The following is a 51,900-nucleotide window of genomic DNA, read 5'->3' as shown; positions in this document are numbered from 1 at the left end:
ATGTTCCTTGAATGTTTCTTATGTATTGTGTTGCCCCCCCCTCCCCTTGTAAATCCACTCTAACTTGTCTTTTCTTCCCGGTTGAGATCTTCTCGACTGCTTGATAATGAAAGGCACGCTGTGCTATTCGTAAAAAAAAAGTTACGCAAATTTGAGTCACTTAATATGGGATGGAGGTATTAGTAAACATGGCAAAGTGCTTGGTGCTCAATAGATATGATCGATTGATTTGGCGCCAAAGTTAATCACTGGGCGTTCTTCCCCCCAAAATCACCTGCGTAGACGGCCTTGCATACGAAGGGTCGAAGGTAAAATACACACGGAGTCTGTGAGGAGAGGAGTGACGTTGGATGCTTTTGGACGGCGGATGGGCAGGTAGGTTACAAGCTGACTTCGCTTCTACAAGTCAGGGGAGCCGGGTCCCGAGAATTCGTTGGAGTAGCAATTTGCTGCAAGAATAGTGACATATCTGAAGAAACCAACGATGGTACGTCGATAAGGATGATGTCTTGTGGGAGAGCGTGTGAGTTTACTCCGCCGCAGTTCTATATTTTCTCTCTGATGTAGGCTGTGGTGATGGATTGCTTATGAATTCCTTGGACCCGAGAGCAATCCCTGTTTGAATGTGTCTTCCATCCTGCTCCGTTATTGTTAGAGTAAATTTCAGTAGTATCGCCGAACCATACTCATCGCAAAAATGCTCGCAAAAACACACATTTTCAAGTAGTTTGTCTCATGTAGTCCAAAACCGCCAAAACCGAGCGGTTTTGACGGTTTCACGTGTTTCCTTACATGTGGGGCCCACATGTCAGATGCCACGTTGCATCGACCCGACTAGTTAACCGCGGTTAAACCCCCTGTCCCCCTTCTCCTACCTGCGATACAATTCTCCACTTCGGTATGGACCCTAAACTTTTTGGCGTAGCGATTTGAGTTTGATTTCGGCACAGCCCCATCAATTCTACGGCTAGGTAGGTCAAAGCAGTCATCTGTATAGCTGCCGAGCTCGATTTGGTACTTGATTCGGCCGAGATTTGCTCCCCTTCACAGTCGATTCGGAAATGAGCCGGAGCGGATACACGGACGAAGGTGGTGCAACCATTATGTCCTGGCTTCGGGATTCGGTGTCATGCAGCTCTCCATCGACGGAGAAGGTGACCTAACCGTGTCTCAGTTCTTCGCCTGAACATGTAAGGAAACACGTGGCATCCGACATGTGAGCCCCACCTATAAGGAAACACGTGAAACCGTCAGACAAAACAGTGGTTTTCTAAAATTTACTATATGTTATTACCATGTCAAAAGCTCAGCTAATTTTTTTAAATAATACGATTTTTTTAATCATTTTCGAAAATAATATGCGTTTTTCAAAAATTTCAGGAATAATACGGTCTCGGCCTGGTCCAGGCAGATTAGGCCCAGTCAGCCTGGCCGAAGCTGATTAGGCCCAGTCGGCCTGGCCTAGGCCGAATGGAGGCGGGCACTTTCGCTACCGACCGACTGGCGCCTCAGTTGGCCCAGCCCAGGCCGACTGCCCTTTCGGCTTAGCCAGGGCCGACTGGAGCCGACCGGGGGCGGGCCCTCTTCTTTCCCTTTTTCTTTATTCCTTCTCTCCTCCTTCCCTTCTTCCTCCCCAGCCCGATCAGCCCAGTGCCCAGCTCCCTTCGCCTGTTCTCTTCTTTTCTTCTTCTCCTCTTCTTCTTCCTCAAAAATGCCCCCATTTTCTATCCAAAATTGGTGAGTTTTGTTCCCTTTTAACCCATAAAACTGCACCCCCTTGCTATTTAGCACCGAATGACACCTTGATCTACTGTTTTTGTAGAATATGTAGAGCTAATTTTGTGTTGCTAAGTTGGAGCAATGGTGGTGGTTTGGAGGAGTTTGGAGGTGGTGGTGGTGCTCATCCGGTGACTATGAGGCTGCTCGAGGTTGGCGTTCACACGCTTCAAGGGTAAATCCCAATCTCTCACATATTTATCCTAGCTTTATCCTATAATGTATATATTTATGAGGGTATGTGTTTATGTATATATAGAAGTATGTTTTTGCGTTTGGTAGTGCTCATTATTTTGGACAACGTTTAATGTTGTACTGCTTAGTATTTGATGCGTCTAAATATTATGGCCGGTAGTAATATGTTTTGATAGACTAGATTTTTTTTGATCCCGTACTGTTTAGTATTTGACGCGCATTAATTTTTTTAATCTGCCGTACTGCTTAGTATTTGACACGTCTAAATAGTATGGCCGGTAGTAATATGTTTTGATAGGCTAGATTTTATTTATGCCGTACTGTTTAGTATTTGACGCTAATTTGCCGTACTGTTTAATATTTGACGCGTATTAATATTTTTAATATGCCGTACTGCTTAGTATTTGACACGTCTAAACATTCTTTTAGGCATCAGAGATGTCCGGTGTAGTGAAGTTTGTTTTTTACTACGGTTCCGGTACTGTCCTAACAACTGAGCACGGAGCTGATCTGAGTCAGTTTAAGTATGTGGAGTTGGATCTAACGGCCCCTCAAACATGGACCTTTAGTCAGTTGCAAGAATGGTTGGTAGGATGTTTAGCACTCAGTCCTGAAACATACACCGTCCGTGTGCAAGTATTGTGGACCAAGTCAAGTTCAAATATTTTCTGGGTTTTGAGGCCGATAGACCTGACAAGAAACATCTGCAGGATGCAATAATTGCTTGGGCAATGTCCACGCAAAGGGTTTTCAAAACAACAGTCTCTTCACAAAAATATCTGACAATGGAGTGCGAACAAATAGATTGTCCCGGGAGGGTGCATGGCTATGTTCCTAAGTATGACACAGATTGGATTGTGAGTGACTTGGTGTTGCACACATGTGTCATTCCCAGTATCCATCAAGACCATCGTAACCTCTCGTCGACGCTTCTTGCTCGGTTGTTTTACACGGAGATAGTGGAGAGCAAGGTAATGGAAGTGAAGGCCATCATGCATAAGGTCAGGGTAAGGTTTAAGTACAACATTTCGTATGGCAAGGCTTCGAGGGCTAAGCAGAGGGCTCTTGAGGAAAGAATTGGTTCATTTCGACTCGTACGACTCTGTTGTCCGCCTCCTCCATACACTGCAAGCCCGTAATCCAGGCACCTATGTCGACATCCAACACTTCCTGCACCCAAAGTATCCAACTGTGAGGGTGCTGCATCGACTGTTCTTCACTTTCGTTGTATGCGTCCAAGCTTTCAGTCATTGTCAACCAGTGATATGCGTACATGGCACTTTCCGCACTGGCAAATACAGGTGGCAGATCTTGACCGCCATTAGTCAAGACGGCAACAATCAAATCGTTCCGCTCGCATTTGCTTTCGTGGAGGGTGAGAACACTGAAAGTCGGTTATGGTTTTTCAGGCAGCTCAAGAGAGCAGTTGTGCATGATAAGCCGAATGTGTGCATCCTTCATGAAAGACATGCAGGCATACTCAGTGCGATAAGGACACTGACAAACCCTGGGTCTGATGAACAAACTCCATGGCAGGACATGCAGAGTTGTTGGTGCATGTGGCATTTGGGGGCCAACTTCTTCTCGCAGTTCAGGAACAAGTCACTAGCTTATGAATCTATTCAAGAAACTCTGCAAACAGAACCAACAATGGAAGTACACTAAGATACGTGGTTATCTTGATGAGTTCACGAAGAAACATGTTAGGGAGAGGAGATCGGCACGAAACGCAGCAATAGCAACACATGTAACGGCAGTGGCTGCACAGACAACAGTTGGAACAGGACCAGCTGAGGAAGAACCTGTCGGGCTTTGGGACTTGCTAGGATTTGACCCACCCGGCACTAGGAGAAGGGTTGGGAGGCAGCAGTGGATAGAGCACGAGCCTCTGGAGCGGTGGTCTTTGCTGCACGACACACCTGGCGCTAGGTACGGCGTCATGACTACTAAGCTAGCAGAAACATACAACTTTGTCCTAAGGAAAATAGAACTTTACCAGTTACAGCCATCGTCGAGGGTATTTTCCGTGGCACGGTGAAGTATTTCAGAGATAAACGCCAGAGAGCTGAAACGCATATCATGAACAACCCAAATACACGGTACTGTGAAAAGATTATGAAGTACATGGATGAGAAGATGGAAAAAGCTAGGTCTCATACTGTCGTCGCCATCGGTAATCAAGAAAACAGGTTTGAGGTGCGCTTGCCAACTGACAAGTTCGGTTGTGGAAATGAATTGAGAACACAGGAGGCGAAGATTGGAAATGAAGCGTGGCCAACATGTGAGTGCACCTGCAACAAACCAAAGTTGCTTCAGTCGGCTTGGGCTAGGCCGACTGCCTCTTGTGGACCCAGGCTCTGAGCAGCCGGCCAGTCGGCCTGGCCCAGGCCGAATGCTCCTAATCAGCTTCGGCCAGGCCGACTGGGCCTAATCGGCCTGGGCGAGGCGGAGACCGTATTATTTTTGAAATTTTTTGAAAAACACGTATTATTTTCAAAAATCATAGTATTTAAAAAAAAATTAGCAAAAGCTCACCAGTATTCATATAATCCATTCATCATGAACGACAATTACATGATCCGTTCTCTTCTGAAAATATAGTACTCCAACATGTGTGTAGTAATAAATCTGGTCGATCGATCCCTACTTGCCGACGACGAGGGCTCCAAGGTCAGACGCGAGCCTGGTCTTGTCCCGATCCCCGGCGTTCATGGCGAACACCCGCGACGACGACCGGAACGCCGACAGCCCGTCCCCGCAGGCCGCGACGGCCGCCGTGGCGTCCACGTACTTCTGCCTGACGCAGGCGAGGTCGCAAACGGCCAGCCCGTTGATGACTCCGGACATGTGGCTGCGCGCCTCGTAGTACCTGTCCCTGCACCGGCCGTGCGCCGCCCTTGCGTCTCCGGCCGGGAGCGAGGGGAGCAGCCGGTCGATGGCGTCCATGGTTGCCTCGTACGAGAGCTTGGCGTACTTGCCGGCCACGATGGCGAAGACCGTGGCCTCGGCGGTGGGCGCGGCGTGGCTCAGCGTGGCCCGGCAGAGCTGGTACAGCGTGGGGCACGCCTTGTGGCAGGCCTCGTCCGTGCCCATGACCGGGACGCTGTTGCAGGCCTCGCCGCCGCTGGGGAAGAGCAGGGTGGCCATGGCCAAGGCGAGGACTACGGTGGCGGCTCTCGTTGTCTTCATGTTGATGGATAGATAGCTTGGACTTGGAGTCTTGGAGATGATGATATGGATGTTTTCCTCTTTGTTTTTCCTTTTTTTTAAAGTATATACGGAGTATTTTGCAACGGCCGTTGCTAGCAATTGCCAAACAATGCGTTTGTTAAGCCAATTAATGAGATGGTACTAAATTCTTTCCTAACAGCATAACTCTAGCCTCCATATGAGTTATCCGAATTAATGTGAATTTTATTGCAATCTGTAACTCCATTAACGGCCATGCTAAACAAACAAACAAAATCTTGTTATTAATGTAGTAATAGGATAAATCCATCCTGCAAAGATATATCGATGCATTCCCTATATTCTTCCGTAGTCTGTACTCTGTACCCAATCCACGCCATCTTCCTCCTCTCGACATAGCTAGCCTCTGTCCTGAGTGTCCGACAATACCAAGTACATGATGGGCATGAAGAGAGCAGCGGCGGCGGCGGCGGCCATGATCCTCCTGGCCATGGCCCCCATCCCCATGGCGCTCGCCTGCAACAACGTCCCATCCATGGACATCGACGCGGCATGCCTGAAGGCGACCACCAGCCAGCAGCTTTACCAGCTCTGCCGCTACACGCTGCGGCACGCCGACGTTGCCACCGGCGACGTGACCGGCTACGCGGCCGCCGCCGCCCAGCTCGCCAAGCTGTCCTACGACTCGGCGCTGGGCACCATCGACGGGCTGCTGGCTGGCAAGCCATTGCCCGGCGGCGAGAAGGCGGCGTACCAGCGGTGCCGGGCCAGGTACGCGGACGCCCGGAAGATCTTGTCCGGAGTGGTGAACCGGCTGCTGACGTGTCAGTTTGGGGCCGGCCTGAGGCGGGAGTACGTGGACGCCACGGCGGAAGTGGCGGCGTGCGCGGCCGCGCTGGCCGCGTTCCGGTCGTCGCCGCTGTACTCGGTCAACGCTGCTGATCGGGACCGGGCCTTGCTCGCGTCTCAGCTTGGAGCCCTTGTCGTCGGCAGGTAGTTTATAGTCGCTCGTTGGGTGCTCGTGCTCGATCGATCTTCGTGTTCTTGATGCAGTAATAATTCCAGAATAAACGGAACCTTTCGAGGATGCAGCGACAGCAGCGTGCACACCAACTGGTTACCAGCATCGTGCCGGAAAGTGTCTTTAAGTTAAGAAATAAAATGTTGAAAAAATTGAAAAAGGAATTGACCAGAGTGGGATTTGAACCCACGCCCTTTCGGACCAGAGCCTTAATCTGGCGCCTTAGACCAACTCGGCCATCTGATCTTGCTGACATAAGAGCCAATGTAATTTAATTATCCTATAGTACCTCAACGGAACAATTTTCGAAGTAACGGACCGACGGGAAATAACGGGACGCAAATAAAAATGTTACCGTTCTTTTGAAACAACATACTAGTGGGCAGCAGATTGGTAGACATGGCTGGAGGAGGCCGCCTGAAATTTTTGTGAAATTAAACGTTGATGCTTCTTTTTGTGAAGAGACTGGAGTAGGAGCTACCGGGGCGATCCTTAGGGATGATCGAGGTATTTTTATTGCAGCTTCAAATTGTAAGCTAACAACCGTTGAAGATGCAGTGTCAGCTGAAGCTGATGGTCTTAATCTTGCTGAATTCATGAGGTGCAATCGAATTGTGGTGAATTCGGACTGCATGGAGGTTGTCGAGACGATGAAACATGGTGGTTTTGATTTAAGTCCTGCAGCTGCTATTTATGCGGATAGTTTTTTCATTACTCGTAGTTTTGTTAAGATTGTGTTTGAACATTGTCCCGGAGAAGCTAATATGGCTGCTCATGTTTTAGCTAGCCGTGCGGAGGGGATCTTGGCTAGTGTGTGGCATAATGATCCCCGATTTTATTTTGGATGTAATCGTATCCTTGTTTCCTGATTAATAAAGCGTGTCATGATGGTTTTTCCTAAAAAAAAGTCTCGCAAAATCCATGCTTTTTATATGGGTGCCACGTCCCTCGCACACCGCCTCCTACTATCGCCGCCGGCCACCTTCCTCCATGCCCCTGACCTCCCTGCTCCCATGACAAGGAGCTCTGATCGGCGGTGGCGGCCTGCAGTCCTTGAATTTGACGTCGGTGTTGTCAGACTACAGAGGAGGGAGCGCCGCTGCCGGCCTGCAGTTCGTCAGAATCTACTCCACAGAAAAAGGAACATTTTGTTTAGTTTTGCTCTGATCTGAGTGTTTTTCTCATCAACTGTGAGTCAGAGCGAGAGAGTAACACTGAGAGTTCGACCCGAACAAACTGGGACCACAATCTATCTCGTGTACAACATCTGTACATAGGTTACAAGATCTAATACAGTTAGTTGCAAATTCCAAGTGAAATATACATGAGATACCACTTATAACACATTGATTAAGTTGGCTTCGGTTGATGTGAGAAAGCTTGATTTTTGTCCTGTCATCATACTAGGGGTGGTGCTGCCAATGGCCGGCCGCGTCGAGGGGTTCAGGGCTGAGTTGTAATCTTGTAGATAGTACATTTGATTTGTTGGAACTCCCGAATGACAATGTATACGCTTGCTTATACCATTGATGCATTGTATGGTTGCAGTGACACCGGCATGGTAGTATCGACTGATGGCTGCATTGGAGCATTTAGGATTGGGTTGTGATGTGATTGATATGCAGGCATTTGATTTGTCAAAACCTCCAAAAGCCTCTGTAAAAATGACAAAAAATTCAGTAAACTTAACGTTTTTTAAGAAAAAAAGGGAGAAAGTCATATTACCGTTGTGGTGCCTTGAGGTTGTAGTTGTACCGAATCTTGTGTGCTCTTTTTCTTCTTTGGCATTGCTTCCTCAAAGCCACTTATGGGTCTTCTTGATCCTCGGACAGTCTTCTCCTTGACCTTGATACCTCTTGGTTTGGGAAGCCCCTCGTTGTGTTTCAAAATTCTATTAGAGCTGATGTTCGTACCTGCAACTGTAAGGCTAGTTATAAGTCTTAGTTTCACAATATTCTACACAACTTGCAGAGCATAGTACAGACCTTCTGAGGTAGAGGAGTTGCCCAAATCTGGATATGTTCTAATTTTCAAGCATTTCTCTACATCTTGTGCTAACTGCTCTGCGGAATTAGCAACCTTATTGTATGATTCATCAGACTCTGCGGCACGAGCAGCTATTTTGATAAACATTCTGCACAAGTCTCTGTAGCGATTCGCCATTCTTTCTTTTGCGTCCATATGAGGTTGCAATTGCTTGTTATCTCCAGAACTTTTGCATCAATGGTCCATCTTTTCAAAATATATTGTTGAGGGATATGCTTGATATTATTAATATCAAGCAAATTCAAACTTCTTGCAACTGCAATCAACTCTTTCTTCTTTCAGAACAAATCTAACAACATGCTCACGATTTGTGCCATGAAATTTTACTTTGTAAACATCTTGAATATTGCTGGAGTATATGTAGTTCCAGCTTGCCGTAACATATTGCTAGCTTCTGCCTTCAGCTTGGGAGTTGTTTGTGTTGCTTTGAAGTCACACTTCACCTCTTCTACTCTTTTATCTGCAACTAGCCGTTCAAAATGCTCGAAAAAAGTAAGCATGTCATATTTAATACTAATGTAACTCTTTAGTTCGTTGCTCATGCTTTCACTCCTTTGCGTACTACTCATGTGGGCAGAAAACGTATTTCTGCCATACACTAGTGCCCACTGTTCCCTTTTCCCAAAAAGCCTTTGGAGCCATGTATTGTCATGCAGTCCGTACCTATCAAGCATTCCATTCCATGCACTTATAAATTCGTCTTCCTCCTCAACATCATAGATACAATGCTGAAAATCAGCATTGAACTTCTTGTAGTCTTGAACAACTCCGGCAAGATGCTTGCAAGCATTTTTATTCATATGCCACACACAGAGTCTATGGTGAGATTGAGGCAGGACTAAACTGATTGCCTTGGCTATTGCTGCATCTTCGTCAGTCAAAATAGTCTCTGGATGTTTTCCCGACATAACTGTTAGAAAAGTTCTAAAAAGCCAACCAAAACTTTCAGCTGTTTCATCATAGAGAAGTGTAGCACCAAAGACAATAGTTTTCTTGTGGTTATTCACCCCAACAATCAAACCAAATGGACGCCCGTCATCTAGTTTCCTATATGTGGTGTCAAAGCATATAACATCACCAAATATTGCATAGTCTGAGACCATTTTGGAGTCAGCCCAAAAGATTTAGTTATCAAATCATCCTCATCAACTTGAATGGAATAGAAAAACTTGACATCTTCCGATACCTTCTTCTCCATGTATTCTAACACTCCCCCTATGTCATCTTCCTTTGCTTTGAGTGTTCGCTTTGAGTACAAACAATTTTTCATATCTTCGCGTTTAAAGGCAAGGTTTTCAAGTCCACATGCTTCTTCAGCCATGAGATCAATAGTTGCTTTGTTTGAAATGCCTAGAGACTTTGCAAGCTCGGCATTTACTATTTGTGCTTTTGATAATTTCCTTTGGGATCTTAAATATTAGACCATGGTTTCAGTAGCGAGAATGTGATTATGTGTTGCTTCAAATTCATACACATAATAATATCCGTTTCGAAAACTTATCTTCATATGTGCTTCACAGCCACATCGTGTTTCTGGCCTACTATAAGTGAATGTATCCTCTCTTTTATCTTCACCACGGGATCCTATTAGTTGAAGTAATTGTCTTAGTGCATCTAAAGATGATTATTCACACAACAAATTAGAGGTTGTACATACCTTGACGAGAACATAAAAATGTGCGTTGTTGAATTGCAGAGCTGTTCTTTACTTTGTGATGGCTCCCTCTTCGGATACTAAAACCGATAGTTGAAGCATACTTATTATAAAAGGAATAAGCTTCATCTTCAGATAAAAATGTCATGCCATTCTTGTTAGAATTTGTCTTGTGGGCCTGATCAGCCAAAGCCCAATTTTAATAAATTCTGAAAAATCTCAAAGGCCCATTCATGAAGTGGGATGAGAAGAATGGGAATGGCAATAGTCCCACCTTGCTAGTTTAGAGTGAGTAAGACCAACATATAAGAGATGTTGCTTCTCACCTATTGAGCAAGTGAGGAAGGGAAATCCCCACGTGCTCTCCTCCTCCTCTGCTCGCCTTGCCTCGTCACGACGCGCGCGTGCCGCGTTTCGTGGATTGATTTCAAGTTCGAGTTCGAGCCGTGCCGGGTTGGTGCGGGGCCGGGCTTGCGCGAGGTATTTTTGGAATCTGTTACGGACACGTGCAGATTTTGTGGAGTCGGTTCAGGTTTTCTAAACCGAACCGACCTATACCTGCGTGACTATATATACAGCCGCCCCGTCTCTCCGATCGGTACGCAACACAACCGCTCTAGGGTTTCGCCTGTCTCTCGCTTTTGCATCGTCGTCGTAGTCTACTCCATCCCGAGCGCCGGTGTGCACCAGCGATCGGGAGAGCAGGTCTCCGGAACCTTTCGCCTTTACGATCCTGTACGGGAGAGGGTGAATAAGGTTTTTGGGAAACGCTCCGCGCGACTGCTCGCTTCCGTCATCACGGGTCGTCTACCGTCCAAGTCAGGCGGTGCTACGTGCTGCCGTCTTCGTCGCCAGCAACGTCGTCAAGTCAACTCGATCGTCATCACGGCTTCTTCATCTTCATCGAAACAGTATGTAATCCGTGATCCGATCTACTGTTTAGTTATGATCTGCAAGATTATACTATTGTTGATTGTGCTGTTGAATACCTCTAGGATATTCAAGATGCATATGCTAGTTGCTACTATCGTCATGATCTATATTATGGAACTAATCATTAATTTGTTATTCTCGAAATTGCTTAATTTTCCAACAATCCAAAAACCTTATTGTAGGCAATTTCCTGATTTAACTATGGGTTTAGCCGATGCATTGAAGCCGGATAAATTTTCCGGAATGTACTTCAAGAGATGGCAATTAAAGGCCATGCTCTGGTTGCAGATTCTGAAAGTATTCTGGATGACAGACGGCAAACCAGAGGGAGATTTATCTGAGGAAGCTCAGAAAAATTTCCAGGATGTCAATGTTGCCATTAGAGGATGCATTCTGAGTGTTCTTTCTGACCGTCTTTGTGATGTGTATATGCACATAGAAGACGGGAAGGAGCCGTGGGATGCACTGGATGCTAAATTCGGTGCAACCGATGCAGGCAGTGAACTGTATACCATGGAGTCGCTGAACGACGACAAGATGGTGGATAACCGTTCTGTACTTGAACAGGCGCATGAGATACAGAGATCATTGCGAGAGAGCTCAAGCTTCTCAAGTGTGAATTGCCCGACAAGTACGTGGCTGGGTGCATTATTACAAAGTTACCTCCTGCATGGAGGAGCTTCGCCACGTCTCTGAAACACAAGAGACATGAGATATCAGTTGAACAACTGATAGCGTCCCTTGATATTGAAGAGAAAGCTCAGGCTAAGGACACCACTGAGAAGGCTGCTGATATTCCGTCTAACGCCAATATGAGGAATTTTCGCGGCAACGCAAAGAACAAAGGGAAGAAGTCCGCTGTTGTTGACAACAACAAGCCTGCGTAGAGTACTACCTTCAAGAAGAAGAAGAAAGTAAACAAAGGCAAGATGAATTATTTCACCTGTGGAGAGCTTGGCCACTTTTCCAGAGACTGTCCTGATCGTGCAGATCGGAGAGGGAAAAAGGGGCGGAAGACAGTCAACGTCGTGACCGCTAGCAACACTGACACGTACGGTATTTTACCTACTGTACTTTCAGTGTTTCAATCTCCATGTTGGTGGATTGATATGGTTGCTAATGTTCATGTATGTTCTGACATCTCTTTGTTTACTTTTTACCAGCATGGAAGGGATTCAACCGTCTTGATGGGAAACGGGTCGCATGCAGCTGTTCGTGGTGTTGGTACGGTCAATCTGAAGTTTACTTCGGGGAAGATCGTGCGGCTAAGGAACGTGATGCATGTCCCCTCCATGAAGAAGAATCTCGTTAGCGGTTACCTTTTATGCAGAGATGGTTTTAAGGTAGTTTTAGAGTCTAATAAAGTGGTTGTGTCCAAACATGGACAATTTATTGGTAAAGGTTATGAGTGCGGAGGCTTGTTCCATTTTTCCCTTTCTAATTTTAGTGACATGTCAGTGAACCATATTTGTGGCAGTGTTAATGATGATGCAAGTGTTTGGCACTCTCGTTTATGTCATGTTAGTTTTGGTTTAATGTCTCGGCTATCCACTATGAGTTTAATTCCTACTTTCACCATTGCCAAAGGTTCTAGTGACATAGTTGTGTGCAATCAAAGCAACCTCGAAAGCCCCACACGGCGGCCGAGGAGAGAAATCTGGCACCTCTAGAACTCATACATTCTGATCTTTGTGAGATAAATGGTGTGTTGACAAAAGGTGGAAAGAGATATTTCATGACGTTAATTGATGATGCTACTAGATTCTGCTATGTTTATTTGTTGCGAACTAAAGATGAGGCTTCAGACTACTTTAAAATATATAAGGGTGAAGTTGAAAATCAATTGGAGAGAAAGATCAAATGTTTATGTCGGATCGTGGTGGCGAGTATTTCTCCAATGTATTTGATGAGTTTTGTGCGGAACATGGTGTTATTCATGAGAGAACGCCTCCCTATTCTCCCCAATCAAACGGGGTCGCCGAGAGGAAAAACCGCGCGCTGACGGACTTGGTGAATTCCATGTTAGCCACTGCCGGTTTATCTAAGGCATGGTGGGGGGAGGCGCTACTGACTTTATGTCATGTCCTGAATAAAGTTCCAAACAAAAATAAAGAGAAGACTCTCTACGAGGAGTGGATTGGAAGAAAGCCATCACTTTCTTACTTGCGCACTTGGAGTTGTTTGGCGAAAGTCAACATTCTAATTCCCAAGAAACGCAAGTTCGGACCGAAGACAGTGGATTATATCTTTCTAGGCTATGCTCAGCGGAGCGTGGGCTATAGATTCTTAGTAGTTAAATCCGAGGTACCTGATATGCATGTTGATACTATTATGGAATCTCGTGATGCAACATTTTTTGAGAATACTTTTCCTATGAAAGATATGCATAGCATTGCTAGAATTTCTTCCGAAATATTACCTGAGTCTAGCATACCTGAATGTAATACATCTGATAATGAATCTGAACATTCTGAGGATGATGTTGAGAAGGATGACAATGAAGCTCCTTCCAGGAGTAAGAGACGAAGGATTGCAAAATCCTTCGGTGATGACTTCATTGTGTACCTTGTGGAGGATACTCCCAAAAACCATTGCAGAGGCATATGCATCTCCGGATGCAGATGACTGGAAAGAAGCTGTCCAGAGTGAGATGGACTCCATTCTTTCTAATGGGACTTGGGAGCTACTTGAACGACCCCACGGTTGTAAGCCAGTAGGATGCAAGTGGGTGTTCAAGAAAAAGTTAAGGCCTGACGGTACTATTGAAAAGTATAAGGCACGGCTTGTGGCGAAAGGTTATACTCAGAAAGAAGGTGAAGATTACTTCGACACATATTCACCCGTTGCTAGACTTACTACCATTCGAGTACTATTATCCCTGGCTGCCTCCTATGGTCTTGTCGTTCATCAAATGGACGTAAAGACAGGTTTCCTTAACAGAGAGTTGGAAGAGGAAATTTACATGGAACAACCAGATGGATTTGTGGTAAAGGGTGAAGAGAGAAAGGTGTGCAAGTTATTAAAATCTTTGTATGGACTAAAACAAGTACCTAAGCAATGGCACGAGAAGTTTGACAGAACTTTAACTTCTGCAGGCTTTGTCATTAATGATGCTGATAGATGTGTGTACTATCGCCATGGTGGGGGCGAAGGTGTTATTTTGTGTTTGTACGTGGATGATATTCTGATTTTTAGTACAAACATAAAAGTGATAAATGAGGTCAAGTCGTTTCTATCAAATTGCTTTGATATGAAAGATCTGGGAGAGGCTGATGTTATTCTTAACATTAAGCTGGTTAAGGATGAGAGTGGAATTACTTTGTTGCAATCCCACTATGTTGAGAAGGTCTTGAGTCGCTTCGGTTTTACTGACAGCAAACCTTCGCCAACACCTTATGACCCCAGCGTGATACTCAGAAAGAACAATAGAGAAGGGAAAGATCAATTGAGATACTCTCAAATAATCGGTTCTCTTATGTACTTAGCTAGCGCTTCGAGGCCTGATATCTCTTTTGCCGTGACCAAATTGAGTAGATTCATGTCAAACCCGGGTATAGATCATTGGCGTGCACTAGAAAGGATATTGCGCTATCTAAAAGGTACGATGAGTTATGTAATACATTATTCAGGGCATCAAGCTGTGCTTGAGGGATATTGTGATTCGAACTGGATTTCTAAAGCAGATGATCTCTACGCCACAACCGGGTATGCCTTCATACATGGTGGTGGTGTAGTATCATGGAGATCTTGCAAACAGACCATATCGACGAGGTCAACTATGGAAGCAGAGCTTGCTGCTTTAGATACAGCCACCTTTGAGGCAGAGTGGCTGAGAGATCTTTTGATGAACTTCCCGGTGGTTGAAAAACCAGTGCCGGCTATTCTGATAAACTATGATAATCAAACGGTTATTACCAAAGTAAACAGTTCAAAAGATAACGCAAAGTCATCAAAACACGTGAGGAGACGTGTGCAGTCTGTCAGGAAATTGAAAAACTCCAGAGCGATAACTGTCACATATATTCAAACAGAGAAAAACCTAGCAGATCCCTTTACCAAGGGACTATCACGTAATGTGATAGTGCATCGAGGGAGATGGGGTTGAGACCCATGAATGTTGTGCCATAATGGTAACCCAACCTATGTGATCGGAGATCCCGTGAAGTAGGATCTGGGAAGAACAAAGCTATCGGTATAACAGAGGAGAGTATCTTATAACCCTCTCTACGTGAAGATGTGCGACTCTCAAATTGCTGTAAGGCAGGTTGGCGACATGGCTTAATGTGTTCATTGCGGCTATGCGTAGCGAAAGATGCTGTCGTACAGAGTATTCTTGAAAGAACACACCTATATGAGTCCGACTGTCTAACGTCGTAGTCTATGAGATTTGGGTGATCTCTAGTAACTCATGAAGAGACCACGGAGTACGACGTATATGCTTCACCCGCGGGGTAGACTACTGATAGCCTAGTACTGGTTGACTTTGAGTGAAATCTATTTCACGCCAGTTTACAATTCAAGGCTAAGTCCATTGTGAGTGTGGATCGATGAAACTTAAAGTTCTAGGCAGAAGTTCAACTTAACAGTCTCTCCTGAAACACTAGTATATAAACAAGTAGCGAGAACAGGTAAATCTCTAAATGGGTATTTGAGATCTGGTTGGGGATTGTTAGAATTTGTGCTGTTGGCCTGATCAGCCCAAGCCCAATTTTAATAAATTCTGAAAAATCTCAAAAGCCCATACATGAAGTGGGATGAGGAGAGTAGAAATGGGAATAGTCTCACCTTGCTAGTTTAGAGTGAGTAAGACCAACAAATAAGGGATGTTGTTTCTCACCTATTGAGTAAGTGAGCAAGAGAAATCCCCACGCGCGCTCCTCCTCCGCTCGCCTCACAACAACGCGCGGATCGATTTCGAGTTCGAGCCATGCCGGGTCGATGCGGGGCCGGGCCTTTTGTCTTTTTGTCACGCGCGCGAGATATTTTTGGAATCTGTTACGAACGCGTGTGGATTTTGTGGAGTCGGTTCAGGTTTCCTAAACCGAACCGACCTATACCTGCGTGACTATATATACAGCCGCCCCGTCTCTCCGATCGGTACGCAACACAACCGCGCTAGGGTTTCGCCTGTCTCTCGCTTTTGCGCCGTCATCACGGGTCGTCTACCGTCCAAGTCAGGCGGTGCTACGTGCCGCCGTCTTCGTCACCAGGAACGTCGTCAAGTCAACTCGATGGTCATCACGGCTTCTTCATCTTCATCGAAACAGTACGTAATCCGTGATCTGATCTACTGTTTAGTTATGATCTGCGAGATTATACTATTGTTGATTGTGCTATTGAATAGCTCTAATATATTCGAGATGCATATGCGAGTTGCTACTATCGTCATGATCTATATTATGAAATTAATCATTAATTTGTTATTCTTGAAATTGCTTAATTTTCAAACAAATCTCTGGTACCCTTTCATTAATACGATCTGTTGCATTGCTACCTGAAAGTTCTTGCACATCCTGTACGAATTAGTATTCACTTTAAGTTAATACGTTGATGTTTGACAATCAGATGTGTTTGCAATGCTGGATGGAAAGTAAATAATCAGTACAAAAAGAAGGGATCAATCAGGGGACAAGACAAGAGTAAAAAATCTCACTATGCATGTTTGTGATTCATCGTCACCCTCGTGATTCCTGGGACTCATCCTTGAAGAAGCCATCAGGGCAGGGGACAAGACAAGTAAGCTCCAGGTCGCTTGTGACCTGAGAATTTGATGTTGATTGCTAGGCTGAGAATTTACCTTCCGTTGATTGATAAGTTGAGAATTTACCTTCCGTCGATTGCTTGCAACTTGAGAATTTGCCTCCTGCCTGTGCTTTGTTAGGCGGCTGTCAGAATTTGCTCATTCTGTTGATCTTTTTTTTTTCTTTCCAAACGATCTCACGATCGGCTTCCATTATAAGCATAACGGAACAAGGTTCACCCAAACACTCCAGAATAAAAGATCGCTTGTAAATTAAGAATTTGCCCAAGCTTGTGCCTTGTTAGGCTGCTGATAGATGTGCCTCCGGGTTGTTTCTCTTTGCATCAGTTTAGTCACTGGAAGATCAGGAGATTTAGGCGCGCGGTTGCCAATTTGTTCGCGCGCGGCCGCGCGAAGAGTATTCCCTTTTCGTTTTTCCAAAGGAAAAATAGAGCACGGGGAGGCAAAAGGTGGGATGCGTCGGATTGCAGCCACGTAACACGGGAGCATCGATGGGAGCACGAAAGCGGAGCAGGCAAGGCACGCCGGGAAGATAAGGGGAAGAGTTCTAGAAGGTTCCAGAGGCGGCGGCCGGGGCTCTCAGAACGGGGAGAAGCGGCGGGCGGCGTCCAACACGAGCGGATGTGTGAGGCGGGGAGAAATCGCGGGCGGTGATGGCGACGGGAAGCTGCCAAGACTGGTGGAGGCGCGCGGCGGCCAGGGAAAGAGATGAGAAAGGAACGACGGCCGCCAGGAAAGAGAGAAGAGAACGACGAGAAAGAGAAGGAAAAGGAAGAGACCCTAGAAACGCACGTACACTACACACCAGCCCAGCCCACGGACACCTCACCAGCCCACAGAGCCCATACAACGATACGTAGAAACAAGGCCTAAAATGCTAGGTGGATGCGCTAAAACGAAAAAAAATGCTCGACAGAGGCGACACGTAGCGCACAGGAGAGGACGCTAAAGCCTAAGAGAAGTTTCCTTAAACTTCGGGAATGTCTATTTCTCGCTCGATTTAAAAATGTTTATTTCTTAGTCGACAATCGTAGCCATTCAATTAAGATTTTATCATCTTTTGTATTTCTGCAAATCTTGACCAAATCTCAATTATTTGATCAGACTAGAGATAATTACTCCCTCCGATACGTATTAATTGTCAAAATATTACATGTATCTAGACGCTTTTTAGGCATAGATACATTCACATTTGACCAAATTTAAGACAATTAATAAGAATCGAAGGGAGTATTTCTCAGTTACCTTAGAAATAGCAAACTGTTATTTGAAAAAACAAATTAAATTTTTCCATCCTTCGTATTTATGTGAATCTTGCACAGATCGCAATGATATTCAACATTGACAGTGAGCATGACTCATAGGCATATAGAGACTCTCCCAATGGTTATTGCACTGCGATAACCTACCTTTCCATGATGGACCGCATTCGAATTGCAGATACATTCAAATGGCTTTGGAAATCCTGCTGCCACACGAATGCATCCTCTGCCAGAGGCATGTCATGGAGACTAGAGATCACCTCTTCTTCCATTCTCCCTTCGCTTTAGCCTGCTGGACTTACTTATGTCCTCTATTGGCTCCTGTCAATAATGTGCACACAAATTCAGAACACTAAAAGCTCACCTCCGAGTTCCTTTTGCTTTTGATGTATCGACTCTGGTATGCTGGAGCATTTGGAAAGTCAGAAATGACTAAATCTTCAATGGGGTGTAACCGTCCCTCTATAGATGCAGGAGAATTTCCATTGAGGAGATGAATCTTATTTTTCATAGAGCCAAAAGAAAGTCCCACTAGTACAAAACAGGCTATCAGTGTCGTGCAAAATTGGCTATCAGTGGCGTGCGGGCCGCACGCCACTGATAGGGACAACTATCAGTGTCGGTTCCAGGTGACCGACACTGGTCGGCCCCAGGGCCCGACAGAGATAGGTTCTGGCGAGCCGCGCAACAGGTCCAGATATTCTATCAATGGCGGTTGCTATTGGGTATCAGTGGCGGTCGTCGCCCGACACTGATGGGTTCTGGCGAGCCACGCGACAGGCCCAGATAGTCTATTAGTGGCGGTTGCAGTTGGGTATCAGTGGCGGTTTTGGCCCGACACTGATAGGTTTACGGCACTGAATTTTTTTTGTTTAATTTGTTTAATTCCCAGGTTAATATACCACAATTATACATAGAAATATACACAGTTCATTCCAGAGCATATATATATATATTAGAACAGCATCCATATGCATAATAAAAACCTTCATGTAGCACTACATTATTAAGTTATAGAGACAACAAATGCAAATCATCATATTACATGAATGGATTACAAAGTTTAAGCTCCTATGACCGAGCAACTGGTCCTGCGTAGAAATCGCCCGCGTCATCAATCACCTCCTTGTTGATTATCTTGGCCATGTTCCTTTGGATGTTGTAGACAAGCCAGCCTGAATCGTGTATATCCCGCATCTCCTCATTCCATTTCTTGTGTAGCTCCTTCAATGACGTCCTCCATGCGGGCTTGAAGTCGGTGATCCAATTCTCGATGTGGTGGGCGCAGTAGTAGCCGCAGTACACGATGCCTTGAGGCTGTTGCAGGCAGGGGAACCTATAATTGTGTTGGAGCCTATGTTTGCCATAGGTAGGAAACCCGTCCTTCTTTGCTGAATCCCAAGCCGAATCGATCAGATTTCGGATGGGTCCCCAATGGCGCTGTGGTTCATCTTTGGCTTTTCGGAGTGAATCAAAGTATGTGACCGTGCCCCACGGTACACAAATGATTATTACGACCCAATGTTCCCTGTTTTGAAAAGAAACAAATAGTTATAGGCAAGGATAACAATGTAGTGGACCAAATAGATATATGTTATTAAATAAACTTACTCCAAATGGTAGGTTAAAAGGATGAAGTCGCGGTCTCGGTATTTGAGCATTGCTTGCTGAAGGTACAATTGCAACATATCTCTTGAAATCTTTATGCTCTCCAGGACCGATCATTTCGTAGGAAAATGGTAATGGGTCTAGGACGACCACATCGTTCTTCTTTATCCGCATGGCCTCCCTTATGTAGTACACACACCACAGCCTTAGCAAGCTGTCGTCAAGCTTTTGGCGGTTGAAAATGTGAAACATATCCACGAAATCCAGTGCGAAGGTGAAGGAACCTTTCTGCATGCCCCCCTCTACTGGGTTAAAGAAGCCATAGTCCTCTGGCACTAGAACGTTTAGTTGCTGGGCATGTTGTGCAGAACCCCTCGATCGGCTCATATAAAACTCGTGAAGTTGTTGCATCTCTCGGGGCAAAGCCACGAAGGTTATTGGGCCCTACCATCGGTCGTCCAGGGTAGTAAATGAGATATTTGTCCCCCATTCTACTCACGAGATAGGCCCCATCATCCAATCTGGAGCCATATTGAGGCAAGCGGTCCAAGTTTGAAATATCTGGCCTTGTTTCCCAATTCTCATTGACTTCTGGCACATGAAATGGATCCTTGCCCTTCTCCTCGGTGTCCCTGCAGCCCTTTCCCCTACTCCCTCTCTTTGTGTTGCCTCGCCTGCTTTTGAAAACTTTCATCTCCTCATCTTTGTAGACCTGGGGGATCTTGCGGCCAAACGCTGACTCTGCGGCCCCCAACAGTGATTCCATCTGAGGTGGAGGGAGGCTTGGTTGCCTAGTGGGTAGGCGTGCTCTCTCATATGGTGGCGACACTTGGGTGTTTTTTGCGCCATCAACCTCAGCAGGGCACGAGTTTTCAGGGTATTGGGAATCCGAGGGGTCAACAGGGGACGGCATGCCTGGGGAGTAGCCAAGAGGCGATGAAGAAGGAGCTCGCTTGTTTGAAAGAGCTGGAGACACACCTTTTCTCACTGATGGAGATGGAGTAGGAGAAGGCATGCTCCGTGTCGCTACCAACCTCCTAGGCCATGCAATGAAGTTGCTCTCGCATGCGCCTAAAGTATCCACGTCTTCCTCTGGAGGATAAGGGACTATGTACTGAACATGTTGCTCGACGACGGAGTTTACCTGCACCTTCACATGGTCATCAGGCATGACTATTCCATGCAAAAGCGCCGGTGTTTGTCTGGGCATCAAGATGCCGTGTGCGGCCACCTCAATCGTGCCATCCTTGTCCATAAGAATCCGGCAAGGGATGCCATCCTGCGCGTAACAATGTAACATTGTGTGAAAGACTGTTGAGCAATGAAAGGAGTGAAGTAGGTAAGGCAAATATGCTTACCGTGATGTTGTCGCTTGGACCCGGATTAGGTATTGGAACATCGGTAGTGGCAGACCCGGAAGCAACGCTACTGCTCCTAGGCGGACGTTGCAGACCCCTACTGCGCGTGGGGAGACCTTGAAGCAATAGTCCCTGAATGCCTTGCGCACTGGACTTTTGCAGCACCGCATTAACGTCGACGCCACTTTCGTGTAAGCTATTGAGTAGCACAGAGAGAGCTTTCGCTGCGCCAACTGCTCCGGCCTCCTCCGCTTTCAAGTATATCATTGTTGTCGCAACACTTCCTTTTTCGGCACTTGGAATCATCCTTGCCGAAAAATTGCTTCCATGGTGCACCTTCTCCCTCCCCAAGTATACGGCCTATATGCTCGGGCCTGTTTAAGCCATAGGTCAGAGTCGACTCCCACCTCTTGCTATGGACCGAGTCGTTGGAGCCTTCTGACATCTCCTTCTCCTTCCTCTGCTCGTGATCAATAGCTCGGTCCTGTAATAGTAAGACAAAGGTAAAGTGAGTATTGACAGTGTTATAGTAAGCTACACTATAACATGAGCACTTCTAATCATTGCCTTACCCAAACTTCTTGGAGGTCCTCTTGCAAATCCTCTTGCCCCGCCCACTGTTCCTTTCTCATATGCATTCGCATGAAATCTTCGGTGCGTTGATGCTTAAGCTTCACTTTCAAAGGAGGCACTATGCAAGCTTGGCCAACTGGGCGTCCTCCTTGTCCCAAACCTTCTTCTTTCCCTCTTTCCCATGACTTCCGAGATGGTGGTTGTGCTTCTTCTTCTTGCGCATCTCAATATATTTCTCTTGGCTCGCAATGAAGTCGGAGTCCTGTGATTCCTTCTTGAAAGATGCCCAATCTTTTGGGGTAATGGAAGGCCATTTTTCCTTAACCTTCTCAATGGGAACATCGAGCCAATGCTTTCTAGCAGTGGATTGCCAGTTACTTATGCCCCTACACATTACTTGGTTGGCGGCTCTATGAACATCTTGGGACAGGGTCGGGGAAGACGGCGGCGGTTGGGGACAGGGTCGGGGAAGACGGCGGCGCGGTTGGGGACGGCGGCGGCGGTCGGGGGCGGTCGGGGAAGACGGCGGTCGGGCCGGGTCGGGGACGGCGGCGGCGGGGACTGCGGCGGCGGTCGGGGCGGCGCGGCGGCAGGGCTTCGCCGCTTTAGGGTTCGTATGCGCCAGCTGCTGGTCTCGCAAATGAGACGCGCGGGCGACGATTGGGGATTTCGGCCAAGTCCCTAGCTATTTATACCTGCATCCTATCAGTGTCGGTTATCCCGAAAAAACCGCCACTGATACGTGTGCTATCAGTGGCGTGTTATACCTCCACACGCCACTAATAGCTATTCTGCATTTCCTTCTTAAATTGCTAATATATTCTCTATTAGTCCAAAAAATTATTGAATTGTACTTTTGAGTGTGTTTAGTCATGTTTCTATCCCAACCAAAAGATAAATCCCAAATTCAAAATATATACACATAATTGTATGATTTTCTGAGCCATTTTGTAGTAATTTAAATTTATAAAATTCATTTGACATCAGAAATAGCTCAAATTTGGTATGCAAGCTTAATTTGTCCACTTGAACACACACAAAAAAATTTGGAAAATAATAACAAAGTTAAGTACAAAATATGTTCAAATTGGGATGTCAGGTTAAAAGGTATACTGGATATTGACTCATAAGAGCTAACGTTCGACGAATTATGTGCTTCATTTCATATTTTCACACCAATTTTTGTGTGTGGTTATATTACTGTAATAATTGTTTCCATGCCAATTTTCAGAATATTTTGATCAAAAATGAATTTTATAAATTAATTTTTAATGAAAGTAACCCTCAAATCATACAAATATGTGTTTTTTTTTTAATTTTGGATTCATTTTTTGGTTGGGATAGAAACATGCCTAAACTCACACAAAAGTACAGTCCATTCAGTTTTTGGGTGAACAGAGAATTAAATATGAATTTAACAAAACAATCTCAGGGATTTATCAGTGGCAGATTTACATTTAGGAACCGCCACTGATAGGTCACCAAAATATTTCCAAAATCCTAAGTCATGCAGGTCAGCTATCAGTGGCGGGTTTTGAGGGATCCGCCACTGATAGGTCACCAAATTTGCCTGTAATTCAGCTATCAGTGGCGTGTTTTTGAGGGATCCGCCACTGATAGGTCACCAAATTTGCATGTAATTCAGCTATCAGTGGCATGCACCTGGTGTTATCCGCCACTGATAGTGCTCTCACTTGCTGTTTATAATTGAATACATGTCATAATGCATATTTGACACAGGTCACAGGCTAACCACAAACTTACATATATACTGCATATTTGACACAGGTCATATAACAAACATACAAAAATAGCTTAAGATTCGAATATGGTTCAAATTGAGTTGCTAACACATATAGGACATAAAACATAAAGAAATACATGGTTTCCGACAAATACACACATATAGGACATAAAACAGAAAGAAATACAACTCTTTAATCATGTTTCCTACTCTTCTTCTTCACCCTCGTTCGGTACGTCAGTTTCTCACGGTGTGTTTTCTTGACGTATGCTCGTGTAGCTTTCTCGTTACCGGTACTTTTCCTCGCCCGTTTCCTCATCTCGATCGTGCGTTCCGCCTCTTCGTCATCTGCGGCCGTCGTAGGATCATGGAAACCGTCATAGTCTTCTTGCGAAGTAACTCTGTCGACTCCCACGATGCTTCTCTTCCCTCTCGTTACGACTACATGGCTTTTGTTTGACGGAACTTCTATGAAAAATACTTGCTTGCATTGGTTCGCAAATACCCATGGTTCTTGGGTTGCTGGGATTGCTTCGACGTTAACTTGGTCACGAGGGATCTCAGGTGGTAGCATCATGGTTGTGAATCTATGGCCATCAGGTTTCCCGTTCGTAGCCCATCTCACACGAAAAAGTGGGATCCTGGTGATGGAGTAGTCCAGGTCCCAGATCTCCCCAATCACTCCATAGAATGCTTTAGTCTTGGCTTGGCTATCAGTTGCAGTTTAGGAAACCAATACTACACCGCTATTTTGATATTGACTTTTACAATCCTGAGATTTTGTGTAGTACGTGTACCCGTTAATAGTGTAGGCTTGCCATGTGGCGACGTGATAAGCTGGTTCCTGCGACAACCTTAGCACCGTCTTTTCGTTTTCATCTACCGGCTCCCTCTCATACCAATACTCCTTTAGCCACTCAGCGAAATGTTTATTGTGCTCTCTATGGATCCAAATTTGTCCTCTAGTAGGGTTGTTGTTTTGAAGCTCTTGCATGTGCATTTCCTGGTAAGGCCGAACCGCATCAATGTGTTGAAGCACCACCAAATGTGCTCTGTTAAAGTCAGCTGCTCTCCTCTTTGAATGTACTTCGATATACTTCTGCCCAAAAAGTCCTTGGCCAGCTAGCTTGCCCTTGTGCCTTGATTCCGGCACGCCTATTGCTTTCTGATCCGCCGGCCAATCTGTGCAGAACTCGACGCACTCTTCTTCCAGGTAGCCTTGAAGGATGCTACCTTCAGGACGCCCTCGGTTACGAACATAGCGCTTCAAAACCCCGTTGTATCGTTCGGGCCCATACATGTTGTGCAAAAAAGATGGCCCTAGGCACAATATCTCGTCAACGATATGGACCATTAAATGGACCATGACATCGAAGAATGTCGGAGGGAAGTACTTCTCAAATTCACACAATATCTGTACCATCATAGGTTGTAGTAAGAGACAACACTTCACGGTAATTGACTTTTGCGAGATCGTGTCAAAAAAGCCACAAAGCTTTATCACTGTCTCTCTTACCCCAAGCTCCATGGCACCCTTGATTGCAACTGGGAGTAACTGCGTGGTAATCACATGGCAGTCGTGAGACTTCATACCAACCAGCTTGTGACTCTTCATGTCAACGAGCCGCTTGATGTTGGAGGAGTAGTTCGAAGGGACTTTGATGCCTCGAAAGCAGTCGCACACTGTATGCACCTCGTCCTTGCTCAGATTGTAACAAGCAGGATTAAAACGTGTAGTCACCGTCACGAAATCATTTTTGTCTTCCGATGACTCTTCTTCTTCTTCTGCCCACAGTTCTTTCCGTATCTTCAAAATTTCCAAGTCTTTCCTTGCCTTCGGTCCGTCTTTCGTCTTGTCAGGGATGTTCATCAGCAATCCCAACACGCTGTCACATACATTTTTCTCGACGTGCATCACATCAACGCTGTGTCGGCATCGCAAGTGTGGCCAATATGGCAGGCCCTAGAATAAAGACCTCGTCTTCCACACGGAGGTGTCCGGGCCGTCCTTATCTTTGACATTTTCTGCTTTTCCAGGCCTAACCTCCAGATCCTTGACAATATCGTAGATTTCAAAGCCAGACTTTTCCCTAGGTTTACCCTCGTGCTCTTCCTTTCCGTGGAAGCTCTCCGCATCAAGCCTCTATGGGTCTTTAGGGTGCAACCACAGTCGGTGTCCCATGTACACAATTTTGCGTGACGTGGGCAACATCTCCGATATTGTATTCTCCGCGCACTTTGTACATGCCTTGTACCCTTTTGTGCACTGGCATGATGTATTACCGTTTGCTGGGTAGTCATGCACACAAGTCAGCAACGCTGCTGTAAGGGTGAAGTACTCCTCCCTGCGAGCGTCCCAAACCTTTCTACCTGTATTCCAAAGTTCAGCAAGCTCATCCTTCACTAGCTAAAGATAAACATTTAGGTCAGCTCCAGGTTGCTTTGGGCCTTGAATGAGCATACACAGGTGGATGTACTTCTTCTTCATGATTAACCATGGAGGAAGGTTGTACACAAATATGATCACCGGCCATGTGCTGTTCGTGCTGCTCATGTTGCCGAATGGATTGATTCCGTCAGTGCTCAGCCCTAGCCTTAGGTTCCTGGGATCACTGGCGAAATCTGGAAATTCCACGTCCAAGGTCCTCCATTGAGCCGCATCGGCTGGGTGTTTGAGGATCCCAGCTTCAGTATTGTCTGTACGGTACTCTCCATCTGGATCGTACATCTTCTCACTCGGATCGTGATAGACCAGTCTCACCACATCCTTCAAGTTCTGAAACCAACGCTCAAACAGACTACCCATCGGAAGATACCAGACGATCTTCGCCGGCCGACCTTTACTCACTTCTTCCTCATCGACTTCGTCGTGATTGCCATCTTTCTTCTTGTACCGTGAAGTACCACATATTGGGCATTTGTCCTTGTTTTTGTGCGGTCCCGTGTATACAATGCTGTCCAGTGGACATGCATGATATTTCACAACGTCTAATCCAAGCGAGCAGGTAATCTTCTTCGCCTCGTATGTGCTCTTAGGCAATTTGTTGCCCTCTGGAAAGACTGTAGCAAGGTAACTCAACATCTCCGTGAAGCCCTTGTCAGAAAGCCCAGATTTTGCCTTTATCCTAAGAAGTTCAAGTGTCACTTCTAGGACATTATTGTTGATGCCGGCATTGTCATACACTGGTGTGTTTGCGTCCTCGACTAGCTTCTGGAACTTCTTCTCATCTGTGGCATTGTTAGGGTCCTTCAATTGATTCTGTAAGTGCACGTCATCTAGCATTTCCCCCATCCGGCCACGCGGAGCTTCATTGACCGGTGTTTCTTCATCCATGGCGTCGTCACCACGATATTCTTCACCACTTTGGTCAAACTCTATGTGTTCTTCTTCAAAGCCACTATCCACTTCTACCGCAACCTCACCGTGCGAAGTCTAGCAAAAATAACCTTCTACGAATCCATTTGCCATTACGTGCATCTCAACATCCACTGGCAGGTGCATCACTGTGTTACGACATCTATCACATGGACAACACATCTTCACATTGCCCTTACTCTTCATATCAGCTACCGCGAAATCATAAAATGTGGCCCATTTTGCTACCCAAGAAGCAACATTCTCTCCTCATACATCCAACCATGGAGAGATGAGCTACAAAAGCATAGAAGAAATTGAAGCAATCGGTCGTAAATTACATCACCGGCCGGGAGGCAGACAGTGGGCAGTGGGAGTTGGGGCACGGGGGGGGGGGGGATTAATGGGGATCGGGCAAATTAATGGGGATCGAGACCCAGTACTGCCGGCGGCTACTGCGGGAGAGAGCCGGAGGGGAGAGGAAGATGGGGCAGAGAGAAGTGGGCGGGGGCCAACCGGCCGGCGCCACGCCTGCCGCGCGCGCAGGGGAGAGAATGGGCCGGGGGCAGGGACTAGAGGAAGAAGAAGGGGAGGAAGGAGAAGTAGGATGGCCGGGGAGAGGAAGGAGAAGAGGATGGGACAGAGAGAAGGACGGGGCCAGCGGCCGGCCGGCCGGCGGCGCCGGCCGCCTAGCGGCCGCGCGCAAGAGTACATCCGGGGGAGAGGGGGCCAGGCCGGGCAGAGGAAGAAGAAGGGGAGGAAGGAGAAGAGAGGAGGGCCGGGGGAGGAAGAGAGGAGATTTACCTGGTGGCCGGCGGCGCCATTCCGCGGCGCGGTAGAGCTCCGCCGTGAGGAGGAGTATGGCGGCCACAGCTGGTCGGGGAAGACGCGCAGCGCGCGACCAGCAGCGGCCGCTGGGCCTATTTATACGGCAAACCTATCAGTGTCGGTCACAATGTAGAACCCGCCACTGATACTATCGAACCATCAGTGTCGTGTCTAGAGATGAAGCACGCCACTGATAGACCACCTATCAGTGTCGGTTCAACCCAATAAACCACCACTAATAACCACCGCCACTGATACCTGGCTATCAGTGGCGGTTTCTGTTCCGACCGTCACTAATGGTGACCCGTGGGACGAGACAAGGGAGCGCGGTCGGTCCATCAGTGGTGTGTGTTGTTGTACCCGCCACTGATAGTTATCTATCAGTGTCGTGTGAGAGGCACACGACACTAATGGGGGTCGCGTATAGTCTGTTTTGTACTAGTGTCCTATGTGGGGCTAAAGGATTGGTTAGCTAGTTTCATTTGATTTTTGTCTTTGGTAACCACTTTGGTTATCATGCTGTACAGTTTCCTTTTTGTTTTTAAAAAAATCGCAATGATATGATCAGACGGTTGTGACCGTCGACTTAGAGATAATTATTTCCGAGTCACCTTAGAAATATCAAACCATTATTTGAAAAAGCCTCCGTCGTATATATGAAAAAGGAGTCTATTATTTAACAAAAATGCTCCTACAATTCACAAGGATAAATTATTCCCATATGTCAACCTAGATGTGTTAAAAATTGCCCGTGATTGCATTCCAGCCTCGATCCTTCAAAGCTAGATGTGTTAAAAAAAGTCCAGTGAGTACCGATGAGTTGTCCGCTAGCTAACTCCGTCGCTCTTGGGACTGAGAGACCTCCTTGTCACTGGTCCAGCCGTCATGGCCTTGTCGAGCTTAATTCGATCCCCATAATCATTCATGGCTGTGGCCGGCCGTGGCCCGGATGGCTCGGGGGCCACACGTACCTACGGCGCACTGTATGGCATCATGGGCAAAGCTAGCCATAGTTAGCAGCTCAGAATTAAAGGTGACAAAGCCAGCTTGGGGCATGTGGATTGAGCTTAGCTAGCCAATACGCCGCTGGTTAAGATGGCCTGATCGCCGGCATTATTGCGAGGCATCAAGCTTGCAGTTGCAAGTGACGTGATAGCATCGGGCCCGGCCGGCCGGCCTCATAACCGCCTGCACCACCACTACGGCGTGCCCGGCCGTCAGATCGCTAGACCTGATCAAGATTAGATCCTCTCCTGGATTTAGCCACGGAAAGAGCATACACTGGGGTCGTCTCAGCTCACTGTGAAGCGCCCAGCTGGCTCTCGCATTGTTTGTCGGTCATGTCACGAGACTACGCAATAATGAATGAATCAACTTAAGATGGGAAGCCAACGCTACCGTTTCTCCGATTGATACCCTCACAAATTTGTTTTACTTTAGTCTATACTCGCACAAATTTGTTGGAGCTAATTAACTGCAACATCGTGAGGCCATCGATCGATCATATCTATCTCAATCGGAAGTTGCAGTCACAGGCAAGTGGGTAATGCAACATCAGTGTCCTATATGAGAGAAGCTATAGCCTATAGATCTAGAGCAATGGTGGGGAGGGTGCGAGCAAGCGACTTGTGACAATACAGGATGAGCTACTCCAAAAGCGAAATTTGGTCCAGGATACCATCTTGGCCCCCATGCTAGATGCTACTCTCTCCTCCAGCTGCCATCGCATGTGATATTCAAAGGCCCACCGCCCGTACTTGAATTGGGCTGGTTGTGAGTCGCGTCGCCCACTCCAGGATTTTGCTTGCCCAGCTTTTTCTACGCTAGTTTTATTTTGTTTACATTAATTTGCATTCCAAGTTTGTAATGCAGATGATTAAACCCATGAATATCCCCTTGGGAGCGACTCCCACTCCAGGATTTTGCTTGGCCAGATTCGGCGAGCGAGCTTCTAGTGTAATGGCCAGAGGCTCTAGTAGCATCCTTTGGTTTTTGATTCGACACCCCTTAGGAGCGAATTTCACGCTGTAGGCTTAAAAAGAAAATCGGTTTTGCTATTTCTTATGCGATTGAGAAATAACTATTTCTTAGTCGATGATAACAACCTTTTGACTCTATCATTGAGATTCATGTAAGACTAATGTAGCTCTGATGGACAAAATTAAAATCTTCATTGGATGCCTACGATTGTCGACTGAGAAATAACTATTTTTAGGCGACCGAGAAATAAACACTCCCTAAAAAAATCCCCTCGTATGTCCCATACTAAACACATGTCTAAGACTGGTTTTGATCTCACGTGGCGCCACGGTATCGCTATGTATGGGTGGGGCATGAGGTTCCGGAATTTTCTAAACCTGTGTGAGTAGTTCTTCTTCTTTAACCTAAACCCTGTGGGAGGTCTTTCCCCCGGCGGTTAAACCCATGAATATTTACTAATTGAAAAGAAACAATATGGTTCAGAACGACGGCGAACCAGATGTATAGACTTGTAAATTTAAAAAGGCTTCTTCTAAATTTCCGTAGCAGTGCTCAAGACTGGAATCAACAAACTCAATCATTTCATATTTCAGACCACCCCAGCCGAACGCGCGCGTGTAGCATTTTGCCGTGCGCAACCCATCAGTGCGTAACATGTTAGAGTGACAATTTCCGTAGATCTGACGCATCCTGATTGGGGGCGCCCAAACCAATATGGTTAGCGGGCCCCTGTCGCGCTGCGCTATAAAAGAGGTGGGAGGCCGGGGCACGCACCACGAAGTTCGCTGCGTTTGCCACCGACCCAACCGACATCCCCTACCGATCTAGGGTTGCGCAGAGGCGACGGGAAGCTCCGTCCATGCCGTCGCCCCCCGCCGTCTCTCCCTCGCCGCCGCTCGCCATCATGTCGTCCACTGCCGCATCGTCAAGCCAGGGAGAAGGTACTCTTCCCCTTCCGTCTCTCTCTCTCTCTCTCTCTCTCTCTCTTTCTGTTCTCGTCCCGAATCCACTACTCGAACCACAGAAAAGCTGTCCCTACCCCGGTTGATCTACACCTAGTGATCCTACAGTTTTCGCATTGGTATCAAAGCCAGAGTTCTAGGATTGTAGATCCGTCGGAAAAAAGAAAGAAAAAGGAGAAAAGAAGATCAAAATGAAAAAGAAAAACCCTAACTCCAACAGAAACTCACCGAGGATGGGTCGGCTGGGGATGGCGCCGCCGTGCGCCGTCGTTTGGGCCCCATCGCCGGCAAAGAGGCGGCCGCCGCTGAGCCCCTTGACGGCAACGCGCGCACCTTCGGGTGCACGCGCGCGCCGGCAAGGGGGCCAGTGGGCACTGCAAGCTTTACACAGAAGGAGGTAGGGGAAAAGAAAGACCGCGCGGCCTCGCCGTCGCAGGGGGAGGAGAAGGCCAGCAGGCGCGGCGCGCGCCGCCGGGCGGCTCCGGCCGACAGCATCCTCCCGCTGCCCTCGCCAAAGAAAAGAAAGAAGGAGATTGGGGGGGGGGGGGGAGCAGCCGGCGGTACGCAAGCACACCGCCGAGCGGCTCTGGCCGAAAAGATCTCCCCGCCGCCGCCGCCGCCATAGAGAGGAGACCAGGAGGGTTTCGGTCTGGCTAGGGTTTCGGCCGGTGGGTCTTTGACCCGGGCGGAAATCGCTCCTAGCCGTCCGATTCGATCGGACGGCTGAGGAAGAGGCTGGCATGGCTGCCCCGCCTGGCGGGCTGCGTGCGCGCTAGTGGGCCGTTGGGCCGCCACGCGGGCTGAGCTAGCGCTAAAGTGGGCCGAGCAATGGCAGCCCAACACGACAGAAAGCGACACGAGAGCGAGCAGGCTATGGGCCATGCGCAGTTTTGGGCTCAAAAGTTTTTCTTTTTATTCACAGAAGCATCTATTTACTGTATATATATATATTTAGTTTTGCTATTTTTGTTCTAATTTTTATCCTATTCAAACTGAACCAACGAGATGTTTGTTTTAGAAAATAGTAAGTGCAATATGATGCTTCTGAAAAGTATAAAATTACGAATGTTGTTCATAGTTTCCGCTGGAAATAGTTTATAAGTGTTGTTTAAATTAAAAGAGCGTGATTAAAAGTGTTTTATGTTAATTATGATCGTGTTATTTTTCCTTGACCAATGTCATTAATAGCATGATCATAATTAATAGTTAAAGTGTGCATTTAATTCTATTTTCAGGCCAACGGTGATATAGATTAAATTGCACAAACAGTTGTATGAATTAATTTTGACCAACGTTGGATTAATGCATGCAATTGTTGTTATCTTCTCACGTCATTGTGGTTTCAGGAGGGTACTACTTAATGGGATGCCTCAAGGATGTACCAACCCTTAGGGGTGACAACTACACTGAGTGGAGAAAGAAAGTTGACCTGGTCTTTGTTTGTGCCGAGGTGGACTGGGTGGTTGACACTCCACAGCCACCAAAGCCTACAGAGCTAGTCAGGGATGTAAAAGATGATGATGCTACTTGGGAGAAAAAGAAGAGGGAGTATGCTCCATTGGAGATGTCATACACCCTCGAGAACAAAACGTGGCTCACCGCCAATAAAAAGTGCATGGCTTTTATAAAGAACACAATTGAGCACGCTGTTGTGTGTTCAATTGCAGAGTGTGCTTCCGTAGGAGAGTATTTTGAAAAGATAAAGAGCCAGTTCACTGGTTCTTCAAAGATATATGCTACCCAGCTGCTGAAGCAGCTGGTGACAGAAAAGTACACAGGAGGAGAACATGGCATAAGAGAGCATATCCTCAAGATGAGCAACATGGCTTCTAAGTTGAAGCCCATGGATGCTGATCTAGAGATTAAACCTGCAATGCTTGTTCATTTGGTAGGGCTTCATTGCCAAAAGAGTTTGACAGTTTTGTTGTCAACTACAATATGCAACCAGAGCGGTGGGATATTGAAACGACTATAGCCATGTGTGTGCAAGAAGATGACAGAATTAAATCCTCATATGGTGGTTCCCTGAACTATGTGAGGGATAATAAGAAAAAGAACTTTGCTCGAGGCAATCAAAGTTCTCCTTCAAAGCCACATGGTAAAGCTCCCACGCAACATCAGCAACAGCAAAAGACTTTTCCAGTGGACAAAGATACATGCCTCCACCGTAAGAAGACCGGGCATTACAAGAAAAATTGCTTGGAATGGCTAAAGTCAATCATGGCAAAGAATGGTATAAACTCCATTTCCTTTGTAATTGAATCCTTGTATACACAGTTTTCGAAATCTACTTGGTGGATTGCCTCTGGTGCAACTGTTCATGTTGCAAATTCTTTACAGGGATTCCTTTCGACGCGGACTACGCAAAGAAACGAAAGATGCATTGAAGTTGCAAATGGAGTCCAAGCGGATGTAGAAGCTGTCGGAGACATCTCCTTGGAGCTTCCGATGGATTCACGATCCTGCTTAGAGATGTGTTTTATGTTCCTTCATTACACAGAAACTTGATTAGTGTATCACGTTTGGACAAAGTTGATTACGAATGTCATTTTGGACATGGCAAGTGTGCCATATGGTTTAATAATGATTGTGTGGGTGTTGCCTTCCTTCACAATGAGCTTTATTTATTATCCATACGTGAAAAAGTACATTCTGTGTGTAAAGTGAATGAACATGTTGCCGCGTCGGAGAAAGTATAAAAGAAAAGAAAGAGGACTAATGAATCATCAAAATTATGGTACTGTTGTTTATGCCATATTTCGAGGGGAAGAATAGAAAGACTTGTTAAAACATAAATTCTTCCTCCATTAGAGTTCTTAGAAATAGAGCAATGCGTAGATTGCATTAAAGGAAAGTATGTAAAACAAATTAAAAGGGTGCAATACGCAGCACCAGCACACTAGAAATCGACCATTTCCTGTGAAAAGTGTGGATGGTTATGATTCGTTCATAACATTCACAGACGATAAATCCCGTTATGGTTACATTTATCCAATAAAAGAAAGGTCAGAAGCGTTGGATAAATTTAAAATATTCAAGGCTGAAGTTGAAAATCAACATGATAAAAAGATAACGATAGTAAGATACGACCATGGGGGGGGGGGGGGGAGTACTACGGTCGGCACACCCCATATGGCCAAGTCCCTGCACCTTTTGCAAGGTTCCTATAGGAGACTGGAATAGTTGCCCAGTATTCAATGCCGGGCGCGCCTCAGCAAAATAGAGTAGCTGAAAGGCATAACCTTACCCTTATGGATATGGTGCGCAGTATGATGAGTTATTCCACATTACCATTGAGATTGTGGATGGAGACATTAAAAACCGCCATTCACATTCTCAATAGAGTGCCAAGCAAGTCGGTGCCCAAAACACCATACGAGCTGTGGACAGTAAGAGTGCCCTCTCTACAACACCTGCGGGTGTGGGGGAGCCCAGCTGAGGCCAAAGTATTTAACCCAAATATTGCAAAATTGGATACCAAAGCAGTAAGTTGCCATTTCATTGGCTACCCTGAAAGATCAAAAAGTTTTCGTTTCTATTGTCCAGACAGATACACAAAGTTTGTGGAAACGAGACACGCCGTCTTCTTAGAGGACGAAATGATGAAGGGGAGCACGGTAGCTCGGAAAGTTGATCTTGAAGAGAAGAGGGTGCATGCACCTAATCCGATGACTCAGGAGTCATTCTTTTCACTACCTGTTGTTGTCGCACCGACAATCCCTGAGATTGTGGTACCAACACCTGTTGCAACTCCACACATGGCAACAATGAGTGAAGGTCCAGAACCTGTCCGTCAGGAGCCGAGTCAACCCATTGCTGCACATGAAAGGGAGGTGCAGCAGCCTGAACATGCGCCACATGTAGAGACGTAGAACGTGCCAGAAATTGAGGCCCTTAGAAGGTCTCGAATAGTTAAAAAGTCAGCCATTCCAAAAAATTATGAAGTTTATAATACAGAAAGAGTTTATATGGAGAATGATTCCACTTCATATGAAGAAGCCATGAGTAGTTCTCACTCATCGAAGTGGCTGGAGGCCATGGAAGATGAGATGAAATCGATGAGTTCCAACGAAGTTGGGACTTAGAGGAAATTCCTAAAGGAGCCAAAACGGTAGGCTGTAAATGGGTTTACAAAACCAAATATGACTCTAGAGGGAATATAGAAAAATAGAAAGCACGGCTCATGGCAAAAAGATTTACACAAAGAGAAGGAATAAATTACAATACGACATTTTCACCAGTCTCATGCAAAGATTCCTTCATAATAATAATGGCACTAGTGGCGCATTTTGATTTAGAGCTACATCAGATGGATGTAAAGACTGCATTTCTAAATGGGGATTTAGAAGAAAAGGTCTACATGAAACAACCCAAGAGTTTTATCATGGAAGGCACGAAAAACATGGGATGCCGCCTAAAGAAATCCATTTATGGATTAAAGCAAGCCTCTAGACAGTGATATCTAAAGTTTAATGAGACTATTAAGAAATTTGGGTTTAAAGAAAATGTTGAGGACAACTGCATTTATGCAAAGTTTAAAAGTGAGAAATACATTGTCCTAATCTTGCATGTGGATGATATCTTGCTTGCTAGCAGTGATGTCAGTTTACTACTAGAAACAAAGAAATTTTTGTCCTCCAATTTTGATATGAAAGATTTTGGTAAAGCGTCATATGTCTTGGGCATAGAAATTCATTGAGATAGGAAAAATGTGGTTCTAGGACTATCGCAAAAGGCATATTTAGAAAAGATTCTAAAGAAATACAATATGCATGCGAGCAATTTCCACACCTGCTCTTATAGTCAAGTGTGACGGTTTTGGGAAATTTCAATGTCCCAAAAGTCAATATGAGATCGATTAAGTGAAAGCGGTTCCATATGCTTCGGCTGTTGGAAGCCTACAGTATGCACAAATGTGCACTCGCCATGACTTAGCTTTTATCACCGGGATATTCGGTAGATATCAAGAAAATCCAGGCATAGAGCACTGGAAAATGGTAAAGAAAGCATTGCGTTATGCGCAAGGCACAAAAGACCTCATGATAACATATATAAGATCTGATTTCCTAGAGATAAAAGGGTATTCAGATGCAGACTTTGCGGGAGACAGAGATGATAGAAAATCCACATCTGGATATGTATTCACTCTCGCAGGCAGAAATGATAGACTTTGCGGGGCCATTTCGTGGAGAAGCTCCAAACAGTCAATAGTTGCATCATCCACGATGTATGTAGAATTTATAGCATGTTATGAGGCCACGGGGCAGGCGATATGGTTAAAGAAATTTATACCCGACTTAAAAGTAGTGGATTGTATTGACAAACCACTAAAGATGTACTGCGATAATCAGCCCGGAGTGTTTTATACTCACAACAACAAGTCGAGTAATGATACCAAACCAATAGAGATAAAGTATTATGTTGTGAAAGATAAAATTCAGGATCACACTATAAGTCTCGAGCATATAAGGACAAAAGATATGCTTGCGGATCCGCTTACGAAAGGCCTACCACCCAGTGTGTTCAAGAAACACTTAGCCGGCTTGGGTTTAAGAGAAAGCCTATGATTCCTGGATAAAGAATGACCCGAAAATAAACAGAATTTGTTTCAACACGTAAAGGTATGTTGTAGCTGTCTGATTCTATCGGCAATTGAGCTGAGACGATGAAACATGCTCTACATACTAATTGGTGGTGAAACGAGTAAAGCAAAAGGTATACAGTTAAAAAAAAAGTTGAGATCAAGGGGGACAATGTTAGAGTGATCTCCTAGCCGTGTGGGCACAACGGCCCATCGGGCCTAGATCTGATGCGCCCTGATCGGGGGCGTCCAACCCAATATGGTTGGCGGGCCCTTGTCGCGCTGCGCTATATAAAGAGGTGGGAGACCGGGGCACGCACCACGAGATTAGCTGCGTTTGCCACCGACCCCACCGACATCCCCTACCGATCTAGGGTTGCGCAGAGGTGACGGGAAGCTCCGTCCACGCCGTCGCCCCCCGCCATCTCTCCCTCGCCGCCGCTCACCGTCATGTCGTCCACTGCCGCGTCGTCAAGCCAGGGAGAAGATACTCTTTCCCTTCCATCTCTCTCTCTCTTTCTTCATGTTCTCGTCCCGAATCCACTACTCGAACCACAGAAAAACTATCCCTACCCTTGTTGATCTACACCTAGTGGTCCTACAGTTTTTCACATAACATCCCTCCTAGTAGCGGCCACTTTTCTGCAAACGATGACACTATAGTAAAGTTCCGTTCTGTCACATACGACATATGAACAGTAACGTAAACTGACAAAATTCCGTACTACTACTGCTACTCCTCCGGTCCTCCCCTTCAGGCCCGCCCAGCGCGCTACCGTCCTCGCTTGTAAATCACAATGATGTAAATGGTGGCCAAAAGGGAGCACAGTGCACTACCTGTTGCCGCCCCAAACCGAGCTCATTTTTGGGCCCGACCTGTCCCCAACGCCCCTAGGCCAGGCCAACACAAACCTCCAAACGGCCGGGTAACCCAAACCCGAAACCCGGCTTCGATCGTCCACTGATCCACCCTATATAAATCGCCTGGACGCAGCTCCATCTGCACACACACAACCATAGCTAGCTAGCCAGTAGCAAGAACTGCAGATACTACACATAACACATATGGCTTCTTTGGCGGCGGCGACGATGGAGCAGGAGTGGTCTGGGAGCGTGGCGTCGGCGGTGCCGGGGGTCACCGCGGACGAGGCGTGGGAGCTGCTGTCCGATTTCCTGGCGTTCCACCGGTGGCACCCGCGTGTGGCCAAGTGCCGGCGCGTCGGCGTGTCCGGGGCCGGCCCGCGCGCGCCCGGGTGCGTGCGCTACTGCGAGGGCGAGCCGCCCCGCGGCGACGGCGCTGCCGACTGGGCGCACGAGACGCTCCTGGAGCACGACGCCGCGCGCCGCCGCCTCCGCTACGAGATGAACGACAACAACATGGGCTTCCGCAGGTTCTTCGCCACGTTCGGCGTCGTCGAGCCCGTGGACGCGCCGGGAGCGGCGGGGTGCGAGCTGCGGTGGGAGTTCGAGTGCGAGCCCGTGGACGGGACGGCGAAGGAGGCGCTCGCGGCGCGGCTGCAGGCCGGGCTCGACGGCATGGCGCGCCGGGTCCAGGAGGCCGTGCCGTCGCCTCTCACAGCAGCGGACGCGCCCGGCGCCGTGGCGCCGCTCGAAGCGGCTGGCGATCTCAAGCTGGGAACGTCCATTGCTGTCTGAGACTCTGAGGTGGTCCAGGCTAGGTGGAGTACGTGGCCCCGGTTTTAATATGATTCTCGAATGTTGCTTCAAATAAGCTTATCGGATTCTAATTTATACTCCGTATCAGATATTCGATGCATTTGTATGCGTTTCCATGATCACATACGCACAGCTGCACTATGATGGTGTGTTATATTACGTTTCTTTTTTGAGGAATGTTATATTACGTTTCTGCTCCTGCTGGTAATAACCGATACAGTTTTTTAGTTAAAGGCAAGTCGACGTGTTTGTCCGTTAGGTAGATATTAATCCAATGGCAGCACAAAAGAAGAGAGTTGGGCTGACATTCAAATTTTAATACAATGTGTGTTGATTGAGATTTAAGATTTTTCTAAAAATTAGGCGTCTGAGATATAGCCACACACGTTTTCGGTTTTGTATATAGAAGTGGAAATGGATACGAAAGCCCTGAACACAAAAAGGAAACCAATTACTGTTGGAAACAAATACATAATAGATAAGGTACGAAAAACACGGTATGGAATTGAATGTTTCCCGAACGCAAAACTCATGCGGCATAGATAGGGCGTCGAACAGGCGGAGGACAGGCACGCGAAGAAAACGAGCGTTGATGTGCAGGTGAAGAGATCACAGAGGGGATTTAGGAGAGTTATTAAGTATTAAGGGTTGATTGTGGTGTTGATGTTGATGGAATTGAGGTAGAGTGGACCAAAAGTAAACTAAATCAAAATTCCACATGTACGGACACAGAAAATTCCGTTCTCACAACAGTTATGTCAAAAATCGCCCTTCTATTCCCATTTCTATTTCTGCAAATTAAATTTGGTTTTCATATTCCCTGTCCGTTTTCATTTTTTCGGGAAACAGACGAAAAGTTCCGCTCCTTCTTGGCACTATTGGAGACCATTTTATCAAGTGCTTATGCACTGAGAAATTTGCATTTCAATGGGGTAGTATTTTTAGTCCAATCAATTTGTATTGCCCCGTGTACTCTGAGGCACAGCCGTATATATTTTTCTCCTAGTTTATGTATCTATATCTGTTGTTGTTCTAGAAAACAACAGGAGTACGGGATGCCAATGTTCGACGGCACAAATGTGATAATAGTATGTAGCGGGTGTACGCCGGTCTTATAGCGAAGGTCGCCGTATACTTTGGACAAGTTGACGCGTCAATATTTTTTGAATAGATTCGGTCGACTCTGCGGGTACGACTTAGTCCTATGTTAGGAGAGTCTTCGAGGGGGTCGTTAGCCAAGTGTTTGAGCCGAACTCGTCTTCCCAAATCACCTATGGCGAGAGATCTCTAGGGGCCGCCTCGGACTTGGGCCGAACTTGTCTTCCCGAGTAGCGAGGTTGGGATACCCTCGATACTCTAACCCGATCCCTCTACTTCGAGTCGGGGTCGTACTAGACGGCTCGGAACCTCGAAACTAGATTTCCCAAGTCGAGTCCCCGAGGTCGAGTCGAGACTAGGCTCGACCCGAGCACTCGAGAGCGAACTCCTTAGGTTGCTCTAGGCCTCTCCCCTTTGATCTTATTCCAATGGAGTGTGAATGATACATGTCCCCATGAAAGGGTTTTATAACCGAGGGGTCCATGACAAAAGACCATGGCTACCCTTTGGGGAGAAGGAAAGTGAGGGTAAAGTGGTAAATCCACCCCTAGAGTTTTCTTGGCCCCTACTCTAGCTCCTTTGACCATGGCATGGGAGGTTTAACCCTTTGACTCCTTTGACCGGTGCTTAGTTGGCATGGCTATGCTTTGTTGGCAATTTGACCGGTCTTTGGGATTTGTTGACTTGGTCGTCGCCACATAGGATTATGGCCCGGCCCAAGTAAAGATTTTATTATATTACAACAGTAGCCCCCTTGAGCCGGAGGCATTGAGAATGCTTCCGGGTCAACTTCGATGTTGGCGGCGTGCTGAGATTCTCTTCCGATACCTGGAGCGCAACTCTCCTCCGGGCGAGCCACCGGCTAGGGAGGTTTCACGAGGAAAACCGGCCTAGGTTGGCTTGTTGCACAAAACTTGTGGTTTTGTGAATCTTGGCGCATCCCAAGGGGTCCTAGGGATTTTTTGTGCGGAAAATTAGGGCCTCAAAATCTTCGGCATGGAGAACCACCGGCTAGGTTAGTTTCTCGACGAGAAACCAAGCATAGGTGGGTTCCTTTGCGAGGCTTCGCCGGTCGTGAAGTCTATTTCCGAAGGAACAAATATTTTTGAGGTCTTCTTTCTAAAAAACCAAGGCCACGGAGGCCTTTCTGGCGAAGTTTGGAGATCGGGGGGCTTCTTTTGCAGGAGGATTAAGCTGCCGTTTTTTTTTTCGAACTTCTGGCTTTCCGAGGACCCCGGCTCGAAATTTCAGAGCCACCAAGGGGCCGCCCGTGATTTTCCAAGTGTTGAGGGTCTTTTCTGCGAAAATCCTCTACGTGGGCGCGCGGGCGGGCGTTTGGGCCGTACCCGGCTTTGTGGGCCTTCTCGAGCGCGCGGGCTGTGTCCAACCAGGCCCGGGAAGCTCCCCCTTTTTTTTACGGCTGCTAACTGGGCCGAGGCCCACCCGACCCGACCGGCCTGCGTAACGGTTCAGGGGTAAGTGGCTCTGATTGGACGGTCGTGGATGTGCCAAACCCCTAGATCCGACAGACGCGGCTCATCTTCTTCCTGCGTACGGGCGGAAAAGACGTTGCCTTTCTTTCCTCTTTCGTCGGAGGGGGCATGACTGACGCCGGTGACCCAAGGCCTGGCCAGGACGGCGCGGACCGGTCCCGGGAGACCGAACGACCGCCCCCTGCGCCCGCCTTTGCTTCCTTTTTGCTTTTCCTTCTTTGTTTTTTGTCTTGGAGCTGGACAAAGCCTGCCATGGCCGGCGACGTGTCGACCCGTGGGTGGCTAGGCCCGGACGCCGAGGAGGGCCGTTCAGCCTATAAAATGGGGCTGTGGGAGGCTTGGGAGGCCACGCCCACTCCCGTTTCCTCCCCTTCCGGTGCCGAAGACGAGCTCGGCGGTACCCGAAGGAAGGGACGGGACCGGTGGCGACTAGGGGCTCCTTGGGAGCGCGTGGGCCGTCCAGGAGGTTGCCCAGCGCGCCGCAGGTTTTGAAGATTGTCAAGTCTTCGTGGGGTCGAGCTTCCACCGGGCGCCGGGCTTTGAGCACTGCTGACGCTGCTTGCAGTTCGAGCCGCGTCGTGGTGGTGCTCGAGCGTTCCTGTGTCCCTGTGGAGGTAAGCCGCGGCCGAGAGTCCCTCCTTGTCGTCGAGGACGCCGTTAGCGCAGGGGTTTGCGCGTCGCGGGGTGTGTAGTTGGGAGCCGATGGCCTCGGTCATTCCGTCGAATACCTGGCGGGCGCGACCCGAGCGGCGCGAGAGTGTGGCCAGGGCGCCGCGGGTGCCGTGCGGGGGCGTGACGAGTGCGGGTTGCAATGGTGCGGGGGCCGTCGTGGGCGCGACCGGTGCGCGTGCGTGGCACGCCGGGCGCGGCAAGGGCGCGTCGCACGCATTGCACAGGGCGTCGGGCGTGCTCGACGAGGGCGTGCGAGGTGCGGGGTGATGGAGTTCGGGATACGTCGGGCACAGCTAGGGTGTCGACATCTGCGGAGCGCAGCCGGGGTGAGCTCCGGACGTCGGTCATTTGGTCGAGCACCCCGTGTGCCGCTTCCTGGCTTCCTCCCCTCCCCTTCTTTTTGTTTTTTTTACTGGGTTGGATCGGTAGCTGGGCCGCGGGCCGTTGACGGTTTTCGGGAACTAAGGCCCCTCCCTTCTTTGTGCATCCTGGCCGGCGGACGCGCATGCGGCCTAAGGCCCACTCCCTTGTAGGCCGAGGTCCCCCAAGGCTCAGCGGGCCATGGGCTTTGCGGGAGCTGGGCTCTCATTTTTTTTTGGTGGCGGTTGTGCATGGCCTTGTGACGTGGATTTTCCCTAGTTGCTTCCTTAGGAATTTTTGCAACTTGTACTGATCCTTTGGCATCTTTTTGTAGGCGAGATGGTGGGATCCGACGTGGAGAGTCACGCAGGCGCCAGCGGGAGCGTCGAGAGGGAGGCTTCCCACGCGAGCAGGGGCGAGGTGCGGACGTCGGGAGGCAAGCCACCGAGGTCGAAGAAGGTCACCTGCCCGGAGAGAGGACCTCGGCCTGAGCCGTTTCCGGCCGTGCCAGGACAGGTTCCCGACATTCTTCCGGCGTCGGTGACGACCAAGAAAGACTTGTCGGACCTTGTGGAGGCGGGCTACTTCTGCAAGGGCCTTGCCTCGCTTCCAGACCAGGGTGAGCTTTGACTGGAGCCGCAGAGGCGTCGGGGGCACATCGTCGTGTTCACCAGCTGGTTCCATGCCGGACTGTGCTTGCCTGTGCACCCGTTCTTGCTGGAGTTCTTGGATACCTATGGTATCGAGTTGGCGCAGTTGCTTCCTTCGGCGATCCTGCGCCTTAACCTGTTCAGGTGGCTTTGCGAGACCGCTTTGAGGGAGCCTCCAATCATGAGGTTGTTCTTATTGCTGTTCACTGTCCACGTGGAGGAGTGTCGCACCCCCGACGAGAGCACTTGGAGTGCTTTTGGGTTGGTCGCTGTGAGGCTCCGTCCTGGCTTCCACGACGACTTCCCCTTGATGCCGGCGAAGAGCGCGGTGCGCCTGTTCGACGGGTGGGACTCGCAGTGGTTTTTCCTCGATGTTTCGGAGATGAGCTTGCGTCACTCCGGTAGGCTCCCTCGACATTCTGGGCCTGGGGGGCTTCGGGATGTCGTCCGTCCCATGGGCACGTCCTTGGTCGAGGAGTGGGAGCTTGCCGGGATCAAGTCGGCTTGTTCGGACCGTAGCTTCCGTGACCTTCTCGAGGAGATGGTGATGGCAGGCCGCTTCATGATGAGGGCGCGACCACAAGCGGAGCTGGGGATCCCCTTGGCCTTTCGTCACCCACGCTGCGCGGCTAAGCGTGAGTTTCTTGATACTTGAGTCGTTGCTTCAAGTATTCTTGTTTGCTTGACACTAGCCCTGGCTAATGCTTGTGCTTGTTTTTGAGCGGCTTTTTCTCGAGAGAAGGCGGCCGAGTGGGCTTCCTAGATGGTCGGGCCGTACAACTCGGTGGAGCATCGGGCCTACGTCGATACCATCAGCGAGGGAGGATGCCACAACGTCGTGGCGGCGTGCTTCGACGACTCGGTACCGATGCGCCCAGATCCCCAGTTCGGGAAGCTCATCAAGGCCGGCGAGCGGTACTCTCGTCTTGCGACTCTGTCGATGATTGCTGTTGGTTCTCACCTCAGAGATACTTGTGGGAAGGTGAAGCCTCAGGTTGTGCTTGGGTTGGGTGTGCCGGTGGCCCCAATGCCCAAGATCCCTCGTCCTCCGAGTTCACGCAAGAGAAAGGCTCCTTCTCCTGACCTAGCCGACGTGGCTGAGTCGAGGTCTCCCTTGAGAGAGTCCATGGACATGCACCGAGCCGGGAAGATCGACATTCAGAAGATCCTGCCTCCGTCGCCTCACGAGCGTGCGGTTTTCTCCCAAAGGACCGGGCTTCAGCTTGTGGTGATACCTCCTCGGAAGCCAGCGGCGCGCGTGTTCTGGTGTTCTCTTTGGCTCGTGGGCCTGTCGAGGAGGAGCTTCCTGCCACTAGTGAGTGCGCGCGTGTTGAGCCTTTTAATTCCCTTTCGGGAATGTTCTTACAGGGTTCTCTTGTCTTGTTTCAGGTACGGGGCCTGCGGCGCCTGATGCTCCCGATGCCTAGCCCTCGATTCCGGAGGAGGGAGAGGTGCTTCCGAGGACCGAGGGAGGAGTGAGAGACCCGCTCGAGGCGTTAGAGCTTGTGTGTCTGCTTTCCTCGTCTCCCTTCTTGCTAGGTCCATTTTGCCGGCCAGCAACCATGATTTTTCTTCCTTTGCCAGGTGAGAGGCTTGGTTGAGGCTGTGGGCACTCTTCCCGCTCTTAAGGCCCAGCTTGGGGTGCTTTCGGCGGCCTTGGATGCCGAGACATCGAAGGCTACCCTTCCCCTGAGTGAGTTGGCTTCGGAGAAGGCGTGGCGGGAGGCCGTCGAGACTGAGCTTTCCCGGGTGTCGACGGAGCTTGCGGCCATGGAGGCGAGGGCTCACCTGGCCGAGGAGGGCCAGAAGGATGCGATCGCGAAGACCCGTCGTGCCGAGGAGGACTTGGTGGTGGCCAGCCTCAACGTGGAGCACGCTCGAGCGGAGGTCGCCTCCCTCAAGGCGGAGTCGGAGGACGCCAGATTTGGACCGGTGTTTGCCCCTCGTGCCTGCGCCCCCTTGGACAGCCGTCCGAAGGTGGTTTCGCTCCTGCTCGCCCAGGCTTCGGAGATTCGAGAGATGCTACTTTGTTTGAAATGCTCCCCTCAGCCAGATCTTCCCCCGTGTCGTACGACGGATGAGGCAAGTAGGGTGCTCACTTCACAGGTGGAGCTTCTTGAGCCCGCCGTGAAGAGGTGCCTTCTGAGTACGGGTGCTCGACTTGTTTCGTTGGCAGTCGCGGCTGTCCTGGACGGCGGTGCCGGGACGAGCGGTCTAGAGGGTGAGATGATTCACGAGGCGAAGAAGTTTCTGGCGGACCAGGGAGCTCCTCTTCGCGCTCTGGCTCGACGTTTCGTGTGCTGCCTTGAGCCTGCTCTTCAGGAGAGTGACGGTGGGGCTTGAGTCTTGTTGCCTTTTGAGGCGACAAGGTACCCCAGCTGCTTACTTATGCGATGTTGCATATCCACTTATGAAATAGTCTCATGACTTGCATGTTCTAGGTTTAGACATAGAGGTTGTAAGGCAACTTTTTTGATGTGCTTTATGGTTTGCTATGTAGTCAACATTGTCGGAAATGTCAACTTAGCTCGGCATGTATTTTCTTATGTTTTCACCATGTAGCCAACATTATCGGAAATGTTAACTTGGCTCAACATGTGTTCTTTGGAGTACTCTATTTCCTTCTCGGCGAAGTACTATATTTTCTTAGTTTATACAGCTCGCGATCGTTCGCTATGATCACACTTTCGCGTAATCAATTGCTGTCGCCGTTGGAATATGACTTGGCTTCGGTGTCTTAGGCCATGGTTACAAGCCATGGATCCTAGTACCCTGGTGAGGGTCGCTATCGATATGCCGGTAGTGATCCGGACATTTTGACCTGCCGTTCAGGGAAATTCATGCGGAATTTCTCCTCTTCGGACTTCAGGAAGCTATGCTTTCCCGCGATTATTATGGAGCCTTAACTCGGTTACTATCATGCAGACTCGTGCGCGACGTCTCGCGCGCGGGTAGCATGGTTCTCCGAGGTAAGTAAACTCATGCATAACTCGCTTATTACGGTTCTCCTTAAATGCGTTTTAAGGAGCTTCCGGCCCTCGGGGGACTTGGTTCTACTTGGCGGATGGCCTCGAGGCACGCTAGGATCCACCAAGGAACGGGTGGCTGGTGGCGACTTATGTCCGAAGACATTTTTAGGTCATGCCTGAGCCAACGTAGGCCCTTCGGCGTCCCTTGGTGAGCGGCACTAGGGCAGCAACTCGGTTTTGGGGATCGTCCCTTCGTGACATTGCTGCTCGACGGGGTTCCCTTTACGACGGTGGGCCGTATGAGTGTCTCGTGTCACTCTTTATCAAGGACTCGTTTTTATTGATCCCTCGCTTGCTTGTCTTAAGGTATGGCCCGATGGGCACTTACAAGCCTTATATAGATGTGGCCTCGTTGGTGCTTATGATCCCTCGAAGTTTCGTAGGGAAGTGGCCGGTTGGGCGCTGATAGTCTTCTTTCGGGAGTGGCGAGGGTATCCTTGAGGTTCCTCCTTAGGCGTAGAAACGCCGGAGTTTGTCGCCGTTCCAGGCATGGACGAGGTTTTTCCCCTCCATGTTCTCGAGGTGGTATGCACCATTGCCCAATACCGTGGCGATGCGGTATGGTCCGTCCCATTTAGGGTCGAGTTTGCGCTGGAGTTTTTGGTCGACGTTCTTTTTCAGCACGAGGTCTCCTTGGGAGAAAGCTCGTTCTCGCACCCTCGTGTTGTAGAAGCGTGCGGCGCTCTGCTCGTAGATGGCGTGCCTCATGAGGGCTTTGTCACGAGCTTCTTCCACAAGATCGACGGCCGTCTTGTGATGCTCTTCATTTTCGATGAAGCCGAGTGGAGTTGCTTCTTGGAGTCTTTCAACCCGAGGTGAGCGGAACTCTACCTCGGCGGGAAGAACTGCTTCGGCGCCATACACCAAAGAGAATGGTGTTCGGCTCGTGGAACGGCTTACGGAGGTGCGTATGCCCCAAACCACGCTGGCGAGTTCGTCCCCCCATGCTCCTCTTGCCTTGCTGGCCGTGTGTTCTACCCTTCGGCTTATCCCTTGGAGGATTAGTCCATTGGCTCTCTCGCATGCGTTGTTGCTCTTGGGGTAGGCCACGGATGCGAAGTGCAGCTTGATCTCGAGGTATTCACAGAATTTAATGAATTCCGCACGGTCGAACTGCTTGCCGTTGTCCACGGTTAGCTCTCGTGGGACACCATATCGACATACGATGTTTTCCCAGAAAAAATTCTGGATGGCCTGTGACGTGATCTTGCCGAGTGGCGCAGCTTCTATCCATTTGGAGAAGTAATCAATCGTCGCCACGAGGTATTTGCAGCCCCCGATGCATGCGGGGAAAGGCCCGAGAAGGTCCATTCCCCAGCGTGCAAATGGCCAAGTTATTGGGATATTCTTCAGGGTCGTCACCAGCGCGTGGATTGACTTAACCATTTTTTTGGCAAGCTTCGCATCTTCGCAATATTGCACCATGGTGGGTCAATAGAATCCCTGTCATAAAGCCTTCGCCGTGGTGGCTCTTGGTGCAAGATGATGGCCGCATATTTCGGAGTGGATCTCCTGGATGAGCTTAGCCCCCTTATCGGGGATTATGCATTTGAATAGCGCGGCCGCACCCTTCTTGTAAAGGATGCCGTCGAGGAGGACGTACATCTTTGCTTTTGCAAGCAAAGTTTTGGCGTTTGGGCCTCCCGCCTCTTCATCCACCTCTCCTTTGAAGGCGCGGATAATTGATGTCATCCAAGAGGGTGGATTGTCGATGACCATGCCGGTCTTTGAAGTTTCGTCAGAGTCATTGGCTTCTTCTCCTATGGATGGGGCGCGGATCACCTCAAAGAATGCGCCGGGTGCCAGAGGTTCCTTGGAACCGGCCGTTCAGGCCAATCTATCGGCAAGGTGATTTTCTCCTCATGGGATGCGTCGTGCCTCCATGCCCAGGAAGTACCGTTCCACCTTGCAAACTTCTTCAATATACTTCTTCATCCTTTCATCAAGGCATTGATATGACCTGTCCATTTGGTTTATCACCAGCTGGGAGTCACCTTGAATGAGAAGGCATCGAACACCCATGGCCTTAGCCAACCGGAGTCCGAGAAGGAGTGCTTCGTACTCCGCCATGTTGTTGGTTGCGTTGAAGTCGAGGTGGGCGGCGTACTCTAGGATCTTCCCTTCGGGTCTGATGAGTACGACTCCAGCCCCAGCACCGTTGAGGCGCTTGGAGCCGTCGAACCTCATTATCCAATGTGGTTCTGGGGGCCCGGCTCTAGGCGACGTCTCTTCGGGCGGGGCTTGCGGCGCATGCCACTCGGCCACGAAGTTGGCGAGGACCTAAGATTTTATAGCCATTCTCGCGGTAAGCTCCAGCGAGAAGGGATCTAGTTCCGTTGCCCATTTGGCGATTCTCCCGGTGGCTTCCTTGTTGCCGAAGACTTCTCTGAGGGGCAACGTTGTCGGCACCATGATGGTGTGGCCCATGAAGTAATAACGGAGCTTTCGAGAGGCCATGAGGAGGGCGTACGCGATCTTTTCGATCTGTGCGTATCGACCCTTTGCTCCTCCCAAAGCTTCGCTCACGTAATACACCGGGCATTGCAACCCATCTTCTTCCTTCACGAGGGCTACACTCACGGTGACCGGAGTCGCGGCGAGGTACAGGAGCAAAGGTTCTCCCTGCTTCGGGGTCGTGAGGAGTGGAGGAGTCGACAAATAGGTTTTGAGTTCCTCGAAGGCCCTTTGAGCTTCGTCAGTCCACTCAAAGTTGTTGAGGCCCTTCAGGACTTTGAAAAAAGGAAGACCCTTCTCGGCTGATCGGGCGACGAATCGTCCTAATGCCGCCATCCTCCTTGCTAGGCGCTGGACATCTTTGATGGAGCGAGGAGGCTCCATCTCTAGGATGGCCCAGATTTTTTCCGGGTTGGCCTCGATCCCCCGTTGGGAGACGAGGAAACCCAAGAGTTTTCCTCCTCGAACTCCGAACGCGCTCTTCTCGGGATTGAGCTTCACGCCGTATTTGCGGAGGTTGTTGAAGGTTTGTTGCAGGTCTTCGGGATGGGTACTCACCGCTTGACTCTTGAGGACGGCGTCATCAACATGGACTTCTGTGTTTCTCCCCAATTGCCCTTTGACGATAAGGCTGACGAGGCATTGGAAGGTCGCACCAGCGTTTCTCAATCCAAAAGGCATTCTGCGATAGCAGAAGGTGCCAATGGGAGTGATGAAGCTGGTCTTCTCTTAGTCTTCCTTGGCCATGTGGACTTGGTGATACCCTGAATAGGCGTCCAAGAAGCTTAACCTCTCGCATCCCGCTGTGGAGTCGACTAGCTGGTCGATCCGCGGGAGAGGGTAGTCGTCCTTGGGGCATGCCTTGTTCAGGTCGGTGAAGTCGACACACATCCGCCACTTGCCGTTTGCTTTCTTCACCAAGACCGGATTGGCCAACCACTCGGGGTGCCAAACTTCTCGGATGAGTCCGGCCTTGGAGAGCTTCGCAATTTCTTGCTTGATGACCTCGCTTCGCCCCGTGGAGAGTTTCCGGAATTTCTGCTTCACGGGCGCCTTGTCGGGCCTTACAGCGAGTCGATGCTCCATGACGTCGCGTGAGACTTCTCCCATGTCGGAGGGAGACCAAGCGAAAACGTCAGAGTTCTCCCAGAGTAGGTTGATGAGCTTCTTCTCGAGTTCGATCGAGAGGTCGGCTCCGATCTTCACGATGCGCGTGGCGTCGTTGTCGGAGACGCGTATCTCCTTAAGCTCTCCCTCGGGAAGGGGCTTAGAGATGTAGCGTTCCGGGTGATCGGTCTTGGACTCCCTTGTGCCTGAGAGCATGTGGACTCTTTTGGACGCTTCTCCCTTCTCGGCGCACTTAGTCTTGTGGTGATATAGCGTCTTCCTACCGGAGGATTGCTCGCCACGGACCGTGATCATGCCTTTTGGGCCCAGGATCTTCATGCATAAGAAGTTGTGGTGGACGGCAGCGCAGAGGCGGTTTAGGGTCGTCCTGCCAAGGATGGCGTTGAAGCAGGCCTCCATGTCCACCACGTCGAAGCGCACAAGCTCGGTCCGATGATTAGTGGCATCTCCGAAGGTCGTGAGGAGCTCAATTTGGCCGAGCGTCTGGATGGACTTGCCTGGGACGAAGCCGGTTAGGGGGTAAAGCGACGGTTGCAAGGAACCGTTCTTGTATCCTCCCTGTGGCTCCATCAGCTTTTTTTAGCGTGCTCAGGTACAAGATGTCGACGGAGCTTCCCCCATCCACAAGTATTTTCTTGAGCTCGCAATTTGAGACGATGGCCGTCACGAAGAGGGAATCATCGTGTGGGAAGCGTATCCCCTTAGCGTCTTCCTCGGTGAAGGAAATGGGTACACTTGCTCACTTGGGTGGTGGTGTTGGAGTGAAGGTTCCAACGACGTTGACTTCGCACGTATACTCCTTGCATTTCCTCTTTGACCCCCCGCCTGTGGCGGAGCCCCCGAGTATCACCCCGACATGGTGAGCGGGTTCTTGAAACGGGAGGTTCTCTTCCTTGGGCGCAGGGTCGGCAAGGATGACGTTAGCGGGGAGCGGGGCCTCGGGCGTCTTCTCGTACTTACGTTGGGCCTGCATTCATGCTTGGAACTCTTCACGAGCTGCGATGAGGGTATTGCACTCTTCGGTGCTGTGACGTGCCGAGTTGTGGATGAGGCATCTCCCGGCGCCTCCCTCGGCGGGGCGAGGAGGCTTCTTGGACTGCCAAGTCTTTTGGGACAAGTTTTGCTCTTCGACGGCGAAAATCTTTCGAGCTTGATCGCCGGGCGCCCTCTTCCCTCGCCTCCGCTTCCTCTTGGAAAATGGTGCGGATGCCTGGGGCTGATCCGATGCAGAAGTCCCTTCAGGCGTGCCGCGTGGCGTGTCCTTCTTGACGATGTCTCCATCTTCGCCCTGAGCATATTCTTGCAAGATCCGGTAGAGCTCTTCGGTCGTCTTTGGCGGGTTTCGATTTAGAGCGCGGTTCACTTCTCCTTGGAGAAGGCCTTGCATGCAAGCGTCGATCAAGGTCGTCGACGGTGGGTTGGCGATTTGGCTTCGGACCTTCGCAAAGCGATGGAAGAAGCTTCCGAGAGACTCTCCCGGCCTTTGTTTCACGGCGTAAAGCTCGTGAACTTGCACGGGTTCTTTGAAATTTCCCTGGTGGCTATGAAGAACTCCTGGAGGCGCTCCCACGAATGCACGGAATTTTTCCGCAGGTTATAAAACCAAGTTTGTGCCATCCCGGTGAGCGCGAGCAGGAAAAGGTTGCACATCTCAGTGGGGCCTCCACCCGCTGCTCGTATGGCGGTGGAGTAGACGTCCAGGAATTGAAGAGGGTTGAACTCTCCGTCATATGGCCATATCGTCGGCGGCTTGAACCTTGGCTAGAAAGCCGCGTCTTGGATCTCCCGCGTGAGCGGGTTACAAGATGGTCGGCCCTTCTGGTTTTTCCGGCGACGAGATCCTCCTTCGTCGGGGTCGCTCTCATCGCTAGAAGGATCACTCGGAGAGGGATCTCGGCGTCTTCTTGGAGGCTCGGAGCGTCGACGAGGATTTCTTTCACCCCCGGCGAGGGCTCCGGACTCCGCCACTTGCTCATTTCCGTGCACGTTGGGATCTCATTCTCCGTGGGGCACACCTTGAGGCGGAGCTTGGTTGCCACCTTGTTCGGCCCCGGCGGGGGGAGCAAGGGGTGCTTGTGGGGCGCTCGCAAAGCGAGGCTGGTTTGGAGCGTGTGCGACTTGGAGAGCAACGTGCGGCGGAAGTTTCCAATATGGGTGGTACCAAGGAGCTCCATGGGCGATCGCGGCGAGCGCCAATGGAGGTAGTCCCGGGTTGGAGGGGTCGTAAGCCGAGACTCCTTGGTTTTCCGGCACGGATCCTCCTGATGCCACATTGTTTCCCCTCGTAGGCTCCGAGGGCAGGGTTACTACCGGTTGCAGGAGAGGCGGCGCGAAGCCCATCGAATGAGGCATACCGAGTTCCGCGTCCCTTGCGGGGGTGGTAACCGCGGGTAGCTCGCCGATCCTTGCCACCACGTCGGTGACGACCGAAGGACCGCCTACGACGGTTCCGAGTGCTTCAGCTCCTTCAGGGACGGCCGGGAGCGGGGGTGTGGCCACGACCTCCGTCGTGGCGCCGATGCTTGCAGTGGCATCCGGATTGGTGAGAATTTCTCCTTCCTCGGGAGCCCCCGAGGCGCTTGCTTTTTTCGTTTGTAACCGTGTAGATTTCGCGGCAAGTTGGACACCTGATGAAGTAGGCTTCGTCGGTGCCATTAAATCTTCAATTGCGGCAAGGGTTCCCCACGGACGGCACCACTGTTGTTGTTCTAGAAAACAACAGGAGTACGGGGTGCCAATGCTCGATGGCACAAATGTGATAATAGTATGTAGGGGGTGTACGCTGGCCTTATAGCGAAGGTCGCCGTACACTTTGGACAAGTTGACACGTCGATATTTTTTGAATAGATTCGGTCGACCCTGCGGGTATGACTTAGTCCTATGTTAGGAGAGGTTTCGAGGGGGTCGTTAGCCAAGTGTTTGGGCCGAACTCGTCTTCACAAATCAACTATGGCGAGAGATCTCTAGGGGCCGCCTCGGACTTGGGCCGAACTTGTCTTCCCGAGTAGCGAGGTTGGGATACCCTCGAGACTCTAACCCGATCCCTCTACTTCGAGTCGGGGTCGTAGTAGACGGCTCGGAACCTCGAAACTAGGCTTCCCAAGTCGCGTCCCTGAGGTCGAGTCGAGACTAGACTCGACCCGAGCACTCGAGAGCGGGCTCCTTAGGTTGCTCTAGCCCTCTCCCCTTTGATCTTATTCCAATGGAGTGTGAACGATACATGCCCCCATGGGGGATATTTCTAGCCTAGGGGTCCATGACAAAAGACCATGGCTACTCTTGGGGGAGAGGGAAAGTGAGGGTAAAGTGGTAAATCCACCCCTAGAGCTTTCTTGGCCCCTACTCTAGCTCCTTTGACCATGCCATGGGAGGTTTTACCCTTTGATTCCATGACCGGTACTAAGTTGGCATAGCTATGCCTTGTTGGCAATTTGACCGATCTTTGGGATTTGTTGACTTGGTTGTTGCCACGTAGAATTACGGCCCAGCCCATGTAAGGATTTTATTATATTA

The 51,900-nt window shown here is 49.0% G+C and overlaps 2 protein-coding genes and 2 non-coding genes across 4 annotated transcripts; 1 reads left to right on the top strand and 3 right to left on the bottom strand.

Annotated features, from left to right (window-relative positions):
• Positions 1-6,346: 6,346 nt before the first annotated feature.
• On the bottom strand, positions 6,347-6,427 carry TRNAL-AAG. The gene has a single exon. It is a non-coding gene; the product is annotated as a tRNA-Leu (tRNA).
• Positions 6,428-7,356: 929 nt separating this feature from the next.
• Positions 7,357-17,338, bottom strand: LOC100838465. The gene is made up of 6 exons (XR_002962771.1): positions 16,642-17,338; positions 16,468-16,573; positions 9,885-10,059; positions 8,167-9,811; positions 7,907-8,094; positions 7,357-7,837 (listed from the first exon to the last, which is right to left on the bottom strand). It is a non-coding gene; the product is annotated as a protein FAR1-RELATED SEQUENCE 5 (transcript).
• A 4,156-nt stretch (positions 17,339-21,494) lies between these two features.
• Positions 21,495-26,454, bottom strand: LOC104583209. The gene is made up of 3 exons (XM_010235004.1): positions 25,648-26,454; positions 25,097-25,263; positions 21,495-21,732 (listed from the first exon to the last, which is right to left on the bottom strand). The coding sequence occupies exons 1-3, from the start codon at positions 26,452-26,454 to the stop codon at positions 21,495-21,497; spliced, it is 1,212 nt and encodes a 403-aa protein (XP_010233306.1).
• Positions 26,455-36,819: 10,365 nt separating this feature from the next.
• LOC100837864 (lachrymatory-factor synthase) lies at positions 36,820-37,730 on the top strand. The gene has a single exon (XM_003566394.4). The coding sequence runs from the start codon at positions 36,892-36,894 to the stop codon at positions 37,480-37,482; it is 591 nt and encodes a 196-aa protein (XP_003566442.2). The 5' UTR covers positions 36,820-36,891; the 3' UTR covers positions 37,483-37,730.
• Positions 37,731-51,900: the final 14,170 nt, after the last annotated feature.

This window comes from Brachypodium distachyon, chromosome 2 (assembly GCF_000005505.3).
Source record: "Brachypodium distachyon strain Bd21 chromosome 2, Brachypodium_distachyon_v3.0, whole genome shotgun sequence".
NCBI classification, from domain to species: Eukaryota; Viridiplantae; Streptophyta; class Magnoliopsida; order Poales; family Poaceae; genus Brachypodium; species Brachypodium distachyon.
Note: the sequence above shows the minus strand (reverse complement) of the source record. Positions and strands in the feature narration are given on the sequence as shown.

Coding starts and splice junctions, on each gene's coding strand:
- LOC100837864 (XM_003566394.4), top strand. CDS start 36,892: ATGGCTTCTTTGGCGGCGGCGACGATGGAGCAGGAGTGGTCTGGGAGC.
- LOC104583209 (XM_010235004.1), bottom strand. CDS start 26,454: ATGGATGAAGAAACACCGGTCAATGAAGCTCCGCGTGGCCGGATGGGG. Junction 25,264..25,647: donor GCACGAACAGCACATGGCCG/GTGATCATATTT, acceptor AAAGACCCATAG/AGGCTTGATGCGGAGAGCTT. Junction 21,733..25,096: donor ACCTCCGTGTGGAAGACGAG/GTCTTTATTCTA, acceptor ATCCACTGCTAG/AAAGCATTGGCTCGATGTTC.